The 72,089-nt window shown below is 31.8% G+C and overlaps 3 protein-coding genes across 3 annotated transcripts in view; 1 reads left to right on the top strand and 2 right to left on the bottom strand.

The window, feature by feature from the left end:
- LOC134687325 (nuclear migration protein nudC-like) overlaps nt 1–15,505 on the bottom strand; it is an 18,576-nt gene extending 3,071 nt beyond the window's left edge. Inside the window, exons 1-9 of the mRNA XM_063547533.1 lie at nt 15,308–15,505; nt 8,969–9,046; nt 7,828–8,043; nt 7,267–7,341; nt 6,468–6,578; nt 6,031–6,099; nt 4,581–4,706; nt 3,724–3,807; nt 2,723–2,841 (exon numbers count right to left, since the gene is read on the bottom strand). Coding sequence (XP_063403603.1) covers nt 2,723–2,841; nt 3,724–3,807; nt 4,581–4,706; nt 6,031–6,099; nt 6,468–6,578; nt 7,267–7,341; nt 7,828–8,043; nt 8,969–9,046; nt 15,308–15,379 — 950 coding nt within the window. The 5' untranslated portion in view covers nt 15,380–15,505. The remainder of the gene's footprint in view (nt 1–2,722; nt 2,842–3,723; nt 3,808–4,580; nt 4,707–6,030; nt 6,100–6,467; nt 6,579–7,266; nt 7,342–7,827; nt 8,044–8,968; nt 9,047–15,307) is intronic.
- A 13-nt stretch (nt 15,506–15,518) lies between these two features.
- On the top strand, nt 15,519–21,249 carry LOC134687324 (uncharacterized). Its single transcript, XM_063547532.1, has 4 exons — nt 15,519–15,681; nt 18,032–18,717; nt 19,301–19,445; nt 20,546–21,249. Exons 1-4 carry the CDS (start codon nt 15,602–15,604, stop codon nt 20,700–20,702), a joined length of 1,068 nt encoding a protein of 355 aa, XP_063403602.1. The 5' UTR covers nt 15,519–15,601; the 3' UTR covers nt 20,703–21,249.
- A 25,962-nt stretch (nt 21,250–47,211) lies between these two features.
- LOC134687890 (MAM domain-containing glycosylphosphatidylinositol anchor protein 2-like) lies at nt 47,212–69,605 on the bottom strand. Its single transcript, XM_063548347.1, has 8 exons — nt 69,470–69,605; nt 54,989–55,018; nt 54,220–54,320; nt 51,407–51,533; nt 50,199–50,371; nt 49,272–49,353; nt 47,889–47,952; nt 47,212–47,296 (listed from the first exon to the last, which is right to left on the bottom strand). The coding sequence occupies exons 1-8, from the start codon at nt 69,603–69,605 to the stop codon at nt 47,212–47,214; spliced, it is 798 nt and encodes a 265-aa protein (XP_063404417.1).
- Between the last annotated feature and the right edge of the window lie 2,484 nt (nt 69,606–72,089).

The raw sequence follows: 72,089 nt of genomic DNA, 5'->3' as shown, positions 1-72,089 counted from the left end.
ACAATGGAATGTATTGATTGTTGATGTATGTCAAGTGACTTGTAATTTAACTGTCACTGCTAACAGAGACTTGGACTCTGGGTGATAAGTTTCCAGGCTGTTATGTCATTGGCAACTATACCATAAATGTCAGTTTCCCCTTTATAAGTTTTTAAGAAAGGAATTTAATGATAATATAATAATAAGTTGTAAAAAAATTGAAAAGTTAAGCACAAGTGACAAATCTAATTGGCTTTTTATTCAAGAAAACCTAGAGGCATTGAAAAGTGACTGTGTAACAATTTAAAATAAATGTTTTGAACTCAGAAAGTTATCAATATATATATATAGAGAGTACAGATAATGTTTTAATTGGGCATTTGGGAATGTTTGCCTGTTAATTGAAGATATAATTATTATATGCCTTTTCAAATATATGTGTGGCTCTGAACTAGCTGTGGTTTAAAATCTAAGAATTGAGTTGGTTAATTTATATTTATCTGATTTATTTCAACATCATTGATCCATTATATATGCACATATATAAATCATTGTAATACATGTACATTACTTTGCTCTTCATATGCCCTTTAATTGGAATAAAATATCTTGTCTTATACCACATTTCTTTATTTTAGTACTGACAGGTTAACTTTTAAAAGCATTTGTAAAGTAAGTGAGTTGATGACAAGCTTAGTCAATGATTGTAAATCCAGATAATGTCATGAGTTTTTGTTTTTATAAAAGTAAATAATGTGATTAAACTGGTTATCTCAATTAAAAGAACTGACATTCTGCTTTGATACTATGAGATTATTTCTGATATCAGAATAATAAATTTCTTAAAGAACTTTGTCCTTTTTCAAAAAAGTTCTGAACATACTGTATTTAAGTGAAGTCAGTTTTGTTTTTGTTTAAGACTACTATTATATGGGAGGTGACCACAATCTCTATGTTATACATTGAAGTAGTCTCAGGTTTTTGTAGTCCAATTGACTATGCATTTTAGAGCAGGTAAATGTGAATTTGGATTAAATTTGAAGTTGATTCAGTATATCTAATGACATAATACCACTATTTTATTTCAACAAAGCATTTTCAAATTTTATTTACTGGTCAGCTGATGTTATTATCCAATCAATAATTGATTATCAAGGACTTAACAGTTGGTTGCAGGACTTTTGAATTCAAATATAAGAAAGAAGAAAAAATATAAAGCAAAACTTCAAATATTACATATAACAGGATTTATGACAACTGCAGGATATATCAAATTACAATACAGCTTTTGTTCAGTGATCTTTGTGTTGATTATAATGTTTTAAATCCCTTTCTGGTTCTTTGAATGTTCAGATTTTTTTCTCTTGATTAAGGCAAGCAACAGAACTTGTACAACTTATGTAGTTTCTTATCTCAGGGTGAATCCAGAAAATTTTAAACATAAGTGGTGGTATTCTCAACCAAGGATAAAAAGGAGGGTTCCAACTATATGCATGATCCCATTCAAATACATTAATAAATCTTCCATAAAAAGAGCAGCTGGTTCCAATCATCAGACTCCCTAAGATCTGAAACTGTATCTTAAAGCAGCTATAATAAAACAAAAATTGTACATGTACTTCTGGCTACTTCAGATTGATTTTATTTTCAATCTATGGTAATGGTCACAATTTTGAAGACTTTATATTTCCTTTTTTTTCCATATTTTTGTTTGTTTAAATGTAATCTTCTGCTTCTGCCTCTATTGTTACACAGGTTCTTCTGACAAATGACTGATAAACCCATCTTGTATCCTTCTATATACTAAAAGGGTGTTTGAGAATATATATACATTAAATTCAAGTTTCAGAGAGTCAGTCTGATATAAAATGTTGGTAATTGTCTTCTTTGGAAGTGTTCAAAAACCTGTAAGAACTTGAAAAAAATGTCATATTCAACATTTCCATGACTATTTTAATGTTACAACAGTAGGAGAACATGGAATATTGAAAGGTATTCAAGAACTCGTCGAAATTGATCTGCAATCATTAATTTTACTCATATTTACTGTTGTGAACTTGCAATTTCCTACGATGCGCGTACCGAGTTATCTCCCTTTGATCTCCGCTTCGCCACGAATAATCTGACAGAATTGCGTATCCGGGGTTTTTGTGATCTGATATTGTAATAATAGGAGCAAAAAATGGTTTTACTTCATATTTTATACCTCTCAACACGTTACCAAACCTATTTAAGGATTTATTAAGGATTTTCCGTGGACCTACGCAAATTTTCAGAAAAAAAGTTTCACTTCGCTCGTGAATTTATAACATTTTAACAATACTTTTTTATTATAATTATATAAAATAAGAAAGCTTATTCAATCTAGAATTGAACACTTTGGTTTTTATTAATGTACGAGTACAAATAAGACGATACGAGTCCGAAAACCACGAGGCATGCACGTTTACAAAAAAATCGTAAACTCTGACCTTTTATCACGTGACCAATGTCTTGAACTTAGAAGCCATTAAATCGTTTGCCGTTCAACTGATAGGTGTATTTGCCATGTCCAGAATGTAACATATGAAGCAAAAACTATCTACTACTCAGAAATTCTTGAATCTATATATGTTTCTCCTTTTGTTTATTGTGTTTTAAGATAGAGATTGTTCCAAGACTGTGAGCTACAATATATGACAAATAATTCTCTTACCTCCCTTGAATTAATCAATGGAGACAACTAGTACTGTGTTGTACTTACTTTCCTAAAACATCTTGTTTCTTTTGATCTTCAGATGTAGGTAATCCCATTTCTCTCTGTCTTTGGTCATACATCATTTTCTCCACCACACCTCGGGTTTCTCCATCCAAATCTCCAAGCTATTGTATGATAGAAAATAAGTTATTTGAGAATTGACAACAAGTTTTGTTAAAAGTTATATTAATTTTCTTAATAAAACTACAAACAGTACCAGGTCACTCAAACCACAGAAATTAGACAATTAGATTACTAGGTGTAACTGGTACTGACCATAACATTCTAACAATCTCACAAGGTCAACACACCAGTAGATAAAAGAATAGTACTTTTGATGTTAAAACATGTTTTTAAATTTTGCATAGTGGTAAAAGAAATTATGTGGTATTAAAATGTATTTTCTTAATCTTAAAATAATTAAGAACACACTAGTCACATATAATAATGAATCTCTGAGAAGACAATTTTGCCTCAATTTGTTTAATTAAGGGGGAGATAATTAAACTAGATATTATAGCAAATCATAAACATTTTCCAAAAAAATTATAAAATAAACTGTTGACATAGAGATATGTCTCACCTACATATAATTTGATTGTAAAATGCAAATGTTGAAATTAAAATAGAAAAACTTATGATGCTTTAACATGTAACCTATGCAAAATATTTAGTCAATGAACCATGATGGAAGATACCGTGCAAAATAGTTTCAGTGGAAAACTGATATGATAATAAATCCACATACCAAAATCATTGACTTATCATTTGGTTAACCTTAAACTGACCTAATCACAAATTTTAACAAAAGTTTCAACCTCTAAAGACTATGACTGAGGGTAGAAGGCCAACTAATATCCATATTATTGAGATGTGCCAATGCTTATCCAACTGCATAACAAATATCATTGACTTCTGATATCAAGTAATTAACCGCAAAAAGAAATAATCACAAATGTTAACCTATTAAAAGTCAGATGGATTATATATATGTTTTGAATTTGTACCTTAGAGTTTTCTGGATTGACTTTTTTGGTATTAATTTCGGGTTCTGTTGTGACTACTCTACTCCACCACTCCATTTGGTTCACCTGAAAGGAAAGACAAAAAATCAAACAAACTGTAGTTATATTCAACTTATAAAACACATTTTAAAATTGTTTTTTTCTGACTCAAATGAAGTCTGGCAGTATATTGCAGTACAAATTACATAATTGTCAACCTTAGAATAGTTTTTAAGAAAAGTCTTTTCGATTAAAATTACAAGTGAAACTTTACTATGAACAGAATTAAATCTGAACTTTAGAATTATATCTGTGAAATTCCAATAAGAAACAAAAGAAAATTTAAAGCACAATAAAATTACATTAAGAAGAATGTTAATGCAGAGTATCTTTTTAACTTTATCCTTATTTTTAAATGAGTCAGCCTTCTTCTTAACACAAATCAATTCTAAAAATGTCTTATTAAAGATGTACTTGAGAAAGAATTTGGAATTTGTATCGAATGTTCAGACTCCTTAGTTTTTTTCTATGATATAGAGTAAAATATTTTGCCCCATAACACCCATTTTTGTTTTCATTTAAGACTTCAATAGCTCATAAAAGGTCATTTACCAAAATTTAAGCAGATTCTTAATTTTTTTTCTTTCGATTTGAGACCCAAATTATCCAAAGAGTCTGTCTTTTTTAAAGCTATATTTTAAAACTCAAATATCCAGAAACGAAGCCTCGTAACCAATCAATATTTTTAGGTTATTTTGTTATTTTTAAAACTAATGATCTTCTGACTATTAAGTATCAATTATAGATTCTTGATTCTTTTAATTTCACCTTAGTACATCCTTAATATCTATATAACTAACCTTCTGTATTGTAAGAACTAAACTTTTTCTATCTTCAATAATCCATGTAGATTCTTCTATTTTTATACTATTATATGTTTCACCATCAATTATTGGTGGATGACCTTTTAACCCTGCCTTTAATTTCTAAAAAAAACAAGAATAAAATTATACATAAAATGTTCTGCCACCTACATGTAATATTTGTCTGGACTAATTTTGGCGTTAAACAACACTTTCATCATTATTGGTTAATTCGAGGCAGACAGTTTCTATTGGTGCACTATGAATAATGTCATCTTTGAAAACAGACTATCCTTGTCGAATAAGATAAAGAGTTGACAGGACCTGCCAATTGTGCATTTGGAACTCACAACCTTAGTGGTGACAGGCTAGTGAAACAGCAGTTTACAACTTAGAAACACTGGGCCACCTTTGTCATGTATGTAATATTTGTAGGTGACCAATTAAACTGCCTTGAATTTCTCAAGATATCAAGTTAACCTATAGATAAAATATTTCATCAATTTGTATATGTAGATGACTTTCAATCCTCAATTAATTTTTATGTCTAAAAGAATTTTTCTTGATAAGATGCACACATGTAGGAAGTCAATGTATACTGTAGACTGGATAAATTTAATCTGAAAGCCATGCACATTTTTTTTACACAGTATTTCAGTTATTGAATGCGATAATAATTTTTAACACTTGTTCCCATAGTAAGTGTGATCAAGCATCTGATTTCCATGATCAATTGACAAATACAGTTATAGTCCAGTCAACTAAGTTTGAACCTCAAACTAATTACAACAGACAATTTTTTACTTCTTATCTAAAGCATTAAGCCCCAAATATACACAGAAAAAAGTCCCATAAAATCTAGCTTGAGGAAACTCAAAAACAACATTTTTAATTTCTTATGGAAATTTTACATTGGAAAGGGAGATAACTCTGCAAAATTAGTCTCTTTTTATGTCAGTTTTTGGTTGATTTTCTTGAAGTTAACAGTTGGTTTTTTTTATAATCTAAAGATGGCTTAAATATCAAGAATCAATAAAAAGTTATGATTTTGTATCAATTTTTATTGATGTTTCTGCCTTTTTTGCAGAGTTATCTCCTATGTCAATGCTATTCTCTGTAGGAAATTTAAAATCATAATTTTTATTATAAGTTAAATTTTATGGGACTTTCTTCAGTGTATATTTGGGGTATAATGCTAAAGATCAAAACTTAAAAATCTTTTGATGTAATTACTTCAAGGTAAGGGTCAAATTTATGCTAGATTGATTAGACTATCAAACATTTAAAGAAAGGTCACCCAAGGGAGAATATAAAAAATAATTTGTAAAAGAGATGACCTTTGAAATGAGGTTCAAAATGTATAGGTACCAAAGATATGTTCCTCCTTTTGATAGTAAACTATTATGCTATATATTATATATATATATATATATATAAATATACTAACCTTTTTCTGAATATCAACTACAACATCTTTAGGCTTCACAGGAAAAGATACTTTAAATGGTATTTTGATCTAAAAGCAAACCAAAACTAACCAATTAGAAAGTGTTCACATGGAAGACACTTATAGACATTTTAAAGTTACACAATAAATGTCAGTTTTAAAACCTTTGTTAAAAATTAATGCTGAGAACACCATATAATTCACACCTATTGTCTTTTTTTGTAATTAATAAGAAAAGATACCAATGTATATTAAAATTGAAGAACATCCCCTGATTCATAGGTATAGATCTGATAGGAACAGTTAAATAAAGTTTTTGAATTTCTTGTAGTGTAATTTTAGAAATTAATATTGCAGGCATTCTTTACTGTGATTTACAGTTACTATAAATGTGTGTTTTTTATGCATTTTTGCATTCTGCTACCGATAACCATTACCTCAATTTCATCTAGTGTTTGTCTCCATGAGTAATTTTCTAAGTCAGCGCCATTTCCTGCGTTGGGTTTTAACTTCCCTTTGTCTTTCTCATCTTCCTCCTCTTCATCCTCCTAAAATACATTTTATAGATTAAATTAGCACTGAACAGTAAAGATTGCTTTAATTTATTATTTGGTAGTAAAATTGAATATTGCATTGTATAAAGCATAAAATTGAAAATAAAAATGGGGAATGTGTCAAAGAGACAACAATCTGACCATAGAGTAGACAACAGCAGGTCACCAACAGGTATTCAATGCAGGGTGAACTACCCCCACCCATAATTTGTATAAAGCATTGGTTTTAGTTGATTCAACTACCATTCTGGACAAAGAAAGATAACTCCAATTTTCAAAGAAGATTTGAAAAAACATTGATTTTATATTGATTCAACTATAATCAGGGACAAAGGAAGAGAATTCCAATTTGAAAAAAAAAATACTTGCTTGATATTATAGATTTGTTTTAGCTATTTTTCCATTTGAAAAGGGCATAACTCTAGAACAGTAAAAGTGACACCATCAGAATTCAAACCTGATTTGTATTTAGTGGTAATAAACATTGTGTACAAAGTTCATAACATTTATTTGAGGCAATTTAAAGTTAGGGAACGGAAAGATGTACGTACAGACAGACAAGGGTGAAACTTAATGCCCCCTCAGCTAGACCATGTTAGCATCATAATATTACTGTTTCTTCTTTTTGCATGCATAGTTTAAAGCTCTATAATCACCTAAAAATAAATTGCAGGTATCATACCTTTTTCTCCTCCTCTTTTGTTTCTTCTTTCTTATCTTCCTCAACGGGTTTTTCTTCCTTTTTATCATCTTTTTTCTGTAAAACAATTGAAAAAAATATTAAAATTGAAAGTTTGCAATAAATCCTACCAAAGAGATTAATATAATAGGTCTTAGATATAATAACTCAACAAGAATACGTCAAAAAACATTAAAGCAAAGGAATGAAGATTTTAAAATTCAACTGTCACTTATAAGATAGAACATAGGTATGTGCACAAGAGTGAACAAGAGATCAAAATAATAAGACTGAATTCTAGTTTGAAACATCCATTACAATTTCAGTATACAAGTTATACTGTGGATTCATTATTATCTATAATTTGTGAATTGTGTTTGTAAAGGTAAAGGAGGCATTAAAATATTCAACAAAATCCCAATTTTTCTATACTCTTGAGCTAGAATCATATATTCCCAAAAAGATAATTTTCCTTAATCCACGAAAAAACTAAAGAAAACAGATTAAATCCACAGAACCATCATTTAAGTCTTTTAATACATCATAAAAGACCATATTAAACACCTGTTCTATTTCTTGTTGTATTTTTTCAGCTTCTTCATCTGTAATTTCTTTAATTTTTGGCTCTTCTTCCATTTTCTTTCTCTCTTCCTCTTCCTTTTGTTTTTTCTTGGCAATTCTCTCTTTCCTTTTTTGTTCCTCTTCATCTTTTTCTTTTTTAATCTCTGCCATTTTTTGTTCTGCCATATCTTGGTAACGTTTAAAAGAATTCATAATCATCTGAAATAAAAGACAAAGACTTAAATCTGAAAACATGTGTATTCAATTTTAAGACAAAGAATTGTGTAAATCAACTTATGCTGCATATCATGTACATGTATATGCATTTGTTTTTGTAGAAAAAGATTAAAAAACTTTATGACCTCTGCATTTTTGTGTTTGTGAGATGATTATTTCTAAATCAGCTTGTAACAATGTTGATAACTTATGTCCATGATGAATGTTGGTACGTGTGAAGACATAAATTCAATTTTACTAACACAAATAATGGCAAGACTTCCTTTTGAACCCCCTACATGTACAATGTGTATGCCTATTCCATCAACAGACAGGGGTTTGAAGGGAAATCTTTCCCAGATAATTACTCTTACACACTGTAGTATATGTGTTAACTAACAAGCTGTCCTTATGGCAAATCTATATTGTAATATGATCCGAAGGACCTTTGGCTAATCTATAACATCTATTGACTCAGAGGCAATATTCACTAAGATAGATATGGGAAGATGTGGTGTGAGTGCCAATGAGACAACTCTCCATCCAAATAACAATATAAAAAAGTAAACCATTATAGGTCAATGTACGGCTTTCAACACGGAGCCTTGGCTCACACCGAACAACAAGCTATACAGGGCCCCAAAATTACTAGTGTAAAACCATTCAAATGGGAAAACCAACGGTTTAATTTATAAATCAAAATATAATATACATGTAGCTCACAAAATAAGGTCTAGAATCAAAAATTTACATTTTGTAACAGCAAACTATTATGTGACAATGTCTGTGACATTTCAACACTGGTGTTTGATGGAGTTAGTATTGCCTTGGATTTTTAATTTTTCTTTGTTACGTTTTGTGTATTGTAACTTCATTGTAAGTTTGTTTTTCTTAAAAAATATTTAAAATGAAAAATGTAACGTCCTACCTTTTCCCCATCTCCTCTCAAGCCTCCTGTGTAAAAGTCTGTCTTTCTTAATAAGAAACTAAAGAAGGCACTTATCAACTGCAAAATGTGAGAAAACGCATATATGAATAAACATATACATGTACATGTATTTATATATCTACATGTACATCCATAACATGAACAATATTACACATTTAACAATATTGCTCAAACAGTTAATATTTTATGAATAGTTTTTGGAAAACCATGACAACTGTGTGATCTAAATCAGGCCATCTGGTTTGAATAGTTTGACATTTGTCATTATGGTTGGTGAATATGCATTTTTAGTTATCATTATTATATGTACATTACCAGTCAAATGCATGTTAACCATTTTTTCTTTATACCATACTGGGAACAGTATATCTAAACTTAAAGGGAAACAAATCTGCTTTTTAGTATAAAATTGATAAAATCTCGCACTTTACTAGACTTTAAGAGATTGATTCAATGGTAGCATCTGACTGAAAAACTATTGAAATAGATAAACCACATAATAGACCACTTTCAAGTTCATCCGTCACTGGAAAAAACTCGTCAAATATACGCCCCTTTGTGACATCATTTACCAGATAAAGGGGTTCACCTGTATCCCCGCACTATAAACGTTCATCAAGCGTCTTAGTGATCGTCATTGTACAGGATAAACTAGAAATAAAGTTTGTTCAGTAGGTACTAAATCACAATTCCCTAATGACAGCGGTGCAGATCATCAATTATGAGAATTCAATTTGCCGAATAATTTGTGCAATATAGCTTTTATAGTTTTTTCAACCACTTGCTCAACATGGAAACGGAAGTGACCACGCACCTGAACGCACGAGTGACGTTCACTAAAACCAAAATTTTTGACAGAATGCATCGAACTCGAAAGTTGTCTATTGTAATTCTAAATCAAAACAAGTTTTAACATACAGTAGATATATATTTAGTTATATTATATTTTCTTGTTTTTTTTGTGAGATCACCATGATTACAACGAGATTCAATATGGCTGAACAAAATAGGTGGAGAATGTATACAAATGGGAAAAAATAGATAAGTTTTTAGGAAATGAATATTAAACAGAGTTCGCGAGAAATGTCAGTCCTCAGGATTTTACCACCAAAATTTTGCATAGGACTGACACAATTTTAATATTTTTCAATAGAATTAATAGTCATGAGAACCAGTAGATTTTCTTCAAGGACCACCAGGAAAAAAAAATTTTGCAAACTCTGTTAAAACATAAATAGGTATGTCATATCTTAAAAAAAATATTGAACAAAACGAACTATATATTTTGACATTTAGCTTTGCATGGATTATAATAAACAATAAATGTTTGGGTAGACATTTTGAAAGTGCAACCTGCACCAGTCCTGGGTCGCAATTCCGAAACATTTTGAAATAGAAAAATCTGAAGCTCTATGGGCTGCAAATACATGAAATAGTAAAAATATAACATAAGGTCTTAAGAGCTATGGATTTCAGCTATATACAATGTATGTTCCTGCTAAAATGTACATGTATACTCAAGTATGAACTGTCTAAAAGAATCCATGACAAATCGCCCCACACTTAATCGCCCCACTTTTTCACCAACTCGCCCCACTTTTAAAAAAACGCCCAAACCTGGATTACCAAATTAATTCGCCCCACTTATGAAATGTGTTAAATCCCGTGAATATTACTCCTGCCAACTCGCCCCACTTAATGAAGAACGGTAAAAATCTAGATAAATATATTATTAACCAGGATGAATTAAGTAATGCCAACTCGCCCCACTTATGGAAAAAGATATTATCCCGTTGAATATAAGTTAAATTTCGAGAATATTAATCGATAAACACAATTTTCTTTTTGTTAAATAATCGGTAATTTCTGTATTTTATAAATATCCTAAAAAAATATGCAATTTTTTATTCAGAAATAACTCATATTTATCAAATGTTCATGAATTGAGGAAAAAACGTCATTTTTTACTGCATGTTTATCTAAATAAAAAAAAATCCTCTATTTACAGTTTTATAAAATTTGGGTCACATAATCTCCCTGAAAAATGAAACAAAAAGCCGTTTTGAAAAATAGGGGTCCATGAACTCGTTTTCAAATTAAATCAGTTTAAATGATAAAAATCAGTCGAAAAATGCATCTTTTCCCGATATGTCACAGTTTGACGTCGCGAAAATAACAAATTACGTTAGCAACGTCACTGCCTTCCCTGTAACTGTATCGTATGCCCTTAACAGGTTTCTTTTCAATTGTTATGCAAATAACTAAGCTTAAAAAAATACAGTTATTCTTCAACAATACGAAAATTATTTTTAGAATTATAATTTCAGTTTATCAATAATAGTAATTAAATAAATTTTCAGTTTGTTTGTATTCTGTGTACATGTAGATTAGTTTTCATTAAAATGGGGCGAGTTTTTATTTTTAATTATGTATTTATCTAATTATTACCGTTTTCCATTAAGTGGGGCGAGTTGGCAGGAGTAATATTAAACATGATTTAACCAATTTCACATTTTCACAAGTGTGGCGATTTAGCAAATCAGTTTGCGGCGTTTTTTTTAAAAAGTGGGGCGAGTTGGTGAAAAAGTGGGGCGATTAAGTGTGGGGAAATTTGCCAGTGGGGCGACTTGTCCTGCTTCCGTCTAAAATATACAATGAACTCAATATATAAATTCGTTTCAACTTAGTCTACATGCCATTCAATTAACCATCCATGTTATCACGCAGGAAGACTGCCAATTGGAAAAAAAAATACAGATACCAGAGACATGTATACTAAAGAGATTAGCGACTTGTAAATCTCGCTGACTTCACGCGTGTAAACTCGTACCCAGCATCCTCTAATCATATGATAACGAGATTAGCGGTAGTCTAATAATCGATAATAATCACTCGGAAGACCCTTTTGTATTTCTTTGTATTAAGGACCAGGACAAAGACTCTCAGAATTAAAATCTTGTATTGTAAACAAATTCGCAGGTGAATAATAATGAGACTGTTCACATGTAGCATCAATCGGTCTGTTAATTAGAGGGTCTCATGATTTATAGGTGTGTATGTGGAAAATTATTACCTTTGCAGGAAATAACTGTGTAATGTCGAAGATGTCAGCAAGTGAAATTTCCCCTTTTAAAATTAAAATTTCATATATATATCAATATTTATATCTATATTAAAATTGATGCTTGGTGGTTATTGTGATATTCATGATGTCCAAGACAGATTTTTTATCATCGGACGACTATTTAGATTTAGATATATTGTTAGGGGAATACACAGACACTGACCTAATTGTAGATAGTGACGACGACTTTGTTCTAGCGACAGGTGTGCACCCCCCCCCCCCCCCCAAAAAAAAAGGGTCCGTAAAAAGACTAGCTGCAACATAGACTTATATGCACGTGTAGTAAATTTGAAAAAAAACCTGTTATGAAACAGACACACATCTATCTATGATACTAGATACGAAATAAATATATAAAGGTCGACCTCTGATGAGGGTTTACCTGGGATTATTCCCGAAAGAACCCGAAACATTGCATATTAAATTCTAAAGAATTAAGCAATAAAAAGTACGTAGTGTCATGTCAGAAATATTGATACCATACCATGAATAAGTGAGTTTATGGTCAATTTATAAAACTATATGTCTTATTAAGCATAACAACTTGACAAGATATGTTGGGCTACTTTACACTGTGATAAAAAGTTTCAAGTTTTAACACCAGGGGTTCACACTACCTTGTTTATGATGTTAATAATTAATCTAGAAAGACTTCATCAATTTGTTAACAACAGGTGACATTTCTGCATGTCCAAGTGGTTTAATTACATGAGTTACTAACTTATTAAGAGGAAGAATTATACAGCTACTGATAACATAACATGTTTGATCTTTACTTCACGTACCTTACAGGATGTTTACTTATTAATAGGCATGATAGGTGTCAAATTATAAACAGTTTTATTACCATGATCAAGATTTTTAATTAGCAACATTAAAACCTGAATCAATGGAGCTTAACAACAAGAACATTAGCATGTGTTTAGTAATTTAATTATCAAGTCAAAGAACATTATGACTCTGAAGCCATTTTGAGACCATTCAAGTAGTTTTGTTATCCAACAATCATTTTATTCAGGATTACCCTAGTCCAACTATGATAGAAGAAACCGTTTTATAGACCTTATATGTCATTGATTAAACAAGCACAACCTCGAAATATTGCTTAGGCCACACCAATTTAATTTCTTGTTCTACGGATTTTTGGACTCCAAAAATTGGGGCGAGCGAGCGATTTGAAAATTTTAATAAAAAAATATTTAATTTGCAAATTTTTGAGGCGAAGCTTAAAAAGTAAAGGCGAGCGATTATAATTTTTTTTTGTAAACATAAAATAGTAGGTTTTGACTATATTAAAACTTGATTTATCACTTGTACCTTGACATTTCTTTAATTTATGAAGTATTTTTCCCTGTTCAACAAGAAATAATTGAATAATTAAATCTGGTCTATGTATGTGTGACTGACAATGAGACAATTCTCCATCCAAGTCATAATCAGGTTCAGAACAACCCCTTAATGTTGTGAATATCCCTTTTATGAGGGGTCAAAATAAGTTATAATATATTTTTTTTGTAAAAACACTTTAAGTACAAAAGGGCTTATATTTTCCCAAAGAACTATAATATTTGGTATTAAATGGTCAAAACATGTCCAAGAATTTTGTAATATTCCTGGACTTTAACCATGTTAACACATTTACTTTAAGTTACATATTATTCAAAATAAGTGGACCCATCCCTCCTTTAGAAAAGTTGTTTAAAATACAATGTATTTCTCCTCTTTTTGAGTAAAAAATTCTAAGTTGTCAAAGGTTTTGTATAGTAGCACTGTACAAATCCTTAGTATTTCTATTTTCTTTTCTACAACAGTAAACATGGTAAAATGACCCCTTCAATGCCCTTGTCTGAGGGAGGGTTGATCCCAACCTGATATGACAAACATAGGTCAAAGTACGGCCTTTTACACAGAGCTTTGATCAAGACAAACCAGCAAGCTATAAGGGACCACAACTTAGTATTGTACACAATTCGAACAGGAAAACCAACGATCTAAATTATATTTCCAAACGGGAAAATACCAATGAACCATATCAACAAACGATAACTGATGAACGACAGGTCCGTGAATCAACAATGACAGGTGCACAAACCTGCAGCAGGTATGACCGTAAGTTAACCATACATTATAATTGCAGTTGAAGGCAAATCCTTCAGAAGTTCTTTGTACTTTATTTTAACAACGAACATTTATTTATAGGGAATATAAGTTATGGGGAAAGAAACCAACGTTTTGTTCTGTACTGGTATTTCTATTTATATCGGAGCACTCCCGCTTGGAATAAAATTGGTTTCATGCTGAAACAAATATTCTCGCAGATATTTACAGTGTTGTGGGGTGCTGATAGGTTTAAAATCGTTATATAAAGGCTAGACTGTGATTTTAAAAAACAAATGTTGAGATCTTTATATAATATTTACAAAAAAACGGTGCGGGAAATGGACATGATTTCATTTCCGGATGCGGGAAGCGGGAATATAATAAAAATAAAAAAAATCTGTTTTGAAAAAAATAGGTGCGGGCGGGTCCGTCGTACAAGGAATCAAATTGGTGTGGCCTTAGTTTTATTTATTTTTGTTCCAAAAGTCGGGAGCCTTATCGAGTACTGAATCTAAAATTTGGGCTTCTTGAATCGGGATATAAATTCGCCTATAATTTGATTAACTATTACTAAAGAAAGCTTAAATTTACAAATAAACTATGCCTCTACATAAATTCAAGTTATTCTTAACTGAATTGTGTTTATATAGATTGTATTTTATTATAATTTGGTTGTTTTCTGTACGTTAAAGCTGTTTGTAAATAATCAATATGGCGGATTGTTTGACGAATTATCAACTCTCGAGAAATCTCGTGCACACGCGTGAAGTTGATCGCTGGTTAATAGCCGTAATGATAAGTTGCCAATCTCTGTATTTATATGTCTCTGCAGATACTGAGTAATTTTTCCCAACAAATGTTGGGTCTGCAAATTTGTGTAGGCATTATTTTCTCAGCAGAATTCGAACCCTGGTTTTGAGACATGTGCATATATCTATATACATATATGTATAATGAGAGAGAGTGAATGAAGGGAGAGGGGGTGATATAGATAGCCAGGAAGAACATTCTAGACCATTTCAGATCTCTAGATTGACTTCCAAGCACAATTTTCTTCATGTTACCCAATATTTGGGTAAAATGAATTAAAATACCTCTTGTATCCCACCATCACACTGCTGTGCCATAGCAAGCAACATGCCATCAAATCTTGTGGGATCTGCCATTGTTTTATTTGTCTGGTAAGTGTAGTTTGCAGGTCTTCTTTCGCTTTCAAAATCGTTGAACGGAAATGTGCATGTCCACACCGGACATCTAGGTGCTCTGAAAACTTATCTGTTCGTTCAAAAATCATTTCCTTAAAGCGGTTCAGAGATTCAGATGCACTTCTTCGCACTTCGCATGCGTCGTATCCAACTATCTACTTCCGTAAACAAAAGAATTTCAGCATGCGGGAATTTACAAGAAGCCGACAATTCCTTAACCCCGATGAAGATTTTGTTTTGCACGGACAGAGAGCTTCATACAGGTCTTTATAAAAATTAAACTGACTACTTTATCAGCGACTGTAGACAATATTCTTTTGCATAATAATTTAAGGGTTGAACAAGCACCTGTCAAGTGGAGATAATTCAAAACATCCAAGTATCAAAACAATCGCTACCAGTCTTGACAGGACCTTTACTGTTATTGTTCATCTGGTTCAATGGTTTGAATCTACTGCATCACAAGTCACTGATTTTTTTTTTATAAATTTTTGCTGTTTTGCCTTTGTCCAATTTTTGTTTTTATCAAAAATCTTTTCAAAAAATAACTCAGGGGGTATAGGACCTGTATCGGGACTCAGGATAGAATGTTTTTAAGCTTAGGATTTCAGGACACAGGAATTCTTTTTTAAAATCTCGGGACCTCAGGGTCTCGTGTTTTTAAGCCCAGGATTTTGGGATTTTGTTTTTTCAAGACAGGGATTTTGGGATCAGGACCCTTCCTACCCTCCCTCATCACTATTATTGGGTATAAGTCAAATAGGCACCCGGTCAATTCAGCACCCATAGATTTATTCTTAGGGTTTTCTCAACATTCTGTAACTCAGACTGTTGTTTTGATCAGTTTTCTTTTCAATTAATAAATTTAAAGAATTCACTAGTACATTTGTACCTACATGTATACAAATCTTTGTTGATTAAAGTCAACCAAACCAATGTCTTGCTAGCATTATTAAAAGAGCTGTAACTCTCTCTCTCTATATATATACAAGTAGTTATTGATGGGTTTTTTTCATCACTGAAAAACAAAATAAAAAACAATGAAGCCATTATGCAAGATGTTGTTTAATCATGAGAAAGTTAGAAGTAGTGATAGGGAAAACTATGAGCCCTTTTCATTTATTGATTAGTATCTTTAATTATCGAAAAATTATATGCAATTCTAAGGTCGTTTTGCAGGATTGTTTAAACAGCATTAAACCAACAATCATGCAGAACGCTCAACTGGATGAAACATGCATAAAAAATATCTTACGCCTAACTTTAAATTATAAAAAATAATTCCTATTATTTGGACTGGTGTAAGGGGTATCATAATTTCCAGAGGATATCAAGAACTAATTAGTTTTCCAAGGACTGATTGTCTGACCTGAAGACTTGATTTTATGTGGTGTTAATCATGGTCGTTTATACTCTAGAGACAAAATTTATAAGTTAGAAAATTGATTGTACATTTGTATATCTTGTTCAAAATGTATACAAATTACGTGGTCTGCCTTTTAAAAAATGATGTCCACAAGACATGGTAATTGATTTCCAGAAGTTAAATTACACTTTTATTAATTTAATACGGCTATAATCTTAAAACTTTTAATATAATTTTAAGTAGTTTATAATCCACTATCATCTTGCTGTCCTGGCAAAATCATGGCACAGAAGTGGCAGCGCCTTACTTGTAATGCAAGGAATCCTTCAGTCTTTTATACTGGTTCCAGGAATTCTGCAAACTCCTTCTCTAAAATTTGACCTGCATGTATTACATGTATTAAACTGTGATAGGATTGCTTTCATTATTACATATATATTAAAAAGTGCATGTAGAAAACTAGAAGTCGAAAATATTTTAAGTTCACGATTAACAAGGTGATCATAATGAGCTGTTTTCTATTTCTACATGTATATGTATAACATAATTACATCATCAGAAAAAAATTGATTTCATTTTAAGTCAAATTTTTATCAAACTGTGTGGTTGACAATGTTTTCTCTGGGTACATGTACCAATCTGTTCAATCACCCTCTCATCTATGTGTTATTTATATAATATTACCTGCCATTTATAAGGACAATGGTATTGACTAAGACAGCTATGATGACTGAGTCTTAGGCGATGTCATTATCCATGTCTCAGTCAATACCACTGTCCTACAAGTGATGTCTTACATTGTTTGTAACTACTTCTTTCTAATTGGTGAGACTTTCTTGTGGATAACTGAGACTACTAGACTTTACTAATCACTTTTACAAGTAGAAATACCTGATAGATAGACTAGCTGCATTATTAATCACTTTTTAGCATACTAATTATATTAATTTACATTACAAATTTTCATTTTGAAGAAAAAGTCAAACATGCTTTTACATATTTTGACTAACATTACAAGCTGCACCATGGAAAGTGTATGTACATGTATAAGATATATAGGACTCTTGATAATAAAATGTAACATAATTTCATGCTAAATAAATCTCAAGTACAACAATCAACGGCCATATCCTTGATCACTGAACAAACTTAAAAGTATACACTGCATCATGCATGTAACTGCCACCTGTTAATAAATGTTTTTATGTTTAAAATAAATCTATTAATTAAATTCTCCATCCTTTTAGTGAAAAGCCATTAGGATTAAGGAACTCTCGATTGACAAACACAACATCACGATTAAGTCAACACATATTAGATCAGGAGGATAATTACCGTGATAGAAGATATGCAGAGTCACTAGGAGATCTTGCCAAGAGTTTGGAAAATACTAGCAAAAATGTAGACAGTACATTGCGAAGAAGTGTAACATTTTCTGGTCATCACTCACCTTACAGTTTGAGTCACAAAACTCCCTTAGAAGAAGAATATGACAGAATTAGGGACAGAAAGCTATTTACCGAATCCTTTGGAGGTCTTCCTGTTGATGATGGTAAGGAATTGTGGTATACAAAACCAGTTCACTTAAGCCGTCAGGAATATTCATTATCGCCACGATATGGAGCATCCTCAAGATCAAGGTCACCTCAAAAGAATAGTGGAACATTAGGCGCTGCTCTAGCTCTTCAAGACAATGCAAGACAGCTTAATAATGATGAAAGAAATTATTCATTGAAATATAAGGATTCAAACGGATTGAAGTTTTTTCCTGTGACATTACAGGCCTCCTATGAACTTAGTGATTTAGACAGGAAGTTGGAAGAACTTGAAAACAAGCCACGACCTAGAACAGCAAAATCATATGTAAAGACTAGCTATGAGCCAAATAGTGTCAATTCTATGTACCTATTGGGGTCAGAGGCTCCTGCAACACGTAAGAATTAATCTTCTTTCTTTCTTAGTCTTTTCTACTTGTAATTTTGGATGTAAATGTATTTGTTTCAATAGAAATAGTCACCCACTCAGTTACTGCAAATACACTTCACAAAAATGAGACTTAGAAAGAAAAATTATTGCAATTTTTTAACAGAAGCTATTAAAGAAATACTTCTTACTTTTCCTGCCCTGTTCTCATTTTAACATGGCTAGGATTTTTATTTTTGTCTTCAGCTACAATGTAGTCAATAGTTTAAATAATGAAATTTTCAGTGAATGACTCCTTATATATTACAGCTAATTTCCTAATGCAGGTAAAGCAAAACTTTGGTTTGCTTGGTTGCTTTGTTTGTATAATTGTTTATAAAAGCTTTGTAAATAAGATTGACATCTTTAAGCAATGTATATATAGAAATAGTTCAACCTATATAATATTTGAATTTAATTGGGTGTTATCCTAATGATTGTACAATATAAAAACAAAGCAGGCAAGCTAACTTAAGTCTTGCTCTACATGTACATGCTGTAGGAAATTAGCTGTAATCTATTTACATGTACAAAAGTATATGACTATGTTGTAGGCAAGTCATCCCCATTATACACATCTCCATTTGTATCTGACTTGGCATCACTCAGAATGGAGAGACTACGCATCGAGGAAGATAGATACTTAGAACTTAAAAGATTACAAGAGCTGGAGAGACTAAGGGGACCGCATAAAAAATGGTAAGCTGCTTAGATAAAAATAAAATCATTAATGGGGAATGTTTTAAAGAGACATAACAACCCTACAAAGCAGAAAACAGCCAAAGGCCACCAAAGTCAATCAATGTTTAAATTAGAAATGTAAAAACTTGAAGAGCAAATATGGTGATATTAACAAAAATAACACCAAGTATTTAGTACAATAACATATAAGCATCATTTTTACCTCCTTTATTTACTGAACAAACCAGACAAAAACTCTTTAATAAACAAAATTTCTTTAGATTTATTTGTTTTTCAGAAATTACACAAAATGAATTTGCTGATTCTGGTAAAAGCATGTTATTGTATAAAACAATGTATAATTTAATTTTATAATTAATGCAAAGTTGCATGATTTTTCTTTTACACATTTATATTATATTCTTGTATACTGCTAGTTCAGAAAATATTGTATTTTTCTCAGTTTCTCAAAAATTTATATGCATTTTAGTCTAAAATGAAAAAAGGCAATAATTAATTATATATAATGCACACAATACTTTCTTAATTTACAGTATACATGTATGTAGTTTAATTTACTTTTTTTTGTAATGGGTATATACCTTGTAGATAGAAGCTAATGTTATTTCTGATTTTACCAAATTGAAGTCCACATTCACACAAAAAAAGGACAGAGGTACCATATACAAAAATGTAGAAATAAGAAACAACAAAAAGAAATCAGACAACATTGTTTAAAAGAAAAAAGATGAACAAACAAAAGTCTACAAAAAAATACACCAAAAATTAAAGATTAAGCAACAATTACTCCAAGAAAAGAATTAATAGTTGGATAGTAGTATCTTTTGAATAGAAACTAATTTAACCAATGAATACGGTCCCTTAGAATGTTGAGAACTATAAATAATTAGTCAAAGAGAAACTAACAGCACCATGGCAAAAACTATAGAACAATGAAAAGACAAATAAGTAAAAAAAACCTCATAGGAATTAATCCTGCATGTAAACATGTACCTAATTTCATTGTGAAATGAGTTAAAGAAAATATTCCTTTGATCTGCTTTTGGATATGTATGTACATTGTATGTTTATTTTAATGTGTGAATATTTGTTTGTAGGTATGAGTCAACTGGACCAGATTTCCATTATGAATCTCATAAAAATACAGAGATGATTAAAAGTGAGAAACATTTTGACAAATTATTACAATACAAAGAAGAGTTAAACAGATCATCAGCAGAATGTAGAAAGTCTTATGAGGCTATTTGTGTATAAATAATGATTTTAGATTAGTGTTTATGGAAAATATATGGCAGTTAGTAAAGTGACACAGAGATTAGATGTAGAGAAAACACAATATTGTAATGGCTTTCTTTGAACCTTTTTTATTTATTTTCAGAGCAATCGATATATTTTGTTGTTTTTCATGTATAGAATATTTACATAGTAAAAGACGTTAAATTTCACTTTGTTAGGTCAGCAGAAGTTTAAGGGACTTACATGTTCATGTTTGGATAAATAGGGTTGACATTGGAACTCAAACAATGAAGGATCCTTGATACATACAGATAGTAGATCTGACTTTTGAAGTCTTTTTTTTTTAAATTATTGACTTAGGTGTATGCATTATTAATGTTTATAGAAATCCAATTTACCTTTTTTTGATATTTATTTGCAGTGAAGTAAGTAATGAGAAATGTTCATGTACATTTGTTATTATTTTAATTTTAATTTATACAACAAATTAAACATGTATTTATTAGTTATTTCAATAATTTTATTTATTAAGTTATTTTATCCAATAGTTTAAATATAATGAAGTTATTTTATCCAATAGTTTAACTATACAAGGGGTACAATCAAAATCATGTGAAGGATATACACACACCGGAAGTAACAGTCGAGCAGACCGCTTGAAAGGTAAGTAGTCGTATTTACTTGTTTATATCAATAACATTTAATAAATAAGATAGTGCACCGAATGTCGGATACTATCTAGTTTTGAAATACACAATTATCCTTGCTGGAAAGCGTGCAGTTAATGCTAACACTTCGATACAGTTATCCGTCGAAAATTTGGAACTGTGTCGAAGTGTTTGAAATAAATTGCACGCTTTCTAGCAAAAACAATTGTGGATTTTAAAACTACATACTATCCCACATTCGATGTGCCAGCTTATTAATCAAAATTTAATTGATATAAACAAGAAAATGCAACTACTAACCTTTCAAGCGGCAAGTTCCACTGTTACTTCCGGTGTGTGTATATCCATCACGTGATTTTGATTGTACCCCTTGCTATAATATTTTATCCAATAGTTTAACTATAATTAAGTTATTTAATCCAATAGCTAAACTATTATTTTTTATTTTATTATTATGTAACAACTATATATATATACAAATGCGTTTTGTTTAAATATACTTTTTCACTCTTTTGGTCTTTTGGAAAATGTTGTTTGTGCTGTTTTTAGACCCTTCTACAACGAAATTTGTTTGACATGCACACGTATAAAAATTGCGGTTTTTATCCAACGCAGTCATAGGTTTGAACGTAGTTTTCAATTTAGACTCGTTTATATATATATATATAGATCTAACATTGTTGGGTTGATGTTTAGACGAGTTGTATATACATTATGTACACAGCCATGTATCACCATCATTGATGGCGATCCGATGGATACATCTGTTGTAGGGTTGTCACTGACTCAGACGTACTTATGAATATAATTATTTTCTGTGACTGTATCTTACATTAATTTGTAGGATCCTTTACTATAGATAATTTAGCTGATCTGTAACAATAACATCTTCATGCCTTATATATCATGTACTGTAGTACGCCGCTAGATTAAAACTGACGTGGAAAGGTAACATATGGCCACCGAAAGCTCTTTTTTTGAGAGCCCAGGTGGTCGTGTGGTCTAGCGGGACGGCTGCAGTGCAGGCGATTTGGTGTCACGATATCACAGTAGCATGGGTTCGAATCCCGGCGAGGGAAGAACCAAAAATTTGCGAAAGCAAATTTACAGATCTAACATTGTTGGGTTGATGTTTAGACGAGTTGTATATATATATATATATATATGTATAAGAGTACTGCCAATTTTAATAAACAGGTCACCTTTACTTTTAAATTTCTCAGCAGCAACCTCAACCCCCCTTTTCTTTCTTTGCAGTAACATTTTGTTTATAGCTATTTATGAAATGAATACACCATTTAAAATTTTGAGCACTGTAACATTTCAATTTTGCTTCTCTCAGCCCCTTGTATAAGTTTAATTAAGAGTATGGTTAAAAATCCATAGAGATAAAGTAGATATTCAAGTAGAAAACTATAGTATGTATGCAGTTCAGATTTAACCGGCGGTTCAGAGTTAACCCGCAGTTGAGATTCCATAATCTATATTTAGGTAATGTACATGCTACAGTAAACATTTTATAGTACACATTTCTGTTAAGGTGCTAGCTGAAGCCCACCTCCTGCCTGGTTTGGAATTTCTTGCTGTGTTGAAGACCCATTGGTGGCCTTCAGCTATGTTTTTTTTTTACTCTATGGTCAGGTTGTTGTCTATTTGACACACTCCCCATTTCCATTCTCTATTTAATATGACATTTTAAGCTCTAAATAAATTCGTTAGACAGAAACAATCGAAAGAATTAATATTTTTAACAATATCACAAATATGACAACCACAGACATAATGATTTATGTATGTAGTTTAGGGAAAGGAGTAGGTCCGGTAAGGACCGATTTTGGCCTCAAATTTTAGTTTCATCTGACGAAATATTTTGATCACTTTTTAAACACTTAAGTGTCTATTTCATTTGATTCAATTATTTTTTGTGAAAGATTTTATCTCATTTAGTCATAAAAAACGATCCGATTCAAGTTAAAATATGACAAATCTACCAAATATGCGAAAAAATGTTACTTTTCAGAATGTTTTTGTCAAAAATGAAAGTGGCCGCATCCGTGTTCATCCTCAATCTTTTTATATGTTATGTATTATCATCAAATACAACTTCCATTTTAATATTTTGGATGAACACGAATGCGCCCACTTTCGTTTTACACGGAAACTGTCTAAAATTTTACTAAAATGCTTGAATTTTGATGATTTCAGTAATTTGGCATGACTTAATGGTGTTAGTACTCAATATATGTGAATTGTATTGCCAAAAACAGCCAATATTTATGTAGCAGAACCATTCTACTATCCAATAAAAAACTAAAAGTTTACATTTAAACAGTTTTGTAAAACTGCTATATTTTGGGGCCAAAAAGGGCTCTTACCGGACCTACTCCTTTTCACCATTAACCTCCTTTTCTATGAAACTATAAAAAGATCACAGTATAAATGATTTAAATTTGGTGCTTTTATCTAGTGGAAGTGTGCTTTCATTTTTAAGATGGTTTTAAACAAAAACAAAAATGTATTAGACACAATGCAAACATACTGTTATTAGAATATCTGATGTCAGTAGTTTATGGATAAAATTAGATTTTTTGTTATGTACTGCATTAAAAATTATCATAAATATGGTCATAAAAACTGATGCAATATGATGTTTGATAAATGATCAAAGTGTCACTGTTCCAAATAGTTGTAAGTTTACAGAGAAAATGTATTAGAAATTAGGTTATAGATGGTATATGTGTGGTTTCATTTAAAAAGGATCTATTTGAAGATTGCATTGGTTATGGTGTTTTTGGTTGAAATAATAATAGTTCAAATAAGAAAAAAAAAGTAATTTTTATATTTGATTGTGTTTGCCATAACATTTAGTGAATATATAACCAGTATTATCATGTATATGAAAATGTTAAGTACTTTTTATTTTTACACAAATGTTTGATATTTAAATATGTGATACAGAGCTTTTCATATTACAGCATAATAAAGAAAATATACAAAATTTTGTTTCGTTGCTAACTACACTGTTGCAAGAAAATCTTACATGTTAGAAAGATGAAAGTATATTGAGAAGGACAATCAGACAAGCATTTCTAAAAAAAGATTATAATTGAACAAATCTTGTGTATTCTTAGGACAATTCTGACACCTAGTCCTTTTGTTTTGTACATTAACAGATAAATCCAAACAAAAGTTCGTTTGATCTGTTTAAATTTACTTTTATGTGTTGTGTTCTAAAGGCCTTTCTACCAATAGCTTTATAGGACAATCAATGTCAAGTAACAGGTCCACTAAGTTCTTCATTCAATCTCTTCTGTCCAAAACAAATTGTAGTTACCTTATTTGTGTTAAGCTTAGCATAAAGAACTTTCAATCAGCATAATTCAAAATTTGCACAATGATTGGTAATGTGCAAAAACTGAATTTGGGCAGATTTTATTATTTTTGTTATTATGCTTCTCATGTGTGGAAGGAATTTATAGCAAAAATTGTCTTTCGTTGTTCTTTGAACATTGCACTGTAATTGCACACAGAGCTAAATGAGATGTTTGACTCTCCTGCAACGAAGTCCCATATTGCAGACATAGGATTACAATAGATCCACAGAGACAGTGTTATCTATTTGTATAAAGTTTTATATTTTAGAATGTAAAAGACCTGGATACATTATACCTTCCATGTTAGTAAATTTTTTTTTAGTCTGTCATATATCCTCAGTCCATGACCTCATTTTCATGGTTCAGTGATTGCTTGAATTTTTTTATTTTTTTTTATTAAGGAAGTTTGCTTCTCAGTTTCAAAATAGTTAACTTTTCAAAACACTAGTTTATATTTAAAGAGTATTAATAAAGGAATCAACAGAGTAAAAAAAATATATATAGGTTAATGTTCTTGTTTTTGACATATTAGCTTTGTCATTAACAAGTTAATTTCTCAAAAACTATAAAGAAATAATTAAAATTTTATAAGACTTTTACAGATGGCTTATCATCACACATGTAAAAGATTTATAAAAAGAAAAATTGGGGTCAATGGGCATTTTTTTAAGGCATTCAAATATATAAAACCATAGGATTCCGAAAATCTGACAAAAAATCCAAACATGATGAGCGAACTTACTTAAGTGAAATACTCACTCATGAGAAGCATGATAACTGTATTTGATAATTGGGTTCCTTGTAATGTGTACATGTCTGTCATGTAGTTTTCACGTGACATCAATCTCATTTCATAGATTATTCATCAAGGTTAAAGTTACATGGTCATGTCTGTATCTCAGATACACTGACAATAGGTAAAATATTAGCGGTGTATGGAATAATTGAAAGATATACATGTCAACAAACAGATTTATTCTGACCTTAAGCTCAATGTGATGGTTCATTGGACAATGTTAAGGCTACTTAATCTGGTTTATTGAATGATATAAGTCGTTATTGTCTTACTTTCAGGTTTAAACTGACCTAATTTTAATGGTTCAATTGACATTGTTTGGATTTTGCTTTTTGTCTTGTTCTTAGGAACTATAAGCAATACTGTATAAAGTGAATGAAATATCAGTAAGGTTTTCATGTTCGACTGACAGGTTTCATCTGACCTTAACCTTACTTCTTATAGTTAAATGGACAATCTTTAGTTGTTGGAAGTATGATCTATTTCTCCGACTATAGGCAATAGGTTAATTATATTTAGGTTAGTCAGCACTTCGGTGTTGACATGAATATCAATTATGTGGTCATTTTTATAAATTTCCTGTTTACAAAACTTTGACTTTTTCGAAAAACTAAGGATTTTCTTATCCCAGGCATAGATTACCTTAGCCGTATTTGGCACAACCTTTTGGAATTTTGGATCCTCAATGCTCTTCAACTTTATATTTGTTTGGTTTATTACTATTTTGATATGAGCGTCACTGATGAGTCTTATGTAGACGAAACACGCGTCTGGCGTACTAAATTATAATCCTGGTACCTTTGATAACAATTTACACCACTGGGTCGATGCCTCTGCTGGTGGACGTTTCGTCCCCGAGGGTATCACCAGCCCAGTAGTCAGCACTTCGGTGTTGACATGAATATCAATTATGTGGTCATTTTTATAAATTTCCTGTTTACAAAACTTTGAATTTTTCGAAAAACTAAGGATTTTCTTATACCAGGCATAGATTACCTTAGCCGTATTTGGCACAACTTTTTGGAATTTTGGATCCTCAATGCTCTTCAACTTTATATTTGTTTGGTTTATTACTATTTTGATATGAGCGTCACTGATGAGTCTTATGTAGACGAAACGCGCGTCTGGCGTACTAAATTATAATCCTGGTACCTTTGATAACAATTGAACGATTGTAAGGTGAACATGACTGACTGACAGGGTTCATAAGACCTTGACTGCGATTTCATAGTTTTCACAATTTCTTGGATTCTCTAAAAACATTTGTCAACCATAAATTCGTGTACTTAATGATTGTAACTGTAAGGTGTACATATCCGTCTGGCATGGTTCATATGACCTGGACTTCTTTTTCATGATTCATTGGTCAATGTGAAGATTTTGTGTTTGATCTATTTCTCACATATTTTAGCAATAGGACCCCTATATCAGGTGTATGGGTTGATTGTAAGATGTAACTACGTGTCCGAGACCGTGATTTCGATGTCATAGAATCATATTAAGTTTACTAGTATGTGATTCTTGTAGTGAAGTCGTCATATTAAACATACATTCTTTCTTACATAAGTAAAGCAGACGAGGCATATAACCTGAGCACATTTGTTAATCTTTTTTTTTTGCTATTAACTCTCTTTAAACAGTAACAATCAGTTAGGTTTCCAATTGAATCTCATATTGGCATAAGGTTGAGGTTTACATCTGTAAACTGGTGTTATAAATCCCAACACATAATACAAATCTCGCTATAATATGTAATATCTCGATTTAATTATCTTTTCTTACTTATCACATTCATGTATTTTAGTTATTTGCGCTAATGCAAAGCTGATCTTAATCCTATATTTGAAAATTTTCACTTGAAGGCAAACTGATGAAGTAAATATTTATTTTGAGTAAGTCTATTTATTAAAATGATTGATTTTTTTCTTTTCCACCATCCCTTCGACTTCTTTTAAAATTCAGTAATTTTTGGGTTAACAGTTTTAAATATGTATCACAAATGACCACAGATAAATTCAATGTTTGGATTCCAATCCCATTTGTTGTGTTAATTTTACATCACCCTAATTTTTGCCTGTCACAAGCATCACTACAATTGGCACAGGATATGCTTTCTTTCATGGTGCACCTTATATCACACCCAGTTTTCGTTGATTCCAAGATGTCAGATCTTAAGTATTTTTTGTGGTGTTGTGTCGACTGTAGTTTTTTTTGTCGTTTATCTTAAGACTGTGGTATTGACTTTTTTCTTTGAAATTTATTTTAAAATTGCCCCTTTCATTTTTCCTTCTCGTTTGTCAATGTGTAATTGTTTGATCTATTTTTATGTCTGCTTGCAACATGCAGTCAGTCTTCAGTGTGGTTTTGCTGGTAGGATCAAATAGTGTCATAGCTTTATAAATTCTATTTATACTTTTGGTGCGGGCCTCGGTGACCGAGTGGTCCACGTAGTTTCTACTATAATTACTATCCAGTCAATATTGAGGATGTGAATTCGAACTCCGCTCGTGCGAGTGTACTTTACTCCAATCTTAATTGACTAAGATTGTCAGTTTTCCTATCGTAGTTTGGTGGTTTTCTCTTGGGCACTCCGGTTTTTTCCACCATTAAAAGCTCAATAGCCCAAAAATTGTCGTGAAAACACAAAAATCAAATCAAATCAAATCCTTTTGGGGTTCATTTCTGTTTTATATAAGTAAGTAACTAAGTAAGTAGAATATTTATTATAGTGACTTGTGTTATTACAGTGATGTGTTAATTAACATAGTTTAACATAATATATATATAAACACCCAACCCAATAGGTCTATAAGTCACACAAAAATATTAGAGTTCATAATTGATTTGTGTCACGATCTTAAGATTTTGATAATTAATCAAACTTGCCCAAATGCAACTTGACGTCGTTTTTTATTTGCGTTCACCAGATATTTATCAGTTTTTCGGGAAAAATTGATTACTACATTATAAAGTTTTTCGTCATTTCTCATTTGCAAAAGAGGGACGAAAGATACCAAAGGGACAGTCTAACTCATAAATCTAAAATAAACTGACAACGCCATGGCTAAATTAGAAAACAACAAACAAACAATAGTACACATGACACAACATAGAAAACTTAAGAATAAACAACACGAATCCCACCAAAAACTAGGGGTGATCTCAGGTGCAAGTAGTTGATAACTGATGTAATGTCTTTGAAGTGTTAAATTTAAAGTTCAGTGTTAAACTAACAGTGTAGTTTCATGTTGTTCCTTCATATAGTTATAAACAGGGTGTGCACGGTTTTTTTTTATGTCTCTGTAAATACAAAACAGTTAAGATAGATAATTACAGGTCAAACCCTTTTGGAAATATATACCTAACATATGTACACATTCATTTGTCGTCGTCTTATAAGCAGTCATTGCGCTGAAGGGAGATAAATTTTATACTGTGGTGGCGACGCAACAACACATATATGGTGCAACAGTACGATACAGTATTTGTGCTTATTAAAGTAAGTCCTATAGTTCACTATATGTTTCTATCAATTACATGTTACCAATGGTACGAACACGTTTAAGAAAGAAAGAAAAAATTCTTGCTGTGAAAACGGGTTACATTCAATTTAGATCTTACTTTAACTTTCCCTTATTGTTTGAAATAACTACAAACCTTTTGTACTTTTTAGTAATTTAGTTCAATATTCACCTTTGGTATTTCTAATATAACAACAAAGACTACCTGAACTTTTAACCTCATTTACAGCTTCTAAAATTAGAAGGCAGACACACTTTATAAAAAGGTAACCCACAAACACATCGTGCAATGCAGATCTTTGATTTTAAGTTTAATTTGTTTATACAACTACCACTTGGTTAGTTTTGCGGCGGTTTGATTTCTAGTCACTTATACGAGGGTGGTAAAGGGGGATGGGGGGTGCTTGCACGAAAAAATCGTGAAATAAGACATAATTTCACGTTGAACGTGAAATAGTTTCTATAATAAACGTTGCACGAAAAATAAATACTTTAATGTGAACCTTTTGTGACTGAGTCACTGTCTTCTTGTATATATTAACTCTTTGTTTTACTTGATATTTCCAAATAAGTATACACATTCATGATATAATTAGTTTACGGCTTTCAAAAAGTATTTCTTGACGAACCCTGCCAAGTGTTTGAATTTTATTTGAAAAATACCGAGCACGCAAAATAAGACTTTGAAAGTCACGATGCACGTAAATTTAAATAAGCAGAACACGTTGAACGAGGCACCCGTCTTGCACGACTGAACGTCAAATAAAAAAGTAAAAACACGTTGAACGTGAAATAAAAAAAACCGGAGAATACGTTGCACGAAAATTACCCTTTACCACCCTCTTATTCTACCATTCTTTTGAAATTGTCGTCAATTACATGATATATACATACCTTACCACAAAATTATTTTCATTAACCTGTGTATATTATTGTACATGGGGGCTTTTTGTTCAAGGTTATTGTTGTTGTTTTGAAATTGTCTCAACGTCTCACAGCGGTAAATTACTGTTACCTTTATTTATTTACCCTTTATTTTAATGGTGTTGTATTTACATTGTATTATAGATCAAATTTATTTGTTCAGTGTACGTTTACTTTCACAAATTGAGACTTGGATCGACAGTTGTCTCATTGGCACTCATACCACATTTTCTTATATCTATGAGGTAAGAGAATCATTTTGTTAGAGGGTCTTCATTTCTGCATGTTTTTAAATAAACTCATCATAGATACCAGGACTAAATTTGTATATGCGCCAGACGCGCGTTTCGTCTTCAAAAGACTCATCAGTGACGCTCGAATCCCGAAAAGTTAAAAAGGCCAAATAAAGCTCGAAGTTTGTATGTTTTGTGCAGATAAATTCACCAACGGACGTCTAACGACGGATAAATCGGATGGTGAACAAATGTGAAACGGACTTCTACTGGAAGTATACAATTTTTATCCCAGGACAATTTGTATACAAATGTTTATCACTTCGACAGTCCAAATACGTAAATAAAAGCAAACCTTCTTACGCTACATTTAGAAATAAAAGTGTAGAAATGTAAGATGCATTTCCTAAATTTCGACATCCTGCTTCACGCCATTGATACTTAAGAAACATTCGAACTAATAATTCAAAAAACTGATTGACAATGTCATGACAACAAAATGATCATTATGAATCAGTCTTTCTTAACCTAGGAAATACGACGTGTGGCCTATGTAAAAATACACTGTGAGCTGTTTGTTACATGCGAAAATAGCACAGTACTATATTGTAACGACAACCGGAGTATATCCCTTGTCATCTGTGAAAAAAGATATTCCATACTGGTCAACCAACTGGTGATGGTAAAATCCAAAATATTTTATATCGAAAAATGCATGTAAGAAAAAGATAGAAACACATAATGCCAAGGTGTGGGAATGATGGTAATGTCTAATGGAATCTTTTGCTGCTTATCATACTAGCTTCTGGGTAGGTTTTTTCTTTCACAATATAGATATTCAAATCCACATCGATCTTATTTTTGCGGTTTTTCTTTGTTTTTCTTTTCTGCTTTGGATCTACAAATAATAAATAAATACAAAAATGAAAAAAATGAAATGTTGATAAATCCGAAATTTAAACATAAATTATTGTAACAAAAGGGAATCATAATAATGATGAAAAAATTTAACAAAACAATATACACAAGCCTGCAGCGTTGTCGTGCTTGGAGTACACACACTCGTCATACACAAGATAGGAAAGGAGGACCTATATGTCTGACAAATACAGCAAAAGTTATCCTCACCAGTGAATCTAAATTTTATTTCTTTAAGCAAAACATACTTTTAAAAATTCCTAGCTACAGGTAATTAAGTATAGTAACAATTATAAAAATCATTGTTATAAATTACTTTGCTCTTCATGGGCCCTTTAATTGGAATAAAACTATCTTATGTTAAATATATTATAGCCAAACCTGCTCAAGAGACCACATGTATTGAGCAAAAACCAGTGTTGTAAAACCATTAGTTTTAGTATTCCCTCCGAAGTACATATCATAAAAATTGAACATGTATCAAAAGACCACATGTCTTAAGAGACAACTTTTTCCTCTCCCTAAAGTGTCTCACTGTATTTGGGATACTTATTTCACAAACGCCGAATTAAATAATGTATCTAATGACTAGCTCAAGTTGTGTCCTGTGTGTGTGCGTGTCATTGTCTATTCTGTTTAAAAGTATAAAAGAATGAACAAAAATATATAACTTCAATGCAACTTTAAAACCAAATTAAATCAGCAAAAAGAACGAATAGGAAAAAACTTTCAGGTTCCTGACGTGCTTTTCGCCTACTTTTACAGATAATTGCATAACCCATTACTTGTTATACACTTGTTTGCAATTCCTTTAAATTGACAAAACTGTGTTTTGCATATGTGATTATGTACTTGATCCATAATTCAATTGATTTAATTGTTCTGCTAAAACTAAATAATGTTTTTGAGCTATGAGCGCGGACTCTACGCTAACGACGAGAATTTAATTAAAAAAGGACATTGTTTCTCGAAAACATTAATGCAGTTTATAGACGAATTGATAGGATTGTCACTGATCTCTGATTCCTATGCAACTAAAATCTTACATCATCAGTACTATTAGTATTTGAAATTAACACCTGAGATCAGACAGACCTTCATTTTTTTTTGGTGGGATTCCTGTTGCTCAGTCTTTAATTGTGTATGATATGTCTTGTGTACTATTAAATGTCTGTTTGTCTTTTTCTTTTATAGGCATGGCATTGCCAGTTTGTTTTCGTTCTATGAGTTTGAATGTCCCTCTGGTATATGTTGCACCACTTTTAACTTGATGATGAATTGATAATAAATTCAATTTAAAATATTTTTGGCATACGTTCTTTCGGATAGTGTTTTGATGCATATGACCTTGACAAAAGGTAACTAAAAGTGGCTTTGTGCAAATCGAAGGTAGTTTTACTTTGATTTATTTTCATAAGGATTGGTTGCAACAATATGTTTTCGGAATCCCTAAAAATGAAACAAAGCACACATAATTAAATTAGCAGCAGAAAACTACAAAACAGAATGGTTAAGATTAACTTAATAAAACTCATCTGACAATGTTTTTATCTGTATTGAAAAGGATAATTTTTATACATTTGTGAATCATGTATTTTGAATTTGTTAAATATTTCGAAACTATACAATAAATATGAATAACACAATTTTCTTAGCTATCTTATTACACTTTCCTTCTCTAAACCACAAACAAGTACCTAGAAACCATATATTTGTGGACTAAATTCAAAAAAAAAAATGCTAGAAATCGGAAAAGACTTCATGCTATAAAAAAAAAATGCTCGTTATTCTCTTTTTTCATATGAAACTTTTACAAACTTCATATTTTTGAATAATCAGTTTACGGAATTCCATCTTTCGAAACCAGTAGTGCGGTATTCTTGTTTTTTTCTTCTTATTAACAGTTTAATAAGATTATTCTATGTACACTTGATTTTTAATTTCAATTAAATTATAGTTCTTTTCTCTAATACAAATCTTTATGAAAGTATGTTACTTTTAATAAGTATTTTAAACAAAAGGGAGCTGGTATATAATTTGAGAAAATTTCAAATTATTTTTTTTTAAACTGCAACTCTTACTAATCTTCCCAATTCAATATTTGAAGCAAACCATCATAAATTTTAAACAAAGAACACACATTGTGTGACAATTTTATGTACTCATTATCTATATTGACGATATTAATATAAATTTACGAAAACGTCATAACGAACGCAAGTTACGAGTAGTTGATGTGGGCATCGAACTGTTTGCGCTGGATGTATAAATACTCAGCTACGACCAATCTTTATTTCGATGCTACCATTAAACTGTCTATCGTTCTCAAAAACGCTAAAGCATTCAATAGGCAGTTCAAATTTTTAAACCTTTATCACAGTCAACTTACTCTACAAAACCTACATATGGTATCATATGTTAAGTTGATCTCGCCCTGAATATTTGTCACTTGACTGTAAAGAAGCGACAGTTATTCAATTGGTTGTTAAAGTAAAGTAAGAAGGTATTCATCTATTAGAATGAACTCTACACGTTTAATGGTATTAAACCTTCACCCTTTTCTGAATAATAGTGTAAACTGCAACATCAAATGACACAATATTAAATATCAACTGAAATGACTCAACTCAATCAAAAGACATAATGACCTAAATGAACATACACTGAACGAATATATGTGATCTATGACGCAACGTAATTACAAAATCTATAAAGTTAGGGATGAATAAATAAAGTGACAGTATTATACCGCTGTGAAATGTTAAACAATTTCAGAAAAAAAATCCGCCATTTACAATAATATTATAGGATATAAAGTACTAAATGGTGGCCCCGTTGCCGGCAATGCTATTTTTAGCAATTATCTCCTTAAAAGGCGTTTTCATTAAACTAATTATGGAAAATCTGTTGTTGTCTAATTGAAGCTCGATATCTATTTGTGATTTTACCGCACTCAAATATATATGGTCCCATGGCTTTTCTTGGTGAATTTTGTTTTTTTTCACGATACCTGACGATTTCGCAGAAAATTTTCCCTAATTTTGAGCAACATAAAAAAATTATTTTCGGCATTTCATACTATACATTTAAGGACAAATTTGTGCTTGCATGAAACTTCATTCATAATGCTTTCCAGAAGAAAAATATGTAAAAGATATAACAACCAATCACAGAGAGCCATCTATTTTTATCTCTATGTCATGTTCCCTTCATAAAATGGCTGCGCCCATGTAATTTTATTTGATACATTGTAACCTATACACAGGTAATTGACAATAAATATTTTGTAAGGTATACATGCAGGAATTGTAAAAACGATCATTTATGAGCCAGTGGTTGGTGATAATACTCCAGATTTGTGACGAACTAATATAAAAAAAATATACCAACACATACCAAATTCCCCTGACTCTTTTTTTGGCTGTTGTTTCTTGGCATCTACAAATATAATTCTGAATTTAGATAAGGAGAAACTAGCTTAAGATAACATGAAATATATACATAAACTATTTTCAAATGTTTAAAAAGGATCGTTGTCTTCTAATTTTTCTAAAAATAAATTTTGAATTTACAAGTTGATAAATATAAGTACTTCAATATGTTACATATAGAATCATTTTCATAGCAACGTAGACAACCGAAATACTTATGTTGGTGATACTACTGAATCGTTCACCTTTAACTTGTAAGTCATCAGCTATCGATAACAGTGATGGAATGCTCACCCAGTCTGTCAGAGGCCTTCCAGATTTTAAACGAAACAAAACAGTAAAGTACATGCAGGCTCACGAGAAGAAAAAATGAAAGTGTAAGTATTTAAAATTTAAATAAACACACAAGGTTTAGTCATCTGCTAGTTATTCGTATTATTCTACTTAGGCGTTTAGAAAGTTTGGCGACCCCACAGTTTTTATGCTTATAACACGTACGATATGGCAACTGACTGGAACAGAAGAACGTTCATCTAATCTGACCCAATCAATTGATAACCTGTACGCCAAAACATGGTGATTTCTAAGCTGTCATGAACATGATTCTATATCTTGGAGCTTTTACCAGTAGTTTCTTAACGAATGATTCTTGTTCTCATAACAATGTTATTAATAACACAAGTTTATTGTACATCGTGTACATTCATCACAAACCAACATTAACGTTAAAGCTTATATTTCATATATTAAAGAGATACTAACAGGCATTTCTCCCAGGCTAATTCTCCCCTGATTTGTGAAGAGTTTTATGACAAATTTGAAAACATACCTGATATTGTTGAACCTCCCTTTGGCTTCTGCCCACTAGAAACTACAAAATTGGTTTGAATGTTGATATTATTAGAATTTAATTCCATAATAATTAAATTCAGTTATTGTAATTATGTAACTTGGTATGCCTATTAATGATTTAAATTAACGGTGTGTTCGATTCATTTTATACTGGTCTAATTAGTTTAGCCCGCGAAATGTTAGTCCGTGCAATTTACCCCGTGTTGTTTGGTCATTTGGATTCAAACCTTACACGGAGCTTGACCAAAGCTATATAATTTAAAACACAGAAGAAAAGATGAATTATCTTTTTAGCTCACCTGGTCCGAAGGGTCAAGTGAGCTTAGGCCATCGTACATCGTCCGTCATCTGTCGTCGTCGTCTGTCGTCGTCGTCGTCGTCGTAAACTATTTCAAGAATCTTCTCCTCTGAAACTACTATGCCAAATACTTCCAAACTTTAACTGAATTTTCCTTAGGGTATCTAGTTTATAACCTGTATCCGAAGTTTTGATCTATCAACAAACATGGTCGCCATTGCTAAAATAGAAACATCAAATGCAGCTTTTGGCTTATACCTCAAAAACAGATGAATCAAACAACCCAGTGTTGGGTTGCTGCCACTTAATTGGTAATTTTAAGGAAATTTTGCAGTTTTTGGTCATTATCTTGAATATTATTATAGATAAAGATAAACTGTAAACAGCAAAAATGATCAGCAAAATAAGATCTACAAATAAGTTAAATGACCAAAATTGTCAATTGACCCCTTAAGGGGTTAGTGTCCTTTAATGACAATTTTTCACAATTTGTTCATCATATTTGCTAACTTTAAAAAATCTTCTCCTCTAAAACTACTCAACTAAATTCAACTAAACTTTAAATGAATGGTCAGTAGGGTGTATTAAATAAAGTTTGTGCTTTACTTTCTATTTCGTCAAAAAACATGGCCGTCATCGCTAAAAATAGAACACAGGGTAAAATGCAGTTTTTGGCTTATATCTCAATAGCTCCAGCATTTAGAGCAAATAAGACAAGAAGTTAAAGTATTTATTAGGTCAAGGTCTACCTGTCCAGAAATTTTCAGCCGAATTGGGTAACTGTTTTTTTGGGTATAATGCCCCTGAACAGATGATTTTAAAGAAATTTTGCAGTTTTTGGTTATTATCTTGAATATTATTATAGATACAGATAACTATTAAAAGCAAAAATGTTATGCAAAGTAAGTTCTACAAATAAGTCAACTTGACCAAAATTGTCAATTAACCCCTTAAGGAGTTATTGCCCTTTAAAGACTTTTTTCACAATTTGTTCATCATGTTGACTTACTTTAAAAAATCTTCTTCTTTGAAACTGCTGTATCAATTTCAGCCAAATTTAGGCTAAATGAGTTTCAGAGTATCTAGTATAAATTTTATATTTTATTTCCTTGTATGTCAAGAAACATAGTTCCTATGGCTAAAATATAACAGGAGAAAATGATTTTTTTTTGCTTTTGAAGAAAATAGGACGATTCAAAGAACATTTAAATGAATTGAAAAGCCAAAATAATCATTAATGAGAGATTTAACCAAAAAAATTAAGGTGAGCGATTCAGGCTCTTGAGAGCCTCTTGTTTAAAATTTTTAATTAAGCAACATTTAAAAAGATAGCTTAACAATTTAAACTGTTAATCTTGTTTTTCTTTCTTAAATAATCTTAACTTTGTTAAATGCATTAAATAGTCGTTAACTTTTTCTTTGGTGTTATTATTGAATTTAAATCCTAACATTGCGTAAATTGTCAATCTTTTCTTGGATATTATTTTATATTTCTATTTGTAAATTGAGTAGATGATTATACTTATAGTGCGAGTTGTTATATCTAATTGTTTAACTGTCTTAATACGCTAATGAACTTTTACCATGTTATTCATTCTTAATCCAAATCCAAATCTTGCAGTGCGAAGTAACCGGTGAGTAAGCCACATATTAATTTCAACATGAATGTATATATAAATTCTTTTAGTCCTTACTATGCATAAATATGTGCCACTGGACATAAAGATACATTCTATGAATCATTACTTTTTGCGACCTTTGCGAGTCATCAAGGATGTTAGTTGACTATTTAAAATATATATACTTTTCGATTTAATTGTTTCATAGTTTTCATGTTTTATAGACGATTATAGGATAGGAATATTTCTCATTAACGAAGGCCACTTCAATTGATATTCGGTAGATACAATAATTACTTCTTTTATGACTTTCGTTATCAATATGATATTATCATTATGAATATACTTGAAATATCTGCCACTGGACATTGACAGCCACAATCAGGCATTTACGTTTTTTTCTACTTTGGTTATTGCCATTGTATCTTTATACGTATAAGTCAATGGTAAAATTGAAATATTTGTATTTCCATATTGATTCAATTGATTAATTGAGATGTAACATTGACAAATGATATATAATAGTTTACTAATGCATTGACTAACATTGTAATTTTTCGTTTAAGCCAGTGTGTCCAGAGGAAAAGAGGAGAGGGTGCTGCAAAACAGTGCTGTACGTAGACACAATCATTTACAGCTACTGATAAACAGAAGGCTTCGCTCAATCGAAGGCCCAAGGAGAGCTGAAATTGTAAGACAAAATATAGCCACTCCACAACAGCCGTTAATGCCACCACAACAGCTGTTAATGCCACAACAACAGCCGTTAATACCACCACAACAACCGTTAATACCACCACAACAGCCGTTAATGCCACCACAACAGCCATTAATGCCACCACAACAGCCATTAATGCTACAACAACAGCCATTAATACCACCAAAACAGTCATTAATACCACCAAATCAGTTATTACTACAACCGCCGTTTGTACAACTACAGCCAATTCTACCACCACAACTGATTGGAACTTCAAACGTCCTTCAGCAGTCCGCTGAACAACAAGTTTCTGATCAGGGATGTGTACATCCAAGGCATCCCACAGCTCGTAATTCTGTACAAAACGGTGAGATTTTAGTTATACCTACTAGTAATGATATTGATGTGTTTGTACCACCAAAAATTATAAACCCAATATGTGGAATTTAGAATATGTTGATTTGGCCCAATTACTTTACAAAACCTTAATTTCAAATATTGATTAACCGAATAAAGTGCTCGGTTTTGAAGAAGATGGAGACATTTTAATTGAAAGAAACAAATATTCAAAAGTAAAATTATTATCTAACTTCGGTGAGTGGACTGAAGGTTTTTTTAAAATTATATGAAAATTTTATTGCAAAGATTCCCGGAATTGGCAATTGAATTGATTAGCTACATAACGATTATAAGGGGGGCTAGTGTACCTTTTAAGAAAGTTTATAAATATGACGTGCAATTTCGACTTAGAAAAGCTCGTGATCATATGCGTGCATGGGACGTCATTGATGGGCAGCTATAGCTTCAGTTTATTGCAGTAGGCATGAATCATGTTCCACAGACATCTTCCTTTACTTCTCAAACAGTTAATAGACCTTGCTACAATTATAATTTTAAGGGCGTTTGTACTCGTATGAATTGTGTATACAGCCATTCATGTTTAAGATGTAGCCAGTTCCATCATTTGATGTACTTTACAAATTAGTCATATACAAGAATAGTCCTCAAAGTTCTGTAACTTCAGACTATTTTGCTCGTAGGTATCAAAATTACCCTATGGCACCTGATGCAAACAATTTTGCACCAAGGTTGTAGTCCAGTGGTGGAGCTACAACGCAGTCAAACAGGTTTTTGAATACACATGGACATTTTAACTCAAATACTCGTTTTTTGATAAATAATTAAGATTTCTCTGTAAGCAGGCAAATGTTCCACGGATGCAATTTTATCATTTCAAATTTTATAATTTTGTTTACAGCTTGCAACCAACAGTATGATATTTGATATTTTTGGTTGTACCCCTGTTAATACTACAGTTTAAGGGAATATGTTGACAGAGTACCCCTTTACAATATTGGCAAATTTATAATATAATGGTTTTAAATATGGTTTTCGAGCACATCATACAAGCAAAACATTAAAGTCTGTTTTACAAGATCCAAATTTAGCTTGGACATATCATGAGTGAATTGAAAAATGGTAGAATTGCGGGGCCTTTTTATTATCGACCTATTTCTAATCTACGAGTTTGGAAAATAGTTTTAGAAATTATAATGGCATTTCTTATATGTTGGTTGACAAGTGGTTGTCGAGTTCTGTTTTAAATCTCTTTACCGGTAGTGCTAAATATTTGGCTTACGGATCAAATGGACTAAATTAATTTCAAAACTTTAAACATAAACTAAACCTGTATGACGTATGGCCATGCCCCTTTAGTTAATATTAGCTGATATGATAAAGGAAGAATATTCTTATTCCACTTGGAATGCGTACCTTTCAGGCATTAGTTTTTATCATAAGATCAATGGTTTATTGGACAACAATCATTCTTTTATTGTTCAATAGATTCTCAGTGACATAAGCGACACGACTGTCGTAAGCCAATTACTATTGGTATATTAACTAGACTTTTAGATGCACTGAATTTAGTTTCTTATTCATTATGTGAAACATGTTTATTCAAAGTTTCATTTTCAGCTAAAATTTTGGGTTTCTTAGTTTTGGAGAAATTGCAAATTCAAGTTTTAATGAAAATCTTATTGTTAAACGATCCAAGTTTATGTTGATGTTGACGCATGAATATCAATTTAAAAAGGAATAGGTTCAGTAAGACCCCTTTTTGGCCCCAAAAGATAGCAGTTTTACAAAATTGAGAAAATATAATCTTTTAGCTATTTACTGGAAAGTAGAATGCTTCTACTACATACATACAGGCTGTTTTTGACAGTACAATGCCAATATATCGGGTACTAGCATCATTAAGTCATGCTTAATTACTGAAATCTTCACAATTTTAGCATTTTAGTTAAATTTTAGACGGCTTCCGTCTTAAATGAAAATGGCCGCATTCGTGTTCATTCATATTATTCAAATGTGAGTTGTATTTGATGATAAAACATAACATATATAAAGGTTGAGGATGAACACGTATGCGGCCACTTTCATTTTTGACTAAAACCATCTGAAATGTGACGTTTTTTGGCATAATTGATAGATTTTTCATATTTGAGCTTGAATCGGAGCGTTTTTAATGACTCAATCAGTTGAAATCTTTCACATAAACTAATTGAATCAATTGAAATAGACACTTAAGTGTTTAAAAAGTGTCAAACATCTTTAGTTGGATGAACCTGAAATTTGCGGTTAAAATCGGCCCTTACCGGACTTACTCCTTTAATGAAGTTTAGAGTATTGAATTTAGTTTAAAGTATTGAATTTAGTTAAAAGAACTGAATTAAGTGTAAAGTATTGAATTTAGTTTAAAGTATTGAATTTAAGTTGATGTTGAAGTTTTTGATGTTGATATTGATAATGATGTTGAAGTTGATAATGATGTTGAAGTTGATAATATTGTTGAAGATGATAATAATGTTGAAGTTGATAATGATGTTGATGTTGAAGTTGATAATGATGTTGATAATATTGTTGAAGTTGAAATAATGTTGAAGTTGATAATAATGTTGAAGTTGATAATGATGTTGATGTTGAAGTTGATGATGATGTTGAAGTTGATAATGACGTTGAAGTTGAGAATGCTGTTGAAGTTGATAATGATGTTGAAGCAGATAATATTGTTGAACTTGATCATATGGAAGTTGATAATAATGTTGAAGTTGATAATGATGTTGAAGTTGATAATGACGTTGAAGTTGATAATGATGTTGAAGTTGATAATGAGGATGATATTTAAGTTGATAATGTTATTGATTCTTGCTGTTAAATTTGTCATGCGGTAAATTTTAGGGCGGATAACAAGTTGTGTAACTAGTTACTTAACTTGTAATTTTGGCGGAATTTACTTTAAGCTGCTATGGACTACCCAGTGGCTCCTGATATAACTTTGTTACTGCTGGATCGCCCTTCAGTAATTCAATCGTCATCAAGTTTTGATTGACAAGCTCGTTTTGTTTCTTTCTTGAAATAAATGCCATGACAAATTTACAGCTAAACAAAACCGAATTTCTTCAGTGAATTTGATTTATAGTTTATTGGTTGCATTCATTATACCATGAGGTCAAACAATGAGAATACAGATTTAAACAATACAAGTACACTTACATTTTATCTAGGCCCCCCTTTCAATCTATGTGTGTGTAAATATATATATATATATATATATATATATATAATAACTAAAATGTGGGGAAAATGGAAACTGTTTACTAGTTTTAGTTTCCTAAAATATTATAGTATCAATAGATTTAGTTAAGTTTTTAGACAGTTATTCAGAATCTTTCAATGAGTTTTCGTAAAAACTATCGTTGATGAATAGAAGACCGTTTTCTTAAATTTCTTCTCATGCGCTGGATGTATAAATACTCAGCTACGAACAATCTTTATTTCGATGCTACCATAAAAATGTCCATCGTTCTCCAAAACACTAAAGCATTCAATTGGTAGTTCAAATTTTCAAACCTTTATCACAGTCAACTTACTCTACAAAACCTACATTTTGTATCAAATGATAGGTTGTTCTCGCCCTGAATATGTGTCACTTAACTGTTAAGAAGCGACAGTTATTCAATTGGTCGCTGAAGTATGATAAAAAGGTATTCATCAATAAGAAATAATTCTGCAGGTAAAATACTGTACAAGTATTTTTTATTAAGCCAATTAAGAATTCTTGCAGCAAAAAATAAAACCCACAACAAACAACACTATTAGACACATACTTTAAAGCAGATATAGAAACACGAAACACTTGTGAATCACATCAACAAACACCAACTTCTGAAAATCAGAATCATGACTTAGGACAGATGCAAACAATCGCAGCCGGTTTAAATGGTAAAATGGTCATAAAACCTCCACCCTTTTCTGAAACAATAGTGTAAAACCACAACATAAAATGACACATTATAAAAAATGAATTGAAATGGCTTAATTCAATCAGAAGACATATAAAAATAAATGAACATGCACTGAACGAATAAATGTGATCTATGATACAATGTAAATACAAAATCTATAAAATAAGGGATGAAAAATTAAAGTGACAGTATTATACCGCTGTGAAATGTCAAACAATTTCAGAACAAAAATCCGCCATTTACAATAATTTTTTACAAAGGTAAATGAAAAAAAAATTTGTTGTTGGGTATACATGCAGGAATTGTAAGAAACGATCATTGATGAGCCAATGGTTGGTGATATAACTCCAGATTTGTGATGAACTAATATAAAAAATACCAACTCATACCAAATTCTCCTGACTTTTGTTTTGGCTGTTGTTCGCTGGCATCTACAAATATAATTCTGAATTTAAATAAAGCGAAAATAACTAAAGATAACATGAAATATATACATAAATTATTTTCAAATGTTTTAAAAAGTTTTCTTAAAATAAATTTTGATTTTACAAGTAGAATATATAAGTACATCGATATGTTACATATAGAATCATTTTCATAATAGATAGACAACCGCAACAATTATTTTGGTGATACTCCCGAATCGTTTACCGATAACAGTGATTTTATGCTCACCCAGTCTGTTAGAGGCCTTCCAGTGGGGTTTCAAATAAATTAAAAGAGTCAAGTACATGCAGGCTCACGAGAAGAAAAAAAACGTAAGCGTAAGTATTTAAAATTTGAATAAACACACAAGGTTTAGTCCTCTGCTAGTTATTTGTATTATTCTATTTAGGCGTTTAGAAAGTTTGGTGACCCCACAGTTTTATAACACGTACGGTATGACAACTGACTGGAACAGAAGAACGTTCATCTAATCTGACCCAATCCATTGATAACCTGCGCGCCAAAACATGGTGATTTCAAGGCTGTTGTTATAAACATGATTCTATTATCTTAGAAAGAACAAGCATGTTCAATTTACCTACACAAAATTGTAAAACGTTGATGTACTGCAAATTATCTATATGAGACAAAGTAATCTGAATGTACCATGTATTATAAACTATCTGTACTATCCTATTTATATATTCCACCTTCCCTTTTAAAATATCAAACTATCACTTTCATTATCTCTTTGGACATTTTAATTGAAAATTCATCGATGTTTCGATGTTTGAAACAAATAGAAAAATTTGTATCAATCAATCACAATAGGATTAAACTTCAACGCAAGTTCGTTTTACACAAAGTTATATTCCACTTCTGACTGTCCTTCCACCGACCAGGCCTCCTGACTGCCACCCTGGCCAACACCAACACACGTGAAAACGGTATCACACTTCGCCCTATAGGTCATAACAGAACAGAAAACAAAATCTTTTGTTCATACCTTTGTTTTTGTAAGGGATTTTTTTGCATTTACAATGCCACATACAACAATAATCAGAGTCCTCATTACCACGTGCAAACCCCCAACATTTGCAAATCCCAAAGACAGCCGATGTAACAACACCAGACCCAAGTATACCAGCTATAGCACCAATTAACTGCGCAAGTGTTCTATAGTAAAAATAAAAGAGTATGATGAATCAACATTTTGAATGATTACAATTTTTTTAATCTCTCATAAATAAAAAGTGGAGGGTGCAAGTGGAACTTAATTATCATTGATTATGATGAGTATATAATATATCACAAATATGAACATGGTTTCTTGATCTGTGAGTCACTGATAAGTCTTATGTAGTCGAAACGCGCATCTGGCGTATTACATATAATCCTGATACCTTTGATAACTAGTTCTTGACTCTGCGTATACCCACGAAAGATGCGTAAGAAGAAAGGTAAATAGAAGTCGACTACTGGAATTATGTGACTTTGAAAACATATGCTATAATATGACATATATAATGACACTAAAGCTCACATCTTTTTAATAAAAAAAACCTAGCACCACCTCAGTACACTTTATAATTATCGTAAAACAAAAAGATGCTACATGTGATTTGGTGACAACGTCGATAAAACCTATTTGAACAGTTCTTTAAATTAAAATAGAACGAAGGGCTACATGTAACAATCTGCGTGTAGTTTATTGGATAATCATTGGCTGTATGTCCTTACCTCATGGTTCATTGACCTAATGACCAACGTTACTATCGTTGGATTGCTACAGTGGATAGATATAGGAAGATGTGATGTAAGTGCCAAAGAGACAACTCTCCATCCAAATAACAATTTAAAAAAAATGTTTTATTAACTTCGAATAATATATTCCCTTTATATTGTAGCATCGGGGAAGATGTGTTCTATTACTACATTCGGACTATAGAATTAATGCAAGATGTCCGTTTCTATAAAGTCACATTTCTTCAAATGTTCAATAAACAAAGCTAGATGTTTTTCTAATAACTTTTAAAACAAGTCAAGCGTAGTAAATCATGAACTCATGTGAAATTAAAAAAAATATTTAAAATTTAGATTGATACAAGTCAAAAATCATTAATTAAAGGGAAAAAAACCTAGAAATATTGATAGGTTACAGCGCACCTTTTCAAGAAAAAGGCGGGAAAAGGGTGACTCGGACTTATGTTTGCATTTGCATTATTTGTGTCTTTAATCACAAGAAAACAATTCTAGAACCTGATTCAATTTTGGTAAATCACATTTTATGAGCTGCAAAAGTCATTGTGAAAAGAAAAATGATTGTAATGGGACACACTATTTTACACTATGTCCTAGGAACAAACCAAGGATTCTGACAAAAAAATCCTGAAGTGGACCTTAGTATATCCTTACATGTAACACAAAGAATCGTTTAGAAGTGTACATTTTAAAAGTGTACATTACAAAGGAATCTGATGTACAGTAGTTTGTTTATTAATATATACGTGTTTCTCGTTTCTCGTTTTGTTTATATAGATTAGACCGTTGGTTTTCCCGTTTGAATGGTTTTACACTAGTAATTTTGGGGCTCTTTATAGCTTGTTGTTCGGTGTGAGCCAAGGCTCCGTGTTGAAGGCCGTACTTTAACCTATAATGGTTCACTTTTTAAATTGTTATTTGGATGGAGAGTTGTCTCATTGGCACTCAAACCACATCTTCCTATATCTATTTAACATTTTGCTGTATATCATTATTTCATTTATTATTCGTATATAGTAAATAAACAAGGAAGATGTGATATGAATGCCAACGAGACAACTCTCCATCTAATGCGAGGTTCACACATTGCCGAGTATTGCTCCCGTTTTAGATCAGACAGCGATACGACACGAAAAGTGAAAAAGTCGGATTAGTATCCTCAATTATCTGGAATGTCCTATCATTGTCTGAACGCAGTCGTTTTAGTTCGTGACAGATTCTTACGGATCGGGAAGAGTCTACATAGTTCGGCAAAGCACCCCGACAGTTAGGTGCGTCCCGTAACATTCGGGACAACTCAGCCGATTTTGTCTAGTCGGATTACAATGGTGGCTATGTCGTGACAGATTCTGCTGTATCGGATCGAATTCCGAATAATGTCTTGTGTATTCTGGACGGTGTCTTGTGGAACGGGAATGATCTGGAGTAATTTTTCATAGTCGTTTTTCTGCCGATTGAGTCCAGATTGCATCCAGATCTTGTCGATTGCGAACCGTTTTTTGCCGAAACCGTTCCGAAACAGTCCAGTTATTAATACGAAAATAATCAATGATACCCACGTCAGAGTCCCGACAATTACAGAATACAAGACGACTGAGACCAGACAAAGCCGTTTGCAATGCGATAGAGCGGACTATGATAGGATTACGTTCCGACAGTACCTGATCATCCCGAATATGCCGACAGTTTTCTAACGGATATCTCCCGTCAGCGTCGCTTCACTGTCTGATCTCTGTCGGATTACGTTCGGTAGAGTCGTGACGATGTCGTGACATACTCGGTCGAATTTTACCTGCCGAAAAATACAAATCGGGTTAGAAGCGGATTCAGAACGGGATTATCGGGACTAATTCGCTTAGAAACGGTTGAATATCGTCGCTTCCTGAACACTATCTGATTGTTGTCGTGATCAAATTATTTTTTTTTACAAATTTTGATTTAAGTTTGAATTTCCATCCACGATTCACAGGATCTTGATTAGACGTTTGATAAATTTCAATCGGGATTGGTCCTGTCGAGGACGGTAGGCAAAATCGTGAATGTGTGATCCTAGCTTAAGTCACAGTGTGTCAAAAAAAACACCAATCATACGTCTTTGAACACGGCACAGCAAAACATCAAGCTTTAAGGGCATTACCATGTAAAACAATTCAAGCAGGCAAACCAACGTCTTATACATATTAAAAACGAATATACAACAAATATTAATGAACCAAATCAATGCACGACAACAACTGAACAAAAACCTCTTGAACTCGGGCATGTAAATACGCATGCAGCGTGTTTAATCGTGTTAACAACAATAACCTTCACCCTTTTTCGAAACAGTAGGTTAACTTATAACATAAAAAATACTGAAAAATACCAATTAAAATGATTTAACTCGATAAAAAAAAGACAAACAAACAGCAACAAAAAAACAAACATTGAACGAATATATATCCTATCTATGACAAAATGAATTTGCAAAAAAAAAGATGTAAAACAAATCACAAAAAGGACAAAATGGCATTAAAGAAATTAGAGTACATATTTGTTTTACAAAGCACATAAATTTGTTTGTTCACAGTATGTTAAATATTATCATCATAAAAAGGTGGTACAAATTAAAAACAAAAACAACCCAAGAAACCGGATATAACACAAAAATAGGTAATATTGAATAACAAATAGGCATGATAAATTGTGTCAACAGGTCAAATGAATTTGTTAAAACCATTTAGATTAAACTCAGTTACTAACTGTTGTAACGTAATGATTGTAACTGCAATTATAATCATCCTAAAAAAGAATGAATGAATGAATTTTATTCTCACAAAACTACATGTCATAGTTAAAGAGAATATATATATTTACAATTACATATAAGTATATTTAAGCATGCACACAAACTAAGGAAAATATTAAAAAGCCGATGTCCCCGCTTTAACAACATATTTTCAGATTTGTAATATGTCAAGCAACAAATTTATTAGCATCGTTATGTAATCTGTTTTCCGAATTGATGAAACAGCAACAAAAAACAAAAATTGAGATACACAAATGTACAAAAACACGATAACCAGACAGCTATATACATAATAAAAGCTTCGTTGGAACAGACAGTAACAGTCATTTAGAGTAAAATTTACAATCATCATTGATAATAATAATTCTACTATTATCTTCGTGGTTTTTGTTTCACGATTTTCGTTTTTATTTCGTAATGAAATGTTCCAAAAATAAATCCAAAGTCTGAAACATGTACGGACACCCGAAAGAGACACTCTTTATGATACAGCTCAAAAGCAGTTATGTCACTTTTTTATATTTTTGAAAAGGAGAGAAATATAAAATACTAAACTGTCCGTATTATGAGTAAATGTCTACTCACAAAGCCTCTTCAACAGTTACTGCTCCAGCTACCGGGGGTTCACCTATGCTAATGGTGTAATTGTCTGAACAAAATAAATGATAAGAATAAATCAAAAATTGATCTTGCATTTATAAACAAAACAAATCTTCTTATATAAAAGCATGAATGAATATTCCGAAATATTTCTTTCTCTTATTTTTAAAATTAAGTTATATTTCTTGATTTAAAAAAAACACAACAATACCATGTTGTCATGAACGACAAAGCGATAATTAAAAAAGGGTATTATTTCTTACGGTAAAGATCATTGAAAAATATAATCTGCCATCCATTGATATGTTAAAGAAACATTTGGTTAATAATTTTTCGAAACGAGAATGCGAAATATGGGTTGCATATGGGTTATGGAGAAAAACGCGATTATACTGAGTTAATGCAACGCTTAAACTTTTGGAAATTTGTCAGAAACAGGAGTTTTACAATTCTCAAATATTTTCGAAGTCCAAGGAAAATTCAAAAAGGAGAAGGTCCATAAAAACTAAGAAGTTCAAATGTTATCAACCAAACAAGTGAAAAACAACTATATTATGCCTGACCTGGTTCATGCAAAAGCGAATTGTCCGTTGAGCCGTTTTACATTTCAGAATTCATTTTCAGAATTTATCTGTGTGTAACTGATAAACGATTACATCAGGCATTTCTTATCCACTAATTACTTGAAAAAACTTTCAGTAAATCTTATCTGAGAAACAAAAACTCGGTTAAGAAGTTTGGCTGTTCATATCTTAATTTGTGTATACAGTTTTTTTTGTTGATTTCGAAGATATAGATACGATCCATGTAGAATTCTATAGGTTGCACTTGTATATACAGCTGTTTCTCAAAATACGCCTCTTTTGGGAAGATCTTGAATATTCATAGAAAATTAATTTTGTTTACATACTGGTTCCCAGTTGTGCTCTTTGTGTTCCATCTCACAGTAACATAACTTGGCAATGTTAACAGTAATTATACATGTGCATATTGTTTACATATAAATCTGTGGTAACCTTTTATTTGAGGTAGGGGTAGATAAGAAAATTAGTGTTAGTTTCAATTCTGAGAAGTTCAAGGCATATAAACATTAACAATATGCCGCACAGTCCTATATTTTGACCTTTGAAAAAAATTGTGATGCATATCAACTTTCATTTCTAGGATAAGACTTTTTTCAAAACTTCATAGAAAATGTGGTACAGTTTTAGCCGTAAAAGGAGTTCCAATGGGAAATACCCTTGTCAATATTTACAGACATGTAACCTATATATATCCGATCCATGTAGACTTCTATATGTCTCTATTAAGTAAAGTGTTATATATATTAACTTTCACTAAACATTATATAGCAATAACTCAACTTACTACAATTACCAGAAAACAGTAAAATATGATCCAAAGCAATATCTCCCATGTAACCGCTTCCATCAATACCATTAAAAATAATCTAAAATATTGTCTACCATATTAGTAATTTCAACCATCAAATGGACCTCAGTTTTTGGTGTGCTTTTATAAAATTTACAAAGGTTGCTGTGAGTGTTCAGTTTTAACAAAGATATACAACTCTGCAAATATTCATGCTTCTGTCTCAAGCAAGAAACCAATAATACAGTGTTTATTGTTGAGTGATGTCTATTGTAATTGTTTTTCGTTAATCTTGTTGTACAAAAAAATGGCCGCTAGATTTCTCTGTAGATAAGTTTCGTATTATGTTATTTCAAAGCTTTCCATTAAAGTTACCGTAGGTATGTGGTTTGTTTATTGTGAGAGGATTTGTATTTTTTCTGCTTTTTCGTCCTTTGGTCTAGTATGAATTTGAGTCTTAATGGCTACAAGACCACATCTCCTTATCTTTTATACTAAATGACCAGTTACTTTTCAGTTATTCTAGTGACGTTTGCATTTTTGTAAAGAATCACATTATGACTGAGAATGTTACGTTTGTACAATACAATACCAAAGAAATACTATGTGCAGAGAAACATGTACAAAAAACATTGACTAGTATTCTCAAAAAAGCTAAAAGAAAAAAGCGACGAAAATATTTATGGGTCCGACGGATGAAAATATGGACTGACGAATGTTTGGACAAACAGAGGTAAACTGTACCCCCTCTTTTTTAAAGCGGGTTATTATAATGGTTTTTAATATTACTTTATATAATAGTATATTTTTAACAAAATTAAGGTTAAAAAGTTATTAAAAAAATTTATCAATGCGGTGAAACAATAATTAGATGTCGTAGAAAAGAAAAAAAAGAGAAGACAAATTATACTGGCAAAAACAAACCTTAAAATTATTTGCTGGTAGAAAATACAGCTCCTTGTAATGCCAGTAGTTTCCTTGGCTATTTGACTTTCTAAAGATGATCTGATTTGATCCTACAATACTGATTATCACCTGTAATTCGCCGATGCTGTCCCCAAACATGTGGTAGTAGAAAGACAAACATAGCTGTTTGTCTGTAAGTATACTTTGTATAATAAAACTATATTAATCCTTTGCAATACAGTTTAATGGACACATAATATTATAAGTATCATATGAAGAACAGTAATTATATCATGAACAACAATTGATACCAATATTGGAATCCAATGCTAACAGACTAGGACTGTGGGTTTTCTGACAAAGGTCACTCTTTCTTCCTGCGAACTCCGACTTCCTAAAGAGACCCACTGACAACAAAAATAGCTAATTGGACTATAAGTGACGTTAAACACAATCTTTCAATCATCTTTGATATTATATTGCTTTCAACAGTTGACTTTTTTCTTATGTCTATAAAATAAAATTGGGAAAGAAAATGAGGAATGTGTCAATGCGACAACAACCCGACCATAGGCAACAACCAAAGACCACCAATGGGTCTTCAATGTAGCGAGAAACTTTCGCATCCGGTGGCGTCCTTCAGTTGGCCCCTTAAAAATATGTATACTAGTTCAGTGATAATGGAAATCATACTAAACTCCGAATTATACACAAGAAACAAAAATTAAAAATCATCCAAGACTAACAAAGGCCAGAAACTCCGGAGTTGGGACAGGCGCCAGATTGCGGCGGGTTAAACATGTTTATAAGATCTCAACCCCCCCCCCATATACCTCTAGCCAATGTAGAAAAGTAAACGCATAACGATACGCACATTCAAATTCAGTTCAAGAGAAGTCCGAGTCTGATGTCAGATGATATAATGAAAGAAAATAAACAAAATGACATTAATACATAAATAACAACAGACTACTAGCAATTAACTGACATGTCAGCCACAGACCTCAATTAAACTGATTGAAAGATTATGTTTTTATCATATGAATATTAGGCACAATCCCTACCGTTAGGTGTTTAGTATCATACTTTCATAAAATATTTTGTATACTTTATTTGAAAAGAATTCAATGAAATACAATGAAAAACAGGAATAGTGGTTATCAGTAACACTAGTAGCATACGCTCAGAAGAAAGTGATTTGGTACATATGTGACTTAAGTACAAACCTGTAGTTAACAAACTGGACATGAGACGTGCATTTCCTTCCGATTTCATAGTAGACGTCTCAATATACATATAGTATTTGCCACCTTTTGCTCCTTCAGGTCCTGTGTCTTCTGTTGGTGTTTTGTCCTGAATTGAAACAATTTCATAGACTCGGCTATATTAATAAATTTATTCATGACAACTTTTGATGCAAAAAAGTACATGTTTGTGACAAAATTGGTATAACATTTTGACACTCAATCATCTTCTATCTGGACACTTTAAATTTTTTTGTGGATACTAAAACATATTCTTTGGGACTAAAACCCATTTTCTTTCGGACACAACAATTATTTTTCTTTTTTGACACTTTTATATACTTCCTTTTGGTTACTGAAATTAACTACCTTTTGAACACTTAACTCAATCTTTTTTATTTGGACAATCAAATATTTGTAATTAGGATGTTTGAATATTTTTCATAAAGCTTTAAAATATTTTCTTCTCGAAATCTAATAAATTTGACTTTAGAACACTTAAATCATTTCCCCTTGTGACAAATATATAAATTATCTTTTGATCATATGCATATTTTTACTTTCTGAAACATACATATTTCCCCCTTTTGACACTAAATGTAGTTGCCTGTTGGATAGTAAAGTGTTTTTTCTTATGACCAATACGTATTATCACTTTTGAAAATTAGGTAATTTTTCCTAGACGCTAATTTTAGAGATTCGTTAACCTGTCTAATGCATTATCGAACTACGTTAGATCCGTGACAATGGGCATCACATAAAAACATCATGCATTTTGAATAACACGTTCACCTTACTTTTACAAGTTCATCATTAATCTTTTCGAAATTATTGAACAACTATATTTACTGTACTATGTCCTACATGTATGTAATTTACACTTTATACGAATCTATAACGTTGAATTGACAAATACTATATGTTAAAGTGACTATTGATCGAATGTGTCACCGATGGAAACAGTCAACGAATAGCACAAAGCGTACTGGAAAAACAAGTAAACTGATAGAACCATGACATTTTTGTATATATTTTGTTTGGGTTTCCATTTGTTAATTCAACCTTTTTATCAATCGTTCGCCTGAGACCCCCAGTTTTTACTGGGATTCGTGTTGCTCTCTGTTTTTAATTTTTTCTATGTTATATTTTGTGTGCTGTTATATTATTTGTTGGTATTGTTCTGTTTTAGCCATGGCGTTCTTGGTTTGTATTAGAATAAAAATTTTGATTGTCCCACTAGTATCTTTCGATCCCATTTTAATGAGCTGGTGTATTTAATTTTCTTCTTTATAAATCAGTTGTTAAATTTTTTTTTAGTGAATGTTTATTTAAGTTCTTTAATTACCACTTTAGTCTCGCGATTGTGCTGTGTGATGATCGAAAAAGAAACGAGGATTCACGTAGGTTAGGTCACTACACAGGAATATATTGGCAAGTCAGGTAGCAATAAAAAGTTAAGAAAAATATTAAAATTTGCATTCATAAATGTTACTTTCCCCTTTTCATTGCTTTTTTGCAATATTAAGCTTACTGTTTTTGTCATATATATGCATTTGTATGTAATCTCCAATAGAAATTATATCCAGTATTTTAAATGGTTAAATATAAATTTTTATGGGTATATTCATGGCAACTAACTGCATCTATTTGTTATAAAATATTACTAAAAGGGGAGGGTGGAAAGATGTAAAATATTTTCCCCAAATTTAGCTAAAAGTAGAATTTCAACCTCCTGAAGTAATACCTTTTCTGAAACTGTTTACATATATCTTTCAGACAGCTATTAAACCAATAGTTTAAAATGATTAAGTTGAAATCACCCCTTCGTAAATTTTACGGACGCCATCACAAGTTTGTTGACCGTTGTGGAATTATCGTTTCACAGATGATATCGGATATGTTCCTTACGTCGTAACTGCAACTCCTTTCCCTTTCCTAAATGTGACCTACCGAATTAGAATATTTTGTTTGTTTGTAATAACATGAACAACACGACGGGTGTCACATGTGGAGCCGGACCTGCTTACTCTTCCGGAGCACCTGAGATCACCCCCAGTGTTTGAAGGGGTTCGTGTTACTTAGTCCGTAATTTTCTATGCTGTGTCCTTTGTATTTTAATTTGTCTATTTGTCTGTTTGTTTGTTTGTCTGTTTGTCTTTTTCAATTTTAGCCATGGTGTTGTCAGTTTGTTTTCTATCTATGAGTATCACTGTCCCTCTGGTATCTTTTCCCCCTCTTTCAATAAATCCAATGAAAATCATATGTCTTTCATCTCATTTTTTTTTTTAAATTGCGTCAACAACTTCGTGCAGGATAGGTATTTGTAGACATTTCTTTAATTTCTAAATCGATGAACGGTCTAGCTATGAAAATACGGAGAGTCAAACAGTAAATAGCATACAAAACATGTAAAGAAAATATTAATGTTCATATAAAATCTTTGAAGGCTAAATTAGTACTCCGGTTTTAAAAAAGAATTTTATTACACAATAACTTTCATATTTGAAAAATCAACCAAGCCCAAAATGCGAAACCAAACTTCTTACTGCGTATTGTTACCTCAGTGTTTTTGTTGTTTCTTTATGGTCCCTTGGTTTGAGTTAGTAACCCGGATATGTTTTCTCTCAATCTATTTTTGAACAGAGGTTTACTACTCTTGCCCTTTTTTATGTTTATTGCCATTAATAAATTATATCATGAAAACATCTATTGATTATTAAGCCCCATTACTAAAATCATCAAGTATCAAGGCAAATTTGAAAAAAAACCCATACATATTGTCACGAATTTCTTACATAATATTTAATCCAGTCTGCGGAGTCTAAACCAGACCTATCATTGTAAAACTGACAGTTTTGTTGTTCAGGATACTCAAATGTACAGGCACTGATTATATCTACAAGTATTAGAACAGAAGTAGTTTACTTCATCATAATTGATATAATCAAACATATTTTTTTTCTAAAGTTTATACATACATTCGTTGTAGAGGAAAACAAATGGATGTATCTACCATACATTATTACAAAAAAAAACTTAATGTACGTTTTATGGAATGAAAATTGATTTCTTTTGTAAAAGATTAAATGATGGCTTTTGTGTTCTTGACATTTTTGTTTACTCTCAGCAATTCAATGTTCCAGCTGTTCCTTTGTTTCTCCTACAGTTGAGTTGTTTCGTACGGCATTGCAGTGTTTCTGTTGTTCTTTTGTTTGCCTCTTATAGTTGATGTGTTTCTCTTGGTTTGAGTTTGTAACACGAATTTAATTTCTCTCAATGGAGTTATGACCTTTGAACACCGGTTTACTACTGTTACCGTTATATATTTATTTATGGAAAGATTTTATTGTCGTAAACCTCCTCTTATGTTTAATGCGTTTCCATCAGTTTTAGTTTGTAACCCGAATTTTTTTTATATCGATTTATGAATTTCGAACAGCGGTATACTACTGTTGCCTTTATTTATTTCTATTATGATTATATTTTTAAACTTCTATTTTAGAATACTAGTATAGAGCAAGGTTTACAAATGTCCTTCGTTTTTAAAAATATGTTATAACTTACCTGTTGATCTTATGGCTTTTAACCAAACACCTAAAACAAGAGTTTTGCCAATTAAATATATATATACCGAAAAACTCTTTCTAGTTTGAATGGTATTGACTTTTAGAAATTACAATTATCTCAAAAGGACAGATATACGTTTACAACAACCATGTTTTCATAAAACCTCGAGTACAAAGTCAGGAATATAGGAGTTGTCAGATAATCTGTTCCTATGTATATTGGATATTAAAACAGAGGATGTGGTGTAATTGTCAATGAGACAACTCTTCACAAGAGACCAAATGACACAGAAGTTAACAACTATGTGTCACTGCACGGCCTTCAATAATTAGCAAAGCCCATATCGCATAGTCAGGTATAAAAGGCCCCGAAATGACAAATTATGTACAAAAGGTAAATCAAAAAATTAAAATATGTAACATACTCAAACGACAACCACTGAATAACAGGCTTTTGACTTGGGCCAGGCTCATACATACATAATGTGAAGTTTGTTTTTGTTGCAGTTCAGCGTTTCTGTTGTTCCGTTGTTTTCCTCTTATAGTTTGTGTGTTGCCAAGATTTCTCTTAATCGATTTATGACTTTTGAATAACGGCATTCTACTGTTGCCATGGTTTGAATGTATAAGTATAAATACTCTATACCCCGTAGTAGACATTTGCGGAAACTGTCATACACCTACGATTAGGATAACAATTACACTTACAGGTAACATTTAATCTTGGGTTGTCTCGAAGTGTAGAAATAAACCGTTCCAAAACAAAGCATGGATCGTATGATTCTTTTTTTTTATAGTTGAATCACGGGGTAATTAAAACAAAATATATGTTGTAATGTGTACACATTAAATTAATAATTATACAATATACACGAGGTTGAACTTATTGTAAAAATACGGAGTATGATAGAATAGACAAATATCATTTAATACATGAGACATGAAAGACAAAAATTGCAATTTTTGTTGGATAGGGACAATAAGAAATAAATTTCAGCAATACTTAGTGTAAAGAAAAGGTGACCAACTAATGGGCATGATAACAACATTTAATGTTTATGCTCAGACATGAATTTTCCTGAGAGAATGAGGGGATTCAGCGGGAGGGAGTTTAATAACTATTTATTCTTTACAGCATTATTTCGTCCTTGATATGCATCATAATTTGCCGCTGGACGTTAATCAGCCATTCATCATCAACATCATCATCATAACGGTATTATACTTGCCATTCGGTATAGATTTTCCCCCAAAATTGGGCACGTTTATTGATTAAAAAAAAATTATATATAGGAAAAACACCACACTTTTACCATGAACATCTTTGTGTCGAATATATAGTCTAGACCATTTGTCAGACTCTGTTTAAATGTAGAATAAGTGTAATCAAGTAGTAATATTACTATATATTTTGTTAAACTAAACACGATTGACAACCTCAGAAAAATATGCACACAGTTGAATGTACCGTATAGCGGGTTATTTTCGCGGGGTGTAAATTTTCGCTTATTTTCGCGGATAGAACAAAATCGCCAAAATAAATTCCGCCAATTTAAAAGTGTACATGCAAAGGTAATGTTAAAAATGTTGAGTCCGCCAAAATAATAACCGCCAAAATTTTTCGTATACCTTATTCAATGAAAAACGCGAAATTTTACACCCGCGAAAATAACCCGCTATACGGTATCAGATACCAAATTTAAAGCATTTATTATTTCAATATTTATCCAATTACATTATTCGCATTATTGATAAACCTAACAGTAATGTCTGCATTTCCAGATCATTATTAAGCAATGTTGTGGAAAAACCCATCTTTTCCAGTCAATTCAAACCAGTTTCCGCACACAATTTCGTAATTCGACATGCAGTAGATTATGATTTGACTGTTTTTACGGTTTTGTGTAATTCAATCAAATTGAGATTGGAAATGGGGAATTTTTCAAAGAGACAACCCGACCATAGAACAGATAACATCATTTTTTAAAGACAGTGTGATCTTGTTTACGCAATATCACACTGTCTTTAGAAATTGTTATATGAGAATGCACTTTTTTAATATAAAAAGTTGACATTTTTTTGTTAGACATATTATGGGCAATTTTCAAGTTTAGATTTTCGTCGAAGTAATCTAGGACACAAAACTAGTTAAACTCATACAAGGTTTATAATTAAACAAATCATAGATAGCAGGATAATATAGTTCATCAGACGCATGCTTCGTCTCCCCACGAAGGCTCAAAAGAACTTAATTTCGATCCTTAGATTTGTTAGATTAAATTTGTATTTAATGTATCCATGGTAACAACATATATTGACTTTTATAACACATTTCAAAAGGGGTGAAGATGTCAAGGGATTTCCTTTATATAGTCGAAAAGAGCCTTTCAATTCCTTTGAATGATACAGTTTTGAAAGTTAACACACACAAAATCACTAGGGTCAAAATGCAAACCCACATTCCGATAGATGTGTTGCTTCTATAATGAACTGATGTATTCTGATACATGTAAAAGAGGGGCCAAAAATATCAGAAGGACATCCAAACTCATAGATAAAAAAAATGACAACGCCATGGCGGAAAAAGACAAACAGACTAAAAATACTTCACAAAACACAATATAGAAAAATAAAGACTAAGCAACATGAACCCCACCAAAATGGGAGACGATGCCAAGTGCTCCGGAAGGGTGAGAAGATCCTGCTCCACATGTGGCATCTGTCTTGTTGCTCATCTTATTACAAACCCGGTAAGTAATCTTATTCAGTATGTCATATTCGTTAAAAATGAACGAGGTTGTAGTAACGACATAAGGAACATATCTGATATCATCTGTGAAACAGATATTACATAACGGTCAATCAAATCCGAAAAGTTCCTGAATGAAAAAATATGCATACATAATATATTTGTTGGTTGTGAGACTTTTTCAATTTAATTTTTGTAATGTTTATGGCAAACAGCTAAAAATGTTTAATGCCATTTCTGAATAAATAATTTAGTTGTAGTATAGTTCCACGTGTTTGTTACATTACACGAATAAAACCCGAAAAGATAAGTAAGTAGAACAAATATATATTGATGAAATTATTTTTTATCATTTTACAAATCTTCATCTTTGCCTAAATCACTCTGAATAAATGATCAAAATGATACTAAATTAAATATCTTTTTGGTCTGATTCTTACCACAAACATTTTCTTTTGTAACAACTGACACGGATAACAAACGGATACACATTGTTTGGTCTTATCTTATTTAGTATACATTTTAACATATGAATCGTATTATTAAATTGAGGGATTGTAAAACGTGTTTGAGATACCTTGCATTGTATATCCCAAATCTGCATACTTGTTTGTTTAGAATGATTTATCACATTCAGTGTACTCTAAATGTTTACAGAATGATCATTTATGATCAGACTTGAGTGTGTATTGAATGATAAGTTATCAACCAATTACAAATGTTTACACGGTAAAGACCTGAGTATGCAATGAATGACAAGTTACCGACTAATTTTAAAAATGTTTGCAAGTTATAGAAAAATGTCTAGGTTGTAATTACGTTACTAGTATATGAACGATTTGTATACCTAAATGCTAGTATATCATATATGAATCTCTGTTAAGATATTATTTGATAAAAATGAAACATTAAATATTATACTCTTGAAAGTACTTTTGAATACGCTCAAGTTATAACTTGTTTGAAAGCGTCTTCTGTAAATCTTTTTAAAGTCATGTTTACTTATAAAATAATACATCTTATCGTATTACCCTTGATCTGATGGTGTCCTCCGTGAGTAAGCTGTCTCTTAATCTTATGAATTGAGTTACAATTTTGAAAGTTAACGATAGGACCTGTAGTTGTTAATATCTGTGTCATTTTGGTCTCTTTTGAGAGTTGTCCTATTGGCAATCATACCACATCTTCCTTTTTTATATTGATATAATAATATTGTTTGTAGAAAAGTTAACGCTTGTATGACAGTTATTTGTAAAATAGGAAGTTGATTTATGAAATAAACATGACAAACGGTCTTCCAACAGATATGACCCAATTTTTTTTAAATCAAATGTAAAACCGACATAAAAGTTTTCGAAAAATTGGTTTATATAGACAGTATACAAAATGAAAGTTAGCAAGTTTTGATTTTCTTAGAACTGATGATATACGACAACGTGTTTTTATATCAATTATGGAGGACTACAAAGCTACTGAATTTAACTATGTAAGCACTTCTGAAAGTTTCTTTAAAAAATTGAAGGCAGCAGGCAATAACACATTTGATAACAATTGACTTTTTTCTTTGTTACTGCAAAAATATCGATAAGACCTTGTTTAAATAGATTTTAATCAATAAGGCAATATCTTTCCTTTCCCTTTTGTCAATTGTTGTCACAGTGCATTTGACTCACACCAAAGGTCACTTCACACGTTGAAAATTGTTTTTGTTAATGTTTACCTTTCCAGCTTCAAGTTATCTTTTTTTCTAAATTTCAATTATCTACATAAAATGTGTAGAATTAGTCGTACATTGCAAACAGAATAAACCGTCGATATTTTTCAGGTTTTCAGTTTTGCAAAATTAATTGAGTTGCTAAAATTGTCTAAAATACTTTCTCTTATTTTATTCTTATAATACTTGAATTGAATAATTACTGTAGGTATAGTATCATTTTCTGACATTTTATCGAAAGATCTAGAATAAAATGTGCAAAGTAATAAAAATGTAGTAGTAAGTAGTAAAGTATCAATATGAGGATTCCATTTGAAGTACATTAAGCATTTTGTCTAATTCTAAGTGTTCAATTCTGACATGATCAACAACATATTTAGGTTAATGATGAATGTTGTTTTTAATTTCACACTAAAAGTGCAATGGCCACTATTATGACTTCGCAACTAATAAATTGAATTCAGTAAGCAATAAAAAATTCCATATTCTGAAGGTCAAATTCCGTAACCAAATTACCGAACTCGTATGTTAGCTTAAAGACATCAACTCGATGAATACCACAATTATAAATTAACCTGACTACCCCCAGGAGGAATTGAATATATTCCCTGCTATGCAGGGCTAGTGACGTTCAAATAAAATACAGTTATCTCTATTCTAATGCAAAACAAGTACATAATTTAATTTCAATCATTATTTCAGTGTAAAATTTCAATTAAAGAATTTTCCGCGAAAAGCTGTTATATTCTTTTGCCCCTAAACTAGGTGACGTTATAGTATGCTTTTGGCGTCAAACATAAACCCCTGGCGTTTTCTGACTTCCTGACCGCTTTACAAAATAATAAAATTTGGTGAAAAGATAAAACCTGTAAAAAAAACCTACAAAAAATCTATACCTCATTTGTAATACGAGTTGAAATAATGCTTTAAGTTTCAATCTTGATAAATAAACTATCAAACTGGTACATCATTTAAAACATTCAACGAAAATCAGTCACAAAAGCAACCAAAAACAAATGTTATCTCTATTTCATTAAAATTTCACAGTAGACAAAAAAAAAAAGACAAAAAAAGTACAAAGTAACCAGAAGCAAATGATATCATATCAAACTGCGCATTTGCTGAAAACAATCTTTCGGTATTTAATGTATTGCTGTGCAAAAATAACTCTCTACAATTCTTAGAACGTTTCTGTACTTGATTAAAGATTCTATGTAATATCCAACTTTCCTGATTGTACAATTGTACATTGTATATACACCTAGATATTTGTTCCTGATGCAAGCTGTAAATACGTTGTAAGCAAATTTGATTAATACCAGTTTTTAAAGATTGCAAATTATCATGATACATTTTTACCATGGTTAAAGACGCGAAGCCACATTCTTATTTAATTTAACTTTTATAAAAATAAGTGTTTAGATATAGGAAGATGTGGTGTGAGTGCCAATGAGACAACTCTCCATCCAAATAACAATTTAAAAAATCAAACCATTAAAGATCAATATGCGGCCTTCAACACGGAGCCTTTTCTTACACCGAACAAGAAGCTATAAAGGGCTCCAACATTAATAGTGTCTGAATAAGAATAAATCGTAGTCTTACCAGACAATGTCTTTACCAATAAAATAGTTAAAATGGTGAGTTTCATTTCGCTGTAAATGCATAAAGTAATGTCACCATCAACACACTGATTGTGAAAGAAATAATACTCTTCCAGAAATCCACTTTAATAATACCGGTCTATTTAAAGTGTTGCTAGTTATTTTGTCCTATTACCTAAGTACAATAACAACTGTTTTTGTGCAACTTATTCAATTGGATCTTAAATTTCTAAATTCACTGCAAAATCGTTGATCTCATGGGGATTTAAATACATGTCCAATCCAAATAAAGAGACAAACAAATTATTGTTATGTAGCATTTATTCAATTTAAAATAATTTCAGTAGACTGCTATACTGTATAAGGGAAATGTTGACTGCATTGATAATTTGTAATAGTAGCCTCAATTTCAATAATAAACGGATCTACTTTTTTGTAATATGCATAAATTATTACTAAATTGCACATTTAAAGTATCATTTCTTTCAATTCAATTAAATGAATTTAGAGTTTCGACTGCTAAACAAGAGTAACCTTTTCTTTAATTTAATGACATGAAAGTTTTAATTTTACTTGGGGAGGAAGTAGTGAATCAGATCTACTCTTACATTGTTAGGTTGATTCTAGTGACTTTATTCTTTTAAATACATGTATATTTATTTTACTGGTAGAAACATAGCCAATACAATTTTGTTTAAGATATATATTCTTTGACTGTATCTTACGATCCTTCAAATTTGAAAAGTTCCATTATCTTTAATTTTGTATTTGTCTATATGCCTTTTTTCTTTTTCTTTGATACATATGACGTGGGTCTGTATATTTAACATTGCCATCAAAGTGGGAGGTTTGGAATGCAACAAAAGCACGTTCAACCCATCATTTTTGTTATCAAAATGTCCAAAATGGCAATTGTATTATCATAGTTCGTTTCTGTGTGTGTAACATTTTCATGTGTTTTGGTTGTGTCGTAGTTCTCCTCTTATATTTTATGTGTTTCCCTCAGTTTTAATATGTAGTCCGGATTTGTTTTTTTCTCATTAGATTTATGGATTTCGAACAGCGGTATGCGTTTGATTTGTTTTTATAGTTTCAAATGTATTTAGCTTTAAGACTATAACACAAGGCTGACTGATTTACGTACATTTAAAAAAAAAATACCGCTGCATACCGCTTTTCGAATTTGATAAATCGAGTGAGAAAAAAACCAAATCCGGGTTACAAACTAATTTACGGAAACCCATCAAATATAAGAGAAGAACAAAAACACAACAGAAACTCTAAAATGCAACACACACAGAAACGAACTATAAGATAACAATAGACATTTTTCTGACTTGGACAGGACATTTTAAGAACACAATGCTGGGTTGAATCTGGTTTTGAACCTGGTTGTATGTCTGTTTGTTTTGTTCTTACATCGTTGTCAAAATAATGGAACAAGAGAGAACTTTAATTAGTTATAAAACCAGGTTTAATCCACCATTTGTGGTTGGTCTAGCGCGTTGAACTTGTGCAAGATAATTTGGTGCCCCGATATCGCAGAAGCATGAGTTCAAATCTCGGCAAGGAAAGAGCACATATTTGCTTCCACAAATTGATATTAAGACGAATTATTCATACAAAATGTGTTTTCAGCCTTGTATCACCATCACTGGTGATCTGATGGATAAACTCTGTCGTACATGTACAAGTATCACTGTTTCAAACGTACCTATATTAAGTCTTTATATAAAATGTTTCCTTTTTTGTAATATCTTTTTGTGTTGTTTGTGTTGTTTTGTACACTTTTTATGCATTAATATAATTCATTTATTATGTACATATAACGTTTCTTGTAAAATCTAAGCGCCCTCGTAGGAAAGATCGTTGAATACTAATCAGACGTTATAAATATATTGCAATTTAGACTTATATATACTGACTGACTTTTAAAACACAACACTCATTTTGTAGATTTTATTATCAAATCATGTTTGATCCTCATAGAATATTATTTATGCTAATCCTACTTCTTTCTCTTTCGAAAAAAAATATCAACATCTATCTTACCTGTCGTTATTGAACATACCGGATTATTGAGATCGCATGAATTTCGATTTTTCATATTTCTTTTTCTTTGTGAAACAGTTCTTTCAATCCTTGGCCACACTTAAATCAGTTTAAAATGTTGCAACTCCATATTGACAAGACTTAAGAATACAAAACCTGAATCAAGCCATTATAATACAGCAAAACTCCAAAACAGGAAAACGTGAACGTGCTACAACCAGACAATTTGAGGTCAGAAACTCATCTTATTGTCCTTCCAACAATGATACCGGGAGACGGGATTTGTTTAAGACCACTCATGACCAGATCAACATGTAGTGACAAAGCAACGTCAATAGAAGTTGATTACGCAACGTCATTTGCGAGACGGGTATACGGCTGCAACTTCAACTGCTAATCAAATTGCTGAATGACATTTTATACAGATTAATGCCATAAATGTTTCCCCCTTAACTGAACTGTCAAAGAGTCGACTGCAGAAAAACATTTAAAGCCTTAAATGTTCAGCCGCATAATTGCCAAAACCCAATGCAATGGTTGGAACAAAGGCAAAATCAGAAGTACAAAACAGAACCCACAACATGCCAAATAGATATTTGGTTGACCTTTCTAACAATTATTTTGGCGTTTGTTACCGGCAGTTATTGCTTTTGACGGTCACACGTTCATTAGTAAGGGGAAAACCAGGGTTCAGTGTATACAACAATATTTGAACATTGAAAATGACGTAATCAATTCAACTTTCGAACTGGCATTTTTTGTTAATAATCTGTTTATAATAAAATTGAGAAAGGAAATGGTGAATATGTCAAAGCGACAACCACCCGACCATAGAGCAAACAACAGCCGAAGGCAACCAATGGGTCTTCAATGTAGCGAGAATTCCCGCACCCGTAGGAGTCCTTCAGCTGGCACCTAAAATATGCATAATAGTACAGTGATAATGGACGTCATACTAAACTCCGAATTATACACAAGAAACTAAAATTTAAAAATCATACAAGACTAACAAAGGCCAGAGGCTCCTGACTTGGGACATGCGCAAAATTGTGGCGGAGTTAAACATGTTTATGAGATCTCAACCCTCCCCCTATACCTCTAGCCAATGTAGAAAAGTAAAAGAATAACAATACGCACATTAAAATTGAGTTCAAGAGAAGTCCGAGTCCGATAAGTTTGTTTACAAAAAAATGCATATTTGAAAATTGGAATTAAAAAGAATAATCTAGTGTTGCGTTTCTAAAGTTGATCAGTAGTATGGAATGATAACCAGATGTAACAAAATGGATCTTAGTACTAATATAGTTCCATACAGAAAGCAATAAACTTGCGGAAAAGATGGTTAAGCGCAAACATGAGGTGCAAAATTTGGTATACCATATCCAGATTTCAGTGAGGTTGAGGAATCGAAGCGATATTTGGAATGCCATATAATTTACCTCAAATTAGACTCTTGAATTTTGAAAGAGTCGAAATAGGAAAAAATACCAGTACAAACGAAAAAATATAAGCAAGTCTAAATCGGAACCACGTTTAAACCCATGATTGCACTAATCAAAACATTTATTAAATGTTATCATCGATACGAGGACATCATTCATAAATACAATTCAACATGCAGACAACTTATACGTTTAAGTGTTTCACATCTAATTCCCTAACCAAATTATAAATTACAAAATTCGACGTATCTATTACGAATGTTAACTTATAAAGAATTAACACGATAAATGCCACTAGTATAATACGACCTGATTACCCCTAGGAGTACGTTCCGTTCAAAATAAATAAAGGACATGACATTAAGCTGATTTCTTTTCATTAAAATGTGGCTTTTAGAAGATAGCTTGCTCGCGTATCGTAGCAAACACTATCATCTTCACTGTATCACAGTGCAGCATTGTTATATATAGTGTGTGGGACTCGGATGTGTGATTGGGGATGGTCACGCTGAAGTGCGAGTGTTCGAGTCTATTGAATGATGATTTTTTTCCCTAATGTGCTGTGCTGTATATCACTTGTGATTGCTATGTTAATATTAGCAGATATGCAATCATTTTACGAAATAGTCTATTTTTAGTAAGTTTCTTAATTTCCGTTTATTATTGTCTATTTATTATTTAATGCCATTTCGATATCGATAATATGTATATGTAGGATTGTTTAAAAGAATTGTTGAAATGATTAGCTTTCTGCACTAAGTCTTAACACCATACAAATTAGAATCGTGAAATAATCGTATTACTTATTGATTAAAAGCAAAATTTATTGTCCTCTATGTAAATAAATTTATTCGACGGTATCTGAAAATATTATGTTATAATTTTATACGGTTTACATAGAATTTGTAAAAACGTGCAATTATTTACGCATCATTGTCAATATAATGGGGTCCGATGCGACTGTCGCACGGGTGAGCGTTTTGGCGCAGTAAAACCAGGTTCAATCCACTATTCTCTATATTTGAAAATGCCTGAACCATTCGTTTGATGTGTTTTATCATTTGATGTTCGATTTGATTAGATACTTTCCGTTTTGAATTTTTCTCGGAGTTCATTATTTTTGTGATTTTAATTTTTATTATAGTTGCATATAGAGCTTTAAAGTACGTCTTTTATAACGGTACCTTTAACATTTGAAATTAAAGTTCTTTCAGTTTTTTCTTATCATCTCTAGAAAAAAATACCAACACAATTCATATAAAAACATTAAGCACAAATATATACGTTCAATGTACATCACTTTCAACGGTGTGTGAAACATTTGTGATACAAGTTGAACTAACTCGTTAAGTTTCAATCTAGATAAATAAACTACCAAACTGGTACATATAAAACATTCAACAAAAATCAGTCCCAAAAGCAAATGAAAAAATATTATACCTCAATTTCATAGAAGACAAAAAAAAAGTACAAATTAAACAGAAGTAAATTATGTAAAGTATTCGCGCTATAAAACCAGGTTTAATCCACCATTTTCTACATTTGAAAATGCCTGTACCAAGTGAGGAATATGACAGTTCTTGTCCATTCGTTTTTTATGCGGTTTGTTTTATGATTTTGCCATATGATTATGGACTTTCCGAATCGATTTTATCTAAGTTCAGTATTTTTGTGATATTACTTTTAACGTCATATCAGAATGCGCATTTACTGAAAACAATCGTTCAGTATTTCATGCATTGATGTACAAAAATGACTTCCTATATTTCTAAGTCCGTTTCTCACTTTAATGATTAACTCTATGTATTATCCATTGTTCAGTTATGTACGGTTGTATATAGAACCAGCTATTTATTCCTGATGCAAGCTGTCATTATGTTTTCCATGCAGTCAACATATCCCTTATACAATCTACTAGTATTCTGAATTATTTGAAATTTGATTAATGCTGCACAAATGTATTCATTTGGTATTTTAGTCATCAGTTTTTAAAGGTTGCAAATTTACATGGTTAAAAATGCGCAGATATACTTTGATTGGACTGTTATGAAAATAAGAGTTGCTTAAATAAAAACAAATGGTGGTCTTACCGGACAAAGTCTTTGCAAATAAAATAGTTAAAATGGTAAGTTTCATTTCGCTGTAAAAATCCCATCAACAAACATTTTGCAAAATAATTGATACTCTTCCGCGAATCAACTTGAAGATACCTGTCGATTTAAAGTAGTGTAAGTTCTTTTGTCACATTGCACTTATACAATAGCAATTTTTATCTTTGCAGTTTTTGCAATGGGATTCTAAATTTAAACACTTATTGATTAATTTACAGGCGAAACAATTGATCTCCCGGTGACTAAAATACATGTCCAATATCCAATAAGGAGACCCAGAACTCCATAAAATGCAGCATTTATCTAATTTTGTAATTTTGAACAATTTAGTAGGTTAGTAGATTGTATAAGGAACACGTTGAATGCATTGACAATTTGCAATAGTAGCCTCAAGTTCCATAAAAGGGGCGACAGAAACAGAGACGTCATTGTTATTTTGACAGGCGAAACATTTCAATCGGCGTCTTATATTCAAATATTACAGAGCGGTGAAATAAATCATGATGGCTTACATAAAACTCTCAAAAGGATTGCTTTAATTTTACCATGTTGAAGCATAGTAATCAGAAGTCAGTCATATATCAAGCCCTAGAATATTTTATCAACTGGGAGATATATAACTAGAAGAGGGGCGAAAGATACCAGAAGAGCAATCAAAAATAAACTGACAATGTTATGGCTAAAAATGAAAAAGACAAACAGACAAATAAAAGTTCATAAAAAACAGCATAGAAAACTAAAGACTGCGCATCACGAACCCCATCAAAAACTGGGGGTGATCTCATGTGTCCGGAAGGGTAGGCAAATCCTGCTCCACATGTGGCACCAATCGTATTGCTCATGTTATCAAAAATCCGGCAAAAAGTCCAGGTCGGTAGGTCACATTCATAAAAAGGGAAGGGGATTGTAGTTTCGACGTAAGAAACATTTCCGATATCATCTGTGAAACGGTTATTCCATAACGGTCAACTAACTCGTGATGGCGTCTGTAAAATTTACAAAGGGGTGATTTTGATATCCACTGTAAGAACTCCTGTTTTAATAGCTTCCTTTTGAGCAGCAACTGTCTTTCAAGGAAATCATGATAGGAAATGCAAGCACGGGAATATCGTTTCAACTGGTAGATATATACCCCCTATGCAGGCGCTGCTTAAAAGTTGCTACTTAGAAATAGGAAGTTTACAATTGGGAAGCTGAAATCATCTCTTTTGTCGTTAAGTTTTATTTTCAACCGACCCTCATAGTCAAATTTCTAGATGTAAGTCAAGATATGAGGCCGACTTTATTGTATCTGTTTTATCGTTTATCTCTAGTTCGACGGCATAGATGCGTTCAACATAGTCACCAAGTTTTGGATTATTTAGTGAGAGAACATCATCTACATAACGGAACGTATAGTTAAAGTATATTGCTAGCTTTTTATCTTTTTCCTAAGAAGTCCATGTATGAAGTCAGCCTCATGATAAACAAACAAGTAGGCAAGAAGAGGGGCACAATTGGTTCCCATTGGAATGCCGACAGTCTGTTGAAAAACACATCCTCCAAACGTAAGAAGTATGTTGTCAATCAAGAAATCAAGCATATTGATAATGTCAGTTTCAGTATACTGCATACAAAAACCGCTAGCATATCACTACACAGGGATGAAAGTTTACATGAGGAACATTGAAACGCACATATAAAAGTCACAAACAGGGTCAATTACTCTGTCCGTACATATCGGCTTGTTAAGGATTGTTCCTGAACTAGTTCACTAAAATAAGTATCTTTCAAAGCAATCGATGCAAAGTTATCATTTTTTTTTTTAAAGCCGTTGGTTAAAAGTAAAATCACAAAAATACTGAACTTAGAGGAAAATCAATTTGGAAAGTCCATAATCACATGGCAAAATCAAAAAACAAAATGCATCAAAAACGAATGGACAAGAACTCTCATATTCCTGACTTGGTACAGGCATTTTCAAATGTAGAAAATGGTGGATTAAACCTGGTTCTATAGCGCTAACCCTCTCACTTTAATAACAGTCTTATCAAATTCCGCTACATTTACATGATGCGTTAAATAAACAGTCACAATTAATAAAATAGTCAAAATATGGATACATCAGTCATCATCGTATAAAAATTTTAAAAGGAACAATTTAACAGGACACAAAAAACATCTACTATCTACGAACACAGGGATTGATTTGAGTGTCTGACGTCAGAAAAATTACATACGTCACATAAATTTGTCGTTCAATGTGTATACAATAGTTATCAAAAGTAAAGCTCGAACCATTTTTTCAATTTTAAAATTAATTGTAGACACACTTATTTTATTTAAGTATTTTAAATTTAATATCATTCGAATTGTCATGTCTCTCTTTGGCCGAATAAAAATCAGCACCTGCATAATAATACCTCTTTTCAATAATGTATTAACTTCAATCCAGTTGTGCTTGTCTGGTTTTCTTCTTCATTAAATACAATTGGAGATGGTCTAAAATGTTGTTTTGGGATTTCATGTAGTTTAATATTGTATCCCTTTACTGCATTCAATATAAAAGTATCACCAGCTCAATTTTTCAAATTTTGTAAAAAAAAAAATGCTTGTCTTAGATGTGAAACCCACTCTTTATCTTCTTGTTCTAGTTATCTGTCTGTACATGTATTTGTCCAGAAGTTTTTGTGTGCTGTGGTTGGAAATAGGGTGCTGGTATTTGTCATTGAGATCCTGGAAATTTATTCATGGTGCATCCCTCTAAATAAGAGTCATTAAAGTTGAGTTTATGTATCCTCCTGTTTTATTTTTCAAGGTCCTCTTACCGTGTATCCAAATGTCCCCAAACAGATACTCAGTAACTGGAGTGGCATCATCTGTAACTCTTCTATATTTATGAGGAAGTTCTAGCGTTATAAGTTGTTTTCTCTTTCTAATAGTTTTATATATACCACGTGACATGTTTTTGGTCATGCATTAAAATTTCATTTATAGCATTTAGTGATTTTTAAAACTACCATCAGTAAAGTTGTTTTCGTGCATTTCGCAAATTTGGCAAAACCAAATCTGGGTGGTTTTTTTTGTTTGTCTTAAAAACCGTCCAAGATTTCTTTCTTCACTTTTGGCTACTGTAAACATTTACAGTTTTCTGGGACTAAATAATTGTCTTCTAATTTTTGTCAGTGTCTCTGTTTTCAATGGGGGGTTGATTGTCTGATCAACTAATTTTGCCATCCGATCATCTAGTTTCCTCCAAATTTCTTTATGTGATCGTACATTTTTAGCTCACCTGGCCCAAAGGGCCAAGTGAGCTTTTCTCATCACTTGGCATCCGTCGTCCGTCGTCCGTCGTCGTCGTTAACTTTTACAAAAATCTTTTCCTCTGAAAATACTGGGCCAAAGTAAACCAACTTGGCCACAATCATCATTGGGGTATCTAGTTTAAAAAAATGTGTGGCGTGACCCGGTCAACCAATCATCCGTCGGAAGGGGACGATAAAGGGCTGACCCGTGTTAAGAGAGAGCCATTTCTCTTGCACGTTAAAGACACCCTTGTAGATTTCGAAAAAGAGTAGGCTAATGCCGCTACAAGGCAGCACTCGCACCCGCAAACTGAAAAGGGATTAATATAAGTTGCAAAACTTGTTTCCCAATCCACTCTAAATAAATATGTTTAAACTAACCAACCATGATGGCCGCCATGACTTAAAATATAACATAGCGGTAAAATGCAGTTTTTGGCTTATAATTCAAAAACCAAAGCATTTAGAGCAAATCTGACAGTGGTAAAATTGTTTATTAGGTCAATATCTATCTGCCCTGAAATTTTCTGATGAATCTGACAACCCGTTGTTGGGTCGCTGCCCCTGAATTGGTAGTTTAGGGAAATTTTTGCTGTTTTTGGTTATTATCTTGAATGTTATTATAGATAGAGATAAATTGAAAACAGTAATAATGTTCATCAAAGTGAGATTTACAAATAAGTTTTACATGACCAAAATGGTCAGTTGACCCCTTTAGGAGTTATTGCCCTTTATAGTCATTTTTTTACCTTTTTTCGTAAATCTTAATAATCTTGTACAAAAATCTTCTCCTCTGAAACTACTGGGCCAAATTAATCCAAACTTGGCCACAATCATCATTGGGGTATCTAGTTTAAAAATGTATGGCGTGACCCGGTCAACCAACCAAGATGGCCGCCATGACTAAAAATAGAACGTAGGGGTAACATGCAGTTTTTGGCTTTTAACTCAAAAACCAAAGCATTCAAAGCAAATCTGACATGAGGTAAAATTGTTTATTAGGTCAACATCTATCTGCCCTGAAATTTTCAGATGAATCAGACAATGAGTTGTTGGGTTTCTGCCCCTGAATTGGTTATTTTAAGGACATTTTGCTCTTTTTTTGTTATTATCTTGAATATAATTATCGATAGAGATACACTGTAAATAGCAATAATGTGCAGCAAAGTAAGACCTAAAAATAAGTCACATGACCAAAATGGTCAATTGACCCCCCAAGGAGTTATTGTCCTTTATAGTCAATTTATAACAATTTTCATAAAATTTGTAAATTTTTTACTAACATTTTCCACTGAAACTACTGGGCCAAGTTCATTATAGATAGAAATAATTGTAAGCAGCAAGAATGTTCAGTAAAGTAAGATGTTCAAACACATCACCATCACAATTTTGTCATTAATCAATTTGCGTCCTTTGTTGAATATTGACATAGACAAACCTTCAAGCACATTATCAGAAACTTCACTTTCACTGTTACTGTTAGTAGTATTAATATCATTGTCAAAATTGTTCTTCTGTGCATTTGTTTCGGTTTTGTTTTATGGACGTTTTTCTGAGTAACAGTGTTCTGAACAATAAGCATATTTCCTGCCAAACAAACGTTGTTTTTTCTCCGTGTGAGACCCTATCTGCTGTTTGTTGACATTGGTCATGTTTGATATTTTCTTCCTCAATAATTGCATCGTAATATAAAATTATGAAAGGAAATGGGGAAGTATCAAAGAGACAAAAATCCGACCATGGAAAAAACAACAGCAGAAGGTCACAAACAGGTCTTCAATGTAACGAGAAATTCCTGCACCCGGAGGCGTCCTTCAGCTGGCCATTTCAGGTTGACCTTTCGCCAATATCATTACTAACACTTGATCCTGCTTCGTCAACGTCTTGTTACATAGGCTTCGTTGTGTTTCACTGGCTTTGCCAGTATTTACTCGATTAATTCCCAATTTCTTCTCTTGATTTCATCTATCATTAGAAAAATTTCCTCATCTCGAGGTGAATTGTCATCTCGGACGTGTGTCCTTGTTCGGCCGTCGCCATTATAGCGGAACAGTTTTTCAAAACTATAAATAAAACAAATACTTCCGTTTAGAAATACACTTCAAGCGAAACACTGTTACTTTCTGTACTAAGGTATACTTTT

This window comes from Mytilus trossulus, chromosome 10 (assembly GCF_036588685.1).
Source record: "Mytilus trossulus isolate FHL-02 chromosome 10, PNRI_Mtr1.1.1.hap1, whole genome shotgun sequence".
In the NCBI taxonomy this organism is placed as follows: domain Eukaryota; kingdom Metazoa; phylum Mollusca; class Bivalvia; order Mytilida; family Mytilidae; genus Mytilus; species Mytilus trossulus.
Note: the sequence above shows the minus strand (reverse complement) of the source record. Positions and strands in the feature narration are given on the sequence as shown.

Excerpts from the sequence above, each read along its gene's own strand:
- LOC134687890 (XM_063548347.1), bottom strand. The coding sequence starts at position 69,605 with ATGTCACGTGGTATATATAAAACTATTAGAAAGAGAAAACAACTTATA. Across the intron at positions 49,354-50,198 it reads TACCAGCAAATAATTTTAAG|ATTATTTTTAATGGTATTGA; the intron begins GTTTGTTTTTGC and ends ACAATATTTTAG. Across the intron at positions 47,953-49,271 it reads ACTGTTTTCTGGTAATTGTA|ACAATTACACCATTAGCATA; the intron begins GTAAGTTGAGTT and ends TATTTTGTTCAG.
- LOC134687324 (XM_063547532.1), top strand. The coding sequence starts at position 15,602 with ATGCGGGAATTTACAAGAAGCCGACAATTCCTTAACCCCGATGAAGAT. Across the intron at positions 18,718-19,300 it reads GTCAGAGGCTCCTGCAACAC|GCAAGTCATCCCCATTATAC; the intron begins GTAAGAATTAAT and ends ACTATGTTGTAG. Across the intron at positions 19,446-20,545 it reads AGGGGACCGCATAAAAAATG|GTATGAGTCAACTGGACCAG; the intron begins GTAAGCTGCTTA and ends ATTTGTTTGTAG.